At 45.6% G+C, this 72,089-nt stretch overlaps 1 protein-coding gene across 2 annotated transcripts; it reads right to left on the bottom strand.

Moving 5' to 3' along the window:
* Nucleotides 1-20,896: 20,896 nt before the first annotated feature.
* Nucleotides 20,897-65,186, bottom strand: LOC122943830 (serine hydrolase-like protein). Of its 2 annotated transcripts, none has more exons than XM_044301890.1 (13): nucleotides 65,118-65,186; nucleotides 62,353-62,385; nucleotides 58,364-58,501; nucleotides 57,811-57,924; nucleotides 49,562-49,603; nucleotides 48,372-48,391; nucleotides 42,466-42,540; nucleotides 40,258-40,355; nucleotides 37,479-37,558; nucleotides 28,233-28,267; nucleotides 25,551-25,627; nucleotides 23,281-23,374; nucleotides 20,897-21,205 (listed from the first exon to the last, which is right to left on the bottom strand). In XM_044301890.1, exons 2-13 carry the CDS (start codon nucleotides 62,369-62,371, stop codon nucleotides 21,086-21,088), a joined length of 912 nt encoding a protein of 303 aa, XP_044157825.1. In that variant the 5' UTR covers nucleotides 62,372-62,385; nucleotides 65,118-65,186; the 3' UTR covers nucleotides 20,897-21,085. The 2 variants fall into 2 exon arrangements, with proteins under 2 accessions (XP_044157825.1, XP_044157826.1); XM_044301891.1 differs by having other exon boundaries at nucleotides 65,129-65,178.
* Between the last annotated feature and the right edge of the window lie 6,903 nt (nucleotides 65,187-72,089).

Raw genomic sequence — 72,089 nt, 5'->3', positions numbered from 1 at the left:
TAGAGGGAGGAAGGGGGGGCCCGATGGGGGGCGCACACTGTGCCACCAACGATATTCAAACTGGGGAGGGGGGGTCTGCCCCCTGCTGCCTGGCAGCCCTGATCTCTTACAGGGGAATATGATAGTACAATTAACCCCTTTAGGTGCCGCACCTGAAGGGGTTAATTGTGCTATCATATCCCCCTGTAAGAGATCGGGTGCTGCCAGGCAGCAGGGGGCAGTCTTGTACAAAGTTTGCAGTGTATTCTAACTAGAAGCGTCCCCATCACCATGGGAACGCTTCTGTGTTAGAATATACTGTCGGATATGAGTTTTCACGAAGTGAAAACTTAGATCAGAAAAAGCTTTTATGCAGACGGATCTTCGGATCCGTCTGTATGAAAGCAACCTACGGCCACGGATCACGGACACGGATGCCAATCTTGTGTGCATCCGTGTTCTTTAACGGACCCATTGACTTGAATGGGTCCGTGAACCGTTGTCCGTCAAAAAAATAGGACAGGTCATATTTTTTTGACGGACAGGATACACGGATCACGGCCTCGGCTGCAAAACGGTGCATTTTCCGATTTTTCCACGGACCCATTGAAAGTCAATGGGTCCGCGAAAAAAAACGGAAAACGGCACAACGGCCACGGATGCACACAACGGTCGTGTGCATGAGGCCTAAATATGCTCTCCTCCTTTACCGAGTTGATTCCCTTTATGTATTTAAAAGTTTCTATCATATCCCCTCTGTCTCTTCTTTCTTCCAAGCTATACATATTAAGGTCTTTTAACCTTTCCTGGTAAGTTTTATCCTGCAATCCATGTACTAGTTTAGTAGCTCTTCTCTGAACTCTCTCTAGAGTATCTATATCCTTCTGGAGATATGGCCTCCAGTACTGCGCACAATACTCCAAGTGAGGTCTCACCAGTGTTCTGTACAGCGGCATAAGCACTTCACTCTTCCTACTGCTTATACCTCTCCCTATACATCCAAGCATTCTGCTAGCATTTCGTGCTGCTCTATTACATTGTCTTCCCACCTTTAAGTCTTCTGAAATAATTACTCCTAAATCCCTTTCCTCAGATACTGAGGTCAGGACTGTGTCACATATTCTATATTCTGCCCTTGGGTTTTTACGCCCCAGGTGCATTATCTTGCACTTATCCACATTAAATTTCAGTTGCCAGAGTTCTGACCATTCTTCTAGTTTTCCTAAATCCTTTTCCATTTGGCGTTTCCCTCCAGGAACATCAACCCTGTTACATATCTTTGTGTCATCAGCAAAAAGACAAACCTTACCATCGAGGCCTTTTGCAATATCACTTATGAAGATATTAAACAAAATTGGTCCCAGTACAGATCCCTGTGGAATCCCACTGGTAACATGACCTTGTTTTGAATGTTCTCCATTGACTACAACCCTCTGTTGTCTGTCACTCAGCCACTGCCTAATCCACTCAACAATATGGGAGTCCATGTTCAATAACTGCAGTTTATTGATAAGTCTTCTATGTGGGACAGTGTCAAAAGCCTTACTAAAATCTAGATATGCGATGTCTACTGCACCTCCACCGTCTATTATTTTAGTCACCCAGTCAAAAAAATCTATAAGATTTGTTTGACATGATCTCCCTGAAGTAAACCCATGTTGTTTTTCATCTTGCAATCCATGGGATTTTAGATGTTCCACAATCCTATCCTTTAATAGGGTTTCAATTAATTTGCCTACTATTGATGTCAGACTCACTGGTCTATAGTTGCTCGATTCCTCCCTACTACCTTTCTTGTGAATGGGCACGACATTTGCCAATTTCCAATCTTCCGGGACGACTCCTGTTACTAATGATTGGTTAAATAAATCTGTTAATGGTTTTGCCAGCTCACCACTAAGCTCTTTTAATAATTTTGGGTGTATCTCATCAGGGCCCCGTGACTTATTTGTCTTCACTTTAGACAGCAAACTTAGAACATCTTCCTCTGTAAAGACACATGCATCAAACGATTTATTAGTCATCCTTTCTAGTGGAGGTCCTTCTCCTTCTTTTTCTTTTGTAAAAACTGAACAGAAGTATTCATTAAGGCAGTCGGCTAGCCCTTTATTCTCTTCTACATACCTTCCGTCCTTTGTTTTTAATTTAGTTATTCCTTGTTTTAATTTCCTTTTTTCATTTATATATCTGAAGAATGTCTTATCCCCTTTTTTCATAGACTGAGCTAGTTTTTCTTCTGCCTGAGCTTTAGAAGTTCTTATAACTTGCTTGGCCTCTTTCTGCCTAATCTTGTAGATTTCCTTATCTTCATTGCTCTGGTTTTTTTTATAATTACAAAATGCTAGCTTTTTATTTTTAATGATTTGGGCCACTTCTGCTGAGTACCACAGTGGTCTCTTCCTTTTTTTGCTTTTACTGACAAGTCTAATGCAATTTTCTGTTGCCTTCAATAATGCACCTTTTAAGTAGTCCCATTTCTCCTGGACTCCATGTAATCCGTTCCAGTCTGATAAGGACTCATTTATGACTAATTTCATTTTTGAAAAGTCTGTTTTTCTAAAATCTAAAACTTTTGTTTTTGTGTGGTGGGACTCTTTCACAGTTCTTATATTAAACCACACTGACTGGTGATCACTAGATCCCAAGGTTTCGCTTACAATGACATCATATACCGAATCCCCATTTGTGAATATCAAATCCAAAATGGCCTCCCTCCGGGTTGGCTCCTCAACCATTTGTTGTAGGGATAACCCCAGTAGGGAATTTAGAATATCTGTACTCCTGGTAGAACTTGCTATTTTGGTTTTCCAGTTTATATCTGGAAGATTGAAACCTCCCATAATGATAACTTCTCCTTTCATTGTCATTTTAGCTATTTCTTCAACTAGTAGATCATCTAGTTCTTTAACTTGATCAGGTGGTCTATATATCACACCTACACGAGTTACTGCATGATTAGCAAACTGCAACGTAACCCAAACTGACTCTATGTTGGCCTCACCAACTTGTATTAGGTTAGATTTAATGCTATCTTTCACATACAGGGCCACTCCTCCTCCTTTCTTGCCTTCTCTGTCTCTTCTGTATAAAGAGTACCCTGGTATGGTTATGTCCCAGTCATTTCTTTCATTAAACCATGTCTCCGTAACAGCCACTAAATCTACATTCTCAGATGCCATTATTGACCCAAGTTCATTGATTTTTTTTACCTAAACTGCGAGCATTTGTAGACAGGACTCTGAGCTTATCATTTCTTAACCTCTGTGCTTCTGACCTGTTCTGGCATTGTTTCGGGGGCCAATTGGACTCTTTTATTTTCACTCTTTTGCCCCCCCCTTCCTAGTTTAAATACTCTTTCGCAAATTCTTGGAGTTGTTCACTAAGTACATTTGTTCCTTTGAGAGAAAGATGCAAACCATCTTTTTTGTACAGTTCCTTTCTATTCCAAGTAGAGCTATCATGAGAAACAAAGCCAAATCCTTGCTCTTGACACCATTTACCAAGCCATATGTTGAACTCCTTTATGCGCCTCTGCCTATCATTCTGAACATTATGCACAGGCAGAACTTCAGAAAATGAAATGGTGGATGCAAAATCCTGTACGTCATTACCAAGTGTGATAAAAGATTTTTTCACCTCTGACACTTCATTGCAAGCCAGGTCATTTGTCCCTAGATGGACAAGAACATCCACATCCCCTTCCTGCTTTGCTTGCTTAACAATATTAATAATACGTCTTCTATCTCTTCTAGCAGTAGCCCCAGGGAGACATCTCACAAAACCATTTTCTTTAAGCTCCACACTTCTTATGATTGAATCACCCAGCAACAGCTGCTTCCTTTGAGACTTCACTTTATCTTTTTTGTCCTTGGCTGCAGTCTTGCATACATTAGACATAGGAGTCGATGGTTTCTCACCCTCTGTGCTTGAGTCCATATCCATGTTGTCCTTACATTCTGAGAGTGCTGCAAATGAATTATGGAGAACCACCGACTGTGGGACATGTCTTCTATCCACCACTCTAAGTCTTCCAGAACCTACAGCAACCCATCTGCCATTTCTGGGGGTCCTCTGTGGCAGTGGCATTGCAGAAGTCCTAGCTGGGGTTTGTTTAACAGATAATTTAAATATCTCAGATTTCAAAAATGCAATTTCCTGCTGCAGTAAGGAGAACTGTCTACAGATCTGACAGCATCCGAATCTCCAAAGAGTGGAACATGAAATAAATGCACAACAATTCCTGCACTGAACGAAGTCTGCCATTTTAAAGAGGAGAAAAAAAAATTAAAAATTTTTTTTTGTCAATTTAAATCAAACAAATCTTACCTTTTTTTTTCGTATTGTTTCCACCTTCCAGCCTACCTCCTGACTATCTCCTGCAATATCTCTTCACTGTACTTAATGTAGTACTTGAAGGTAGAACTTGCAGCTAATGAATTAGGCCAGCTAATGAGTCTGTCTCTATATATACACACACTCCTTCACAAGCTCCTCCCCCAGCAGCAAATGTAACACCTCAATGAGCTAGGCTCATTAGCAAACGCACAATAGCAAACACCAGACCAAATTCCTTACCTCTTCTCAAGCAATGGTCAGCAAAAGAAACACAGATGAGCCAGTTGCAAACTCCAAGCCAATCTCTTGCAGTATCTCTTCAATCTCTTCAGTCTCCTGCAATATCTCTTCACTGTACTTAATTCCACCATATCTTCATTAAAAGAGGCGATTGCACAATCTGTAGCCATGGCTATCACCAATGCCCAAACTATGCAGTCTCCTAAAGACCCTGCTACCCCTTACGACCAATTTTGGTCTACGGAGGAATCCACTTCCCGTTTAGCAGAAGGTATGAATAGGGGTAAAGCCACTCAGAAAATTAGCTTTCTTACCGATCTCACCCCTACAAAATTGCAAAAATTACATACAAAAAAGGGATCAGGATACTACTAAAGCTTTTTCAAAAAGCACAATTACGGCTGCTAAAGCAATCAATATTGAACCCTCCGCCCCTGAGGTTGTCAACATGAAGCGGGCTTCTAAGGCTTTGAGAGTTAAGCCATATAACTCTTCCCCTTCTGAGTCCTCCTTAGATGAGGCTGATAATTCAGACATTGATAATATGTCCCTGTATGAGGACGTTTCTGATGAGGGAGATGCAATATTGGGAGAAGAGGAAAGTTCTTCATCCCTTATTCTGGATGGGTCGGGTACCCCTTTCTTTGACCCTGGGATGATCAAACATCCTCGGTCAGGTGAGTGGGTACCTCAACCTCAAGTATCCAAATTAGTTTAATTATGGCTTAAGAAACCATTAGACAAGACAGCTAGAAGTAAGCTGCTTTCTGAATGCCCTAGGCCCATGCTTCCGCACAAAATTGCAGATACTCCTAAAATAGATTCAACTCTTATAAAAATGTTGTCCAAATCTGGCAAAAATCCTAAAAAAGGAGTCGATTGTTCTTTTAGAACGATCCAGGACAGACTGTTGGACGTAGTCGGTCCACTAACAAAAATTTTAGACTTGACTTAACAAGCCTCTGCCTCTGTAGATCCGGTGGTCCTGAAGGGTTGGGCCCAGAGGTCAGTATGTTTAGTGGGCAACACCAACGCATCCATTTGCATGGAAAGGAAGAGGTCTATCCTCATGCGGCTAGACCCGCATCTGGCCGCTTCAGACCCCATCCTCAGAAGGTTTACTCTTTGGAGATTCCTTTGTGAAGGACATAAGTAAATACGTAGGGCTCTTTTCTATCTCTAGAAAAGGCCCAGACATCACTAAAACGTGTCTTCCAAGGCCGTGTTTTTACAAGGGCTGGGAAACTGAGGGGCCGATTTCCCAGCCGGGTGACCCCGGAAGTACAATATTACAGAGGCCCTCCCCCCCTCGGCCAGAACATCCTACCTTCCCAACCACCTCCTATGCACCCACTTCTTTCTTCCCCACAAGAGGAAGACCATGGCGTTCCAGAGGCAATATTTCCCAAGATCAAGATCCTCTGCAGGTAAGAGATCTTCTTCCGTATTCTTCACACATTCCCTTGGGAGGTCGACATTTTATCCACGTCTGGGCTATGATCTCAGCAGACGCATGGATCCTAAACACTGTGAGGGGTTATCAAATCGATTTTCTCTGTCAACCAATACAAACACAGCTTCCTCATCCTTTAATATTCTCACAGACAGATCAAGGTCTGATACAACTAGAAATCAAGGAACTATGTTCCAAGGGCGCATTAGTCGAAACACCCGTAAAATCACCAGGTTTTCTGAGCAACCTCTTCTTGGTGAAAAAGAGGGGTGGCGGCCACAGACCTGTCATCAACTTGAAGACCCTCAACAATTATGTCTTCCACCGACATTTCAAAATGGAAGGCATCCATTTACTGAGGGATCTACTTTTACAAAAAGATTGGCTCGGAAAAATAGACCCGAAACACGCCTATCTCACAGTGTTTATGCACTCGATGTCTCAACCCTACTGATGGAGTAGGGTTAACACGCCTGTTTACTGAGATTTCTGAGTTGTGTTATCTAATCTAAGCAAACACCTTCAATTGCTTTTCAATGGCTTTTGTCTCAAGATAACACGATGAGTTAAGAAATTTGAGTTAAGAGCTGGAGTGCTAACCCTGCTCCATCTGTACCTCCAATTTCTATTGGAAGGTCACAAATACCAATTTACCAGCCTACCGTTCGGACTGACCTCCACACCATGGTGTTTCACGAAACTCTTGAAACCAGTGATAGCAACTCTCCGGACTCGGGGTGTACGCCTCATCATTTACCTAGACGACATCCTCATGATGGCTCAGTCTTACTCATTAATTCTCCTTCACATCCACTGGACATTAACTCTTTTAACCAACCACGAGAAATCAATTCTAACCCCATCGAGACAGATGGAGTTTTTAGGGTTTCTAGTGGATACTGAGTCTGCTATTCTGAGCCTTCCATCCAGGAAATTGAAGACCATTAGGAAAAAAATTCGGTCCGTCCTCCACAAGAATTTAGTGTCGCTCCGAGCCATTTCTCAGATTGTAGACCTACTCTCTGCCTCAATTCAAGCGATTTTTCCTACTCCCCTCCACTACAGAGCTCTCCAACGTTTGAAAGCTCGACATCTGAGGGAAGAGTTAGGTTACTTAGAAGAGGTAACTCTAACTCTGGATACCAGGGACGAGTTCCTGTGGTGCCTGAAACACATCAAAGACTGGAACGGCAAGACCATATTCAATTCTACCCCAGACCTAATTATCGAGTCGGACACCAGTCGACTTGGTTGGGGTTGCTCGGTGCAGCTCCCATTCCACAAGAGGGAAATGGTCCGCAGAAGAAACTTCCATTTACATCAATTGCCTAGAGCTCTTGGCAGGATTTTTTTTGCCCTCAAAAGCTTCTCAAAGGACAAATCCCATTGTTGTGTCCTTCTTTGGATGGACACTATAGCGGCGGTACAGTATATCAACCGCTTAGGAGGAACCAGATCAGAGATTCTAGCCAATATTTCCAAAGATTTTTGGCATTTCTGTCTAGACAAACATATTTTTTCAGGCGGAGTACCTTCCGGGTTTGTCGGACACCAGTGACTGGAGAGTAGATCCCACCATCCTCCATCAGATCAAATCCCTCTGGGATCCACTATATATGGACTTTTTCGCATCCCGCCTCAGCAGTCAGCTACCTCGGTTCTTCAGCTGGCGCCCCGATCCAGAATCTCTAGGCACCGATACCCTGTCACAACTGTGGCCTACGGAGGTCCTTTACGCTTTCCCTTCGTTCACTCTCATCTCGAGGATTCTCCATCTAACCATGTCTCAACAAGCAACTCTGGTGTTAATAACCCCACTCTGGCCAACTCAGACCTGGTTCCCCCAGATTCTGGCAATGACTATAGATTATCCACGAATCCTTCATCCATCGATCCTTTTAGACCTGACCGGACATCAACATCCTCTGATTCTATTGGATCTTTTGTCTCTAGTAGCCTGGTTTATTTTAGGCCAGCAGGGCTTGATTATGGAATTTCACAGTCAGCTAGCAGGCTCCAGGCACCCGATCATCTTACAGATCACCCTGGAAGATTTGGTCTGGTTGGTGCGGTCAGCAGACATTGGATCCCGTATGTGCACCTCTAAACCATATTATAAACTTCCTTTCTGATTCTTTCGACGCAGGGAAGGCATATCAGACTATTAATGTCTACCGATCGACAATCTCTTTCTATCATGCACCTATCCAGGCTTTACCAATAGGCAAAAATCCTTCAGTTTGCAAACTTTTGAAGGGCATTAAATTTTGAAGGCCTCCCACTCCCAAATATCACTCTACTTGGGACATTAACTTGGTGCTGGACATATTTTTAACTTGGGAAGATAATGATCTTCTCCCTCTGAAGTTATTGTCCTTTAAGTTAACCATGTTATTATGTCTAATATCTTTTAAACGTGTTTCGGACGTCCGAGCTTTAGACATATCTCGTAGGCAATTTCTACCACAAGGAGTTCAGTTTTCTATTGTCCGTCGTACCAAAACTAATATCTCTCTGTTTTCTACCCCGCTTTCCCTCTACAAGAACATCTTAGTGTGGTCAGGTGCCTACGATCCTACGGACATAGAATTTTACCTCTAAGGTGTCTATCTGTATCGCAACTCCTCATTTCATATAGCAGACCCCATCTACCAGTGACATCGGCAACCCTAGCTAGATGGGTTTCTCAAACTATGTCCTTAGCAGGGGTGGACGCTTCTCTTTTTGGGGCACACTCCACTAGAGGAGCTTTGTCCACAAAAATTTGATAATCTGAAGGATCCTTATCAGGCATTCTAAAGGCGGCCAACTGGGACTGAGAATTGAAGAAGCAGTGGGAGGTCTTGTGCGAAGTACTGCGTGCCGCCCTGTTATGTGCAGTAGAGGGGTCGGGCCTGTCGCAGAGTAGAGATCCTCCTGATGGAATGGCATCACCTACAGACAACACCACAGAGCCTGAAATGATCAGAGAGGGAGAAGCACCACCCGCCTATACTTCGGGACCGGAGAGGCCACCTTGCTCCCCACCGCAGTCGCCGCCCGAGCCGTGCCTTGGCTCGCGTGGTGGATTTGTAAAGCCCTCTGCGCAATGGCCATTGCTGTTGGCCGAGATACGCGCTGCGGCAATACGAAAGACTACTGCCAAAGAGATATACTTCGGGGAGCTCGCAAAGACGGTATACGAGCACCATGCGAATACTCAGCTCCGTCTGGAGACAAAGATGGGAGTAGTTGTAACGTTCGATAAAGGCTGAGGTTTCGGGTTCATTATGGACTTCTCCACCGGCCGAGACCTTTATGTGATTCGGAGGTCTGTGAAACGCAGCTACTTACCCGAACATTTGCACAACCTCAGAGAAGGAGAAGTGGAATTTACCCCCGCCGAGGGCCTGAGGGGTCCTTATGCAGCAATAGTAACCCGTCCCAAGTCGGAACCGGAGGATTGGGAAGAGCCTGAGGAGCCCACCAGTCCAGAATGCGAGCCAGAGGAACCGGCGGAGCCTGCTCGCAACACTTACCAGGAGAGGGGTTCGTTCACAGGCCCCAACATCTTCTGGCAGCCTACGGAGTCCATATCCTTCACCTGAATTACCCCGCAGGGGGAAGACACAAGTGGAGATAGAAAACATGCATAAATTCCATGAGACCCTTGATGTCCTGCGGCGAGGAAAGAGTCGTGACTCAGAGCCTGTACCTGCTGCGACAGTACCGGATCCCTGCAGCGGAGCATCACATGAGACTCTTGAGGAACAGATCGACAGGCTAGAAGTCCATCTTGATGGCCTGCGTCAAATTGCTGCGTCCAGAGTGGCATCAATACCCCCTGACAATAGCGATTCATCCAAGAACTTTGATGTCCCCGGGCCTGCAGCGAAAGATCCCGTTGCCACCAGTTTGGCGATCACCATGACTGCGCCAGCAGAGAAACTTTGTTACACCAGGAGTCGGGTCCGTCGTATAAAGCCAGCGACACCCAGACCTATGGAGCCTCCTACTTCATTAACCCCCAGGCTTGCAGAGCCTGTACAATTGACAGGCCCAATTGTTCTTCAGTTGCCTGGTAATACTATTTTGTGGGCCAGCCAAGTGTGAATCCACATTCCAGGCCAAGACTCAGAGCGGAACCAGGTTGCACCACTTCTGATGACCGGGACGAACTGGACACATACCTGTGAGTAGGCCTTCCAGGCCATAATTGCTGAGGGACCCTTACAGTGAATTTAACTGTTTCAGGACAGGAGTGCTATGTTTTGGCACTATGAGCTGCTGCCAGTTTCCCCACGGCCCAGTGGTGGTTGTAAGGCCACTGAGAATACCAATCGCTCTTCTGCCATGCTGTTTTACAGGACATCCTGCCTGCTTTAAGTGCCATTCCAAGTTGTGCCTGCGGTTTTGCACCTTTACCCTTTTTAACCCCCTCTTCAGGTTGAGTAGGGGATATTACAGCACTTTTTTTTATCTACCAGGACTTGCCAGGGGAAAATATCCCTGAGATGTGGAGTTTTGTGCTGTGACTTTTATATGCCATGCAAGAACTGTGCCCAGAGATCACCACAGTGCTTGTGGGCCTCTGAGATGCTGTTTTATGGGACTATTGTATTTTATTATTATGGACTATCCTGGTTATTCCTTATACGCTGTACCAGGTCAGCGCCCCTGTTCCATGTACCATCCTGCGTAGAGAACAGCGCCCCTTTTCACCGCACTTGTTCCTTTGCTGGCGGAGCTGCCTGATATTTTATTGCAAATGTAGTGGTTGTTGTATATGCCTGCTTTGCATTTTTTGTCTTTCAGGTCACAGTTGGCTTGTATTCGTGGGAAAAAAGGCCTTATTAGCCTTTGTGTGGTAAAGTGTGAAAGTTACAGCCCTTTTGGCGTGTATTAGTGGCAAAAAAATATATCCTTGCCGTTCAGCGGTGCAATTATATGTTCTAAAGCCATTTTTGGCATGTATTAGTGGCATAAAATATATATATTATATGCCGTTCAGCGGTGCAGTTATATGTTCTAAAGCCTTTTGTGGCGTGTATAAGTGGAAAAAAGTAAGGGCCTATTTGCCGTTCAGTGGTGCAGTTATATGTTCTAAAGCCCTTTTTAACGTGTATTAGTGGCAAAAAAATATATATTTGCCATTCACAAAAATTGCAACACCAAGGAATTAAGAGGTACCAATAAAACCGTCACCCTAAGACAATCGCCCAAAAAATAAAAAAACTATAGCTCTCAGAACATGGAGACATTAAAACATCATATTTTTAGTTTAAAAAATGCTATTATTGTGTTAAAGTGAAATAAATAAAAAAATACATATTAGGTATCACCGCGTCCATAACAACCAGGTAAACACAGTAAAAATAAATAAAAAAACGGTGCCAAAAAAGCTATTTTTTGCCACCTTACATCACAAAAATTGCAACACCAAGTGATCAAAAAGGCGTATTTCTCCCAATGGTACCAATAAAACCGTCCCACGGCTCAAAAAAGAGCCCCTACATAAGACAATCGCCCAAAAAATATAAAAAACTATGGCTCTCAGTACATGGAGACACTAAAACATTTTTTTGTTTCCAAAATTCTATTATTGTGTAAAACTTAAATAAGAAAAAGTATATATATTAGGTATTGCTACGTCTGTAACGACCTGCTCTAAAAATATCACGTGTCCTAACCCCTCAGGTGAACGCTGTAAAAATAAATAAATAAAAGCTATGCCAAAACAAACACTTGCCTCATAAAGTTTAATACTGAATTTAAAAAAAAATCATATGTACCCAAAAACGTCAACTCTTCCTGCAAAAAATGAGCCCCTGCAATCGTCTTGATTGGCATAAAAATAAAAAAATATGGCGTTCAGAAAATGGAGACACAAAAACATATATATTTTTTTAAATGCTTTATTATGTAAAACTGAAACAAACAAAGTAGACATATTTGATATCACCACGTCCGTAACAACCTGCTCTATAAAAATAGCGCATGATCTGACCTGTCAGATGAACGTTGTAAAAAATAAAAACAGTGCCAAAACAGCCATTTGTTTGTTACCTTGCCTCACAAAAAACGTAATATAGCGCGATTAAAAATTCATATGTACCCCAAAATAGAACCAATAAAACTGTCACCTTATCCCCTACCAAAATGGGGTCAAAACTCTGCCTTCCAAAAACCGTGTGGCAGTCCTTTCCCTCTGCGCTCTGCCGTGCGCCCTTACATCAGTTTACGATCACATGTGGGGTGTTTCTGTAAACCTCTGAATCGGGGGAATAAATGTTAAGTTTTGTTTGGCTGTTAACCCTCGATGTGTTAAAGAAAAAAATTGATCAAAATGGAAAATCTGCCAAAAAAGTGAAATTTTGAAATTTCATCTCCATTTTCCTTTAATCCTTGTGGAACACCTAAAGGGTTAACAAAGTTTGTAAAATCAGTTTTAAGTTTCTTGAGGGGTGTAGTTTCTACAATTGGGTCATTTATGGAGGGGTTCTATTATGTAAGCCCCACAAAGTGACTTCAGACCTGAACTGGTTTTGGAAATTTTCTCTAAAATCTTTAGAATTGCTTCTAAAATTCTAAGCCTTCTAAAGTCCCCAAAAAATAAAATGACATTTACAAAATGATGCAAACATAAAGTAGACATATGGGGAATGTTAAGCAGAGAAATAAAATTTAGAAAATTGTGAATTTTTCAAAATTTGGGGTAAATTTTGGATTTTTTTTCATAAACTCAAATTTATGACTATCATGAAGTACAATGTGTCATGGGAAAACAATCTCAGAATGGCTTGGATAAATAAAAGCGTTACAAAGTTATTACCACATAAAGTGACATGTCAGATTTGCAAAAAATGGCCTGGGCAGAAAGGTTAAAACTGGCCCGGGGTAGAAGGGGTTAATTTCATTTTTATTTATTTATTTATTTATTTGATCTAACAGTATGTTAGACAGAGAAGTGACTGGCCCTGTATAGGGGAGTGGCAGAGGCCTAAATGTTTCTGGCGCACGCACAGGTTGCAGCAGAGTAAGGGGGCGTGGCACCAGGAGTCGCAGCGAGAGGCCTGAGCTCCCGGTGTCATCTAGCGGTCGTGTCTTGACCAACAACCCAGTGGTTCTTGAATGGTTCAACCAGTCATCTACTTCGTCCCAATTGACATCAGACACCCCCAGCCAAGAGTCGGTGGGTTTGTCAGTCACAACCCTTAGTTGGCATGGCCCGAGAGCAGGCCCTGTACCCTCAACCTGCCTCTGTCCTATTCTGTTCCCTCAGCCAGACAAGTATTATATGCTGTGGGCTCAGCTCCACTATACAGCGAGGACAAGCTGCTACTGGCCAGCCAAGATGTGGAGGAGACATACGCTGCTTCCTCCAGTAGGCGGGCAAGTAGTGATGAGGAGAGTGGCGTTAGGGCTGGTGTTGCGAGCGGTCAGGCTCCTGACCGAGGGTTGAGAAGGACCTCAGTGACTTGCAGACAGTACTCGATGATGATATAGCTGATCGCCCTTAGGAGCCAGGTGAATTAGTAGCTTCATCATCGTCGGAAGAAGAGGGTGGCAGCTTGCCCGTGAGGCAGCGGCTGAACCAGCAAGTCGCTAGCGTGGCCGGGAATCAGAAGAGTGGCAGCAGTGGGAGGTCGGGAGCCAAATGTGCTCGGGGTTGAACACCCACTTCACAGCCTACCTGCCCGGAAAGTAGTCTTGCAGGGGTTCATGGAAGAAGCGGCGTTAGCAGTCAGTCAGTGCGGAGTGTTGGGGGTAAAATCACCTACTTGGCGGTGTGGCAGTTTTTGTTAAGCCGCTGGAGGAGGTGAACATGGCCATTTGTAAAAATCTGTGGGCAAAAAGTGAAGCATGGCCAGGGTGCCAATGTTGGCACCACGGCCCTGCGTCAACATATGCAGCATCACCATAAAGTGGCCTGGGAGAACCGTGGCTCGGATGTGGTGGTCCAGCCTGCCGCAGCAACCGCTGCATCACCCAGTAGCACACACCCGTTTTCAGGCAGTCAAGGCTCCACCACCTCAGCCGAAGAGAGCTGTTTGTCCTTCCCATCATCTGCTGGGCCTGATGCTCCTGCTCCTCCCCCTACTCCCCATCATTCATTCCGTCAGCCATCGTTCACCGAAGCGATTGCCAAGAGACAACAGTATGGGTCCACTCATCCAACGGCGCAGAAGCTGAATGTGCTCCTGGCCAAGTTGCTGGTGCTGCAGTCACTCCCTTTCCACGTGGTGGACTCTACACCTTTCAGTGAACTGATGGATTGTGCCGAGCCGAGGTGGAGAGTCCCAAGCCGTCATTTCTTTGCCAAAAAGGCAGTACCGTATGTAGAACAGAAGGTGGGCCAGTCCTTGAGCCTGTCGGTGTCTGCCAAAGTGCACGGTAGCGCCGACACGTGGAGCTGTAACTATGGTCAGGGACAATACATGTCCTTTATGGCCCACTGGGTGAATGTGGTTCCTGCACAGCCACACCAGCAACTTGGCCAGGTGACGCCGCTTCAGCCTCCACGTTCTCACACTGTTGGTCCTGCGACAATGTCCGCCTCTGCCTCCTCAGCCTCCACTGCAGGAACAATTCACAGTGCCCCTCCAGCATATCACATGTGCAGGGCACGGCGGTGTCACACTGTTCTGCACCTCGTTTGCCTCGGTGAACAGAGTCACACAGGGAAGGAACCGCTCTGTGTCCTTCATCAAGAAATCGAATCCTGGCTTTCTCTGTGACAACTCAAAATCGGAACCATGGTGACTGACAACAGGAAGAACATGGTGTCGGTGCTGCGTCAAGGAGGGCTAAGCCATGCACCCTGCATGGCACTCGTGTTCAATTTGATTGTCAAGCGGTTCCTGAAGTCTTCCACCCAGCTGCAAGACATCCTAAAAATGGCCAGGAAACTTTGCATGCACTTCAGCCACTTGTACACTGCAAAGCATACCCTCCTTGAGCTGCACCGGCAGAACAGCATCCCCCAACATAGGTGGATATGCAACATTTCCACCCATTGGACTTCCACCCTCCAAGCAGACAGTAGTACTCCCCTGTGTAACTTCAATGTTAGCCAGCTCATGCGTGACACCTGTCCTTTGCTATTAAATGTTGAGACACTGTATTACGAGACAGATCCTTCAGTGCTGAACTGGCAAGCAATACCAGCTCCAGTGTTGACACTATAACCCATGGAGAGTCTCCGCATTATCCTGTCCTCTCTTGCATTTGTCTTTCGAGGACAACTTGAATGAGTTTGTGATGTTGTAAAGATGCAATATTCTAGAAATCTCAGACTTGGAACGACCAACCTCTGTTGCTATGGCTGATAGGGTCACCCCTTTGGTCTTCATCTGGACAACCTGCTGCCGGAGACTACCAGTTAAATAGGGTTTGTCAGACCATTAAGGAAATTAGCACCAGTTGCCAGATTAACACCAATAACGTGCAGGTATTTGAAAGTGTTCTCTAATTTTGATCAGTGTTCTTTTTCAATTATCTCATTTACATTTTTATTCTATGCTTTAGAATAAATACAATTTAAGAAATAAAATTAAAATACTGCTATTTTACTTATGTTAGGATATATTCACATAGGACTACACTATGACCTTGACATTTTGGAAATTGTGTGTTGTTCTCTAATTTTGATTGGCCACTGTATATATTTTTTTCATAGCAATGCCCACTACTGCTTTTCAGTTGCATCAATACTCTGCTCCTAAATAGAAAAAGCAGGTGATATGTAAAATTTACTCTAGAATCTGATAAAGTTTTCTGACTTTACCCCAAGTTCACACCTGAGCGTTTTACAGCGTGTTCAAACGCGCTGTAAAACGCTCAACACGTGAAAACCAATGCTTCCCTATGGCCCTGGTTCACACTTGAGCGTTTTACAGCACGTTTGAACGCGCTGTAAAACGCCCGACGCATAAACAAGTTCTTGAGCTTTTTTTGGGGCGTTTGTCACGCGTTTTGGCCCATAGACTCATTGGACAACACTGCAGTCAATCACTCAAACGTGCGTTTACTATTGCAAAAAACGCGCATAAAAACGTGCGACAAATACTCGCGTCTTAGAAACGCTCAGGTGTGAACCCAGGGTTAGAACCTAGGCCTGTAGCTGAGATCAGCTAGATGTAGCCTTTATTATAGATTTTCTCCAAGTGGGTCTTGACAAGGGTTTGAGAACAATTACCCTTTAAGGTTCAGATAGCTGCCCTTAGTGCCTTTTTCAGTTTTAGGTTAGTCGAGCACTCCTGGATCCAGAGATTTGTTATGGCTGTATCTAGAAACCATCTGCCATTGCATCCCTTTGTTCCCCCTTGATAGTCAAATCTAATGCTTCTGGCTATCATGTCAGCTCCATTTGCATTCTTATTACCTCTGCCCATAGAGTAGGTGAGATCCAGGCTTTCTACTTTAAGAGTCCCTACATTTCTGTCCTAAAAGAGGTTTGTCTTAAAAATGAATCCTTACAGGAGATTGTCCTTCCTTATTTTTTGTTCTAAACCAAAACGACCAAAAGGAGAGTGACTTCCATTCCTTAAACGTAATAAGATGTATTCTTATTTACAAAAATAAATAAAAAATTAAGCCCTTCATAAAACATGACCAATTGTTGATTCAGTTCCAAGGCCTAAATAAAGGGTGTTGTGCCATAAAGATTACAATTTCAGGGTGGATCAGGTTGACCATCAGTGCAAATATAATTCCTATTCTACTAAGGCAGTTTCCAGGTCCTGGTCTGGGAATGCTTTAGTTTCCCTAGATCAGATCTGTAGTGCCGCTTCCTAGTCTAAATCTGAGTACTGTCTTTAAAGGGTACCAAAGTGTTTGTTTAAAAAAAATAATAATGAAGGGGCAGAAGTGTTTCTTTAAGCACTCTGCATCTTTGTGTTTCATTGGCTCTGCTCTGCTGTTTAAGCACGTGAAGCACAAATTCATAGAATGTATATTGGATCCGATTTATACACATTCGGATAGGCTAAAAAAGGAGAGGAAATCCACAGGTTCAGAACAATCAGGGTAAATGTAAAAAGTTTAGGTACACTACAAATTAGATGTCTCTAACCAGGATTTGTCTGTTGGCCACAAAAAATGGTCTGTGCTCGTTCCTCCCTAAGACAATTTCCTATATTATTCCTCCCTATAGAGCTGTTATGAAAGTGTAGGCAAGAGATGATTACTCTTACTGGTATTTGGATTTTCCTGTAACTACTTTCTTTTGAAAAAAAAAAAAAAACATTTTGTATACATGTATGTTTCTTGAAGGGACTGCACCCTGGGGGATTTTCGGGCAGACCACCCCAGCGTGGCCAGACCCGAGGAGGGTATCATACTTGCTTGATCCCTGTTGCAATTTTGCGGAACGGGTGCCAACCCATTAATATTCAATGGGGCTGCAAAAGATGCGGACAGCACTTCTGTTCCGCAGGCCCGCAAAAAATAAAAAAATATAACATGTCCTATTCTTGTCCGTAGACAGGGACAAAAAAAAAAGGCATTTCCATTATAGTGCCGGCCATGTGCGGTTCGCACATGGCCGGTGTCCGTGTTTTGCGGATCCGCAATACACTTGCGGCCGTGTGAATGGACCCCAAGTGTATTTTTCAGGCTCTGAGATTCCTAAACGTATTACCGGAGAGTGTATGAGGAGGGGGCTATTTGTCTACTTTCACATTGTTTCCTGTTACAAAGGAAGTGAGGAATCTTTCTAGTAAAGTTTTGTCAGCATTTTTATTTATTTTTTGTGACAAAAAAGCCAAATGCTAGATGTAGGCCAACAGGAAATTATAAAACATACTTGCGCTTTAACTCCGCCAGTCGGTGACGCATATAGTTTGTGTGCAGCCGAACAGCTGGTGAGTGATTGGCACATGCGCATTAGCGAGGACGAGACGCGCAGAGGCACCGCGGACCTACACGAGACAAGACGCCAGCCATCTATTCAGCTTACTATATATACAGGTCCTTCTAAAAAAAAAATAGCATATTGTGATAAAGTTCATTATTTTCTGTAATGTACTGATAAATATTAGACTTTCATTTTAGATGCATTACACACCAACTGAAGTAGTTCAAGCCTTTTATCGTTTTAATATTGATGATTTTGGCATACAGCTCATGAAAACCCAAATTTCCTATCTAAAAAAATTTGCATATTTCATCCGACCAATAAAAGAAAAGTGTTTTTAATACAAAAAAAGTCAACCTTCAAATAATGATGTTCAGTTATGCACTCAATACTTGGTCGGGAATCCTTTTGCAGAAATGACTGCTTCAATGCGGCCTGGCATGGAGGCAATCAGCCTGTGGCACTGCTGAGGTGTTATGGAGGCCCAGGATGCTTCGATAGCGGCCTTAAGCTCATCCAGAGTGTTGGGTCTTGCGTCTCTCAACTTTCTCTTCCCAATATCCCACAGATTCTCTATGGGGTTCAGGTTAGGAGAGTTGGCAGGCCAATTGAGCACAGTAATACCATGGTCAGTAAACCATTTACCAGTGGTTTTGGCACTGTGAGCAGGTGCCAGGTCGTGCTGAAAAATGAAATCTTCATCTCCATAAAGCTTTTCAGCAGATGGAAGCATGAAGTGCTCCAAAATCTCCTGATAGCTAGCTGCATTGACCCTGCCCTTGATAAAACACAGTGGACCAACACCAGCAGCTGACATGGCACCCCAGACCATCACTGACTGTGGGTACTTGACACTGGACTTCAGGCATTTCCCTCTCCCCAGTCTTCCTCCAGACTCTGGCATCTTGATTTCCGAAGGACATGCAAAATTTGCTTTCATCCGAAAAAAGTACTTTGGACCACTGAGCAACAGTCCAGTGCTGCTTCTCTGTAGCCCAGGTCAGGCGCTTCTGCCGCTGTTTCTGGTTCAAAAGTGGCTTGACCTGGGGAATGCGGCACCTGTAGCCCATTTCCTGCACACGCCTGTACACGGTGGCTCTGGATCTTTCTACTCCAGACTCAGTCCACAGCTTCCGCAGGTCCCCCAAGGTCTGGAATCGGTCCTTCTCCACAATCTTCCTCAGGGTCCGGTCACCTCTTCTCGTTGTGCAGCGTTTTCTGCCACACTTTTCCCTTCCCACAGACCTCCCACTGAGGTGCCTTGATACAGCACTCTGGGAACAGCCTATTCGTTCAGAAATTTCTTTCTGTGTCTTACCCTCTTGCTTGAGGGTGTCAATGATGGCCTTCTGGACAGCAGTCAGGTCGGCAGTCTTACCCATGATTGCGGTTTTGAGTAATGAACCAGGCTGGGAGTTTTTAAAAGCCTCAGGAATCTTTTGCAGGTGTTTAGTGTTAGTTGATTCAGATGATTAGGTTAATAGCTCGTTTAGAGAACCTTTTCATGATATGCTAATTTTTTTAGATAGGGTTTTCATGAGCTGTATGCCAAAATCATCAATATTAAAACAATAAAAGGCTTGAACTACTTCAGTTGTGTGTAATGAATCTAAAATATATGAAAGTCTAATGTTTATCAGTACATTACAGAAAATAATGAACTTTATCACAATATGCTAATTTTTTTTAGAAGGACCTGTATATACCCCCAGCAAGGTATAGAAATTAGGAATTTTTAATGCACTGTGCACTTTACTGTATTATTATTGGCACTTTAATATACACTATGGCTATATAGCACGGTTACAGCACTATGGTACATGTATAATGGGCTTGTTAGTCTGTCTACATGGATAAGTGACACAGATGAGTGAATTGTTATACGTCCACAAAAGGGGAGTGTACCATTTTTGTGTTGGTTGATGAATTGATTGGTAACAACCTTACTATGTATTTATACTGGCACTATTGCACTTTATGTTTCACCTGACTTGAGAAAGGTTCTGTGAGAGAACCGAAACGTTGTAAATTTTCTGACATAAGTGAATAAACTGTAAATTTTTTACTTCAAGGTGTGCTGCGGACTTTCTTTGTTGTTAGATAGAGATAGATATAGATCTATATCTATATCTATATCTATATCTATCTCTATATCTATCTCTATCTATCTATCTCTATCTATCTCTATCTATCTCTATCTATCTCTCTTTCTATCTGACAAAATGTAAGAGCTTTTTCACACGAGTGAGTCCATTGCGGGAATTCCACTCCATGTGGGAGCGTGAGCCTCCGTTCTGGACTTACAGGAGCATTATCATGCTCTATAAGGCTACTTTCACACTTGCATTCAGAGCGGATCCGTCTGGTGTCTGCACAGACTGATCCGCTCCTATAATGCAGATGATGGGATCCGTTCAGAACGGATCCGTCTGCATTATAGTTTAGAAAAAATTTGAAGTGTAAAAAGTTGCTCAGACGGATCAGTCCAGACTTTACATTGAAAGTCAATGGGGGACGGATCCGTTTGAAAATTGAGCCATATTGTGTCAACTTCAAACGGATCCGTCCCCATTGACTTACATTGTAAGTCTGGACGGATCCGTTTGCCTCTGCACGGCCAGGGTGTCCACCTGCTGAGCGGAGGGGAAGCCAAGAAGAGCCATACTGATTCATTCTGAGCGGATCCGCATCCACTCAGAATGCATTAGGGCAGTACGGATGCGTTCGGGGCAGCTTGTGAGAACCTTCAAACGGAACTCACAAGCGGAGCCCCGAACGCAAGTGTGAAAGTAGCCTAATGCTGTTTATCTGCTTGACCTTACTTCTACAGGATCATACTGACAGCTTTATGTCAGAACAGCCCTAAATAAAACATGCATGGATTTGATGGTGTTTTTCAAAATAAGCCGCCCCCCCCCCCCCCTCACACACACAAAAAAAAAAAAAAAAAAAAGGGAAAACAAGCATGGCGGTACCCCAGGAGGCAGTTTGTTCTTAGATCTGCTTCACCAAAATAAGGAGCGCACAAACAATGAAATATAAATACTGCTTTATTACTATGTCAGACACGTGAATACATTTGATCAATGGCTGCTTTGGAGAGTTTAGTCTTTCAATAAAAGATACTATTTTTTGAACGGATGTTTTTGTTTGATCGATTCCTTGTTTAGATGCATTTCAGAATGATGGCTTTTTATACTCCATCTCCTCCTGCAGTGACAGGAAGGTGACGCCGTCACATGTTAAAGCCGTGAGTGAATATAAGGCTGTTCATACAGCTGATTAGCAATGATTTTAGCAATCTTTTCTGGTTCATTCAAATGTACAAAATGATTTCCATCCACAACAGTGGACTGAAAGCGCTGAAGAGACAAAACAAAACACAATGTAAATCAAACCACAATCTGCATTTAAGCTTTGCTCACAATTACTTAATAAAATACAATAATGTCAAGTATTTTATTGGAATGCGACTAGAGGGACAACAATTAATATATTGTTAAAGGCCTGGATATATTCAGGTCAAACTAGTTTGTGGGAGTCTGGCACTGTCACTTATTATTTCCTAAATGGTCATGTGGCAGAAGACAAAGTACAGTTTTAAAGGGGTTTTCCAGGAATTGGCACATGACCCAGCAGTGACGTGCTGCTTATGGACGTCGGCGCCTCTTCATAACTTCGGCAAATCCACCGCCAGCTATGGGCCTTTATTAATATCAGCTTTTAAAACGCTGGTCTTAATAAATATGCCCCATAGTTTTTAAAATATATAAACAAAACAACTAAATAAATGTGTCCTGAGGTCCAAAATTGGCCACTAAACAGGAAAAAAAAAAAAAAAAAAAAAGAAATTTTTATATATTATTCTTTTTTTCTTTGATCCTACTGTACCTCATATTGCAATTAAAACTTACAAATATACAATGACATTTTCAGTATGTGCCCCAGGACATCAGCCAATTTGTTACCCCCTTTCTCACATTTATGTCTGCATTTAAGGCTACTTTCCGTCATGGATCTGCAAAAAACGCTTCCGTCACCATAATACAACCACATGCATCAGTCATGAACGGATCCGGTTGTATTATGTCTTCTATAGCGATGACGGATCCGTCTTGAAGTCAATGGGGGACGGATCCGTTTGGCGTCGCTTCGTCACGCAGCGTTTTGGTGTCCGCCTATAGAGCGGAATGGTGACTGAACGGATGCAAACTGATGCATTCTGAGCGGATCATTTTCCATTCAGAATGCATTAGAGCAAAACGGATCCGTTTTAGACTGCTTTTGAGAGCCCTGAACAGATCTCACAAACGGAAAGCCAAAACGCTAGTGTGAAAGTAGCCTAAGACATTGCCTCTTTCTACCCTGTCAGCAGAAAAAAGATAGTTGTGCTGCTACGCAGTTAGATCTATATAGTTTAATTCATATGATATTCTATATTTGGTCATATGCTCCCATCTAGTGGTCGTTTTTGGAATTGCACTTGTTTTTCTGTTCGTGATATCTGTGATCATTTCTTTGCTCCACCCCTTCTTCTGTGTACCTCACTTCCTGTATCTTCATTCTGCTCCAGACATTTGCACAGTTACACATATATTCTCATGTATGCTTACAAAAGCATCATCTTTTGACCGCACAATACCGGAATCCATCTGTTCTGCTGTACTCTTATCTGGCTTACAGAATAGGATTGTCCGCAGTGATTATATCTGCTTATACAGGCCAGGCATAGAGGTCTCACTAGGGATAAATCGCTATTACATCAATCGGAGTCAGAATAATAGTTAAGCCCCATAGCCTTCGCTTTACACCCCCCTTTAGCTATTCAATAACAGTTTTCTGATGGATTTTTACAACTGTTGGTTTTGGCAACATGCAGAAAATCCCGCTAGCTAACTATAAACAGATTCCCTGTTTAGATTTATTATCCTTTTCAAGGCTTTAGAATTCCTTTAATTGTACCTGCACACCGTGCATATTATGCACAGATCTGCTGCATGGATTTTTGAAAGGGTCTGAAAACTTTCCAAATGCATTGTATTCTTCCCTTCACCTATTCCTGTGAGGCATAAATTGGTTACAAATACTGCGTTTTGCTTTCCTTTGGATTATACACCTAGACCTGAAAAAGATTTAAAGGGTTATTCCAATCGCAGTCTTTCATGGCAGAGATGGGAATGATACTAGGTGCTAGAAACTAGTGGACTGGGAGCTACAGAAACAGCGGAAATGCGGCAATGGGAATAACTCTTTAAATTTCATCCATTATTTCTGAGATTTGATAGAGGACATTAACAATTCCTCCTTAGGGGCTGGAAGTCAGTATCTGGGGGCTAACTAGAACGGTCAATGTCATCTAGCGAAGTTCCACACAGTGGTATCAGCAGATAAGAATAGGTTTTACATGTCATAAAAAATTAAATATACATAAACTAACCTCCTTTAAGTTTTCTTTATATCCATTTAGTAGGTTCTGTCCCACATCTGTGTTAACGCCTCGCATTAAATCAGCAGATATTCCTTCATTTGCCCTGTAAGAAAACATTTGGCCTGGTTTCAGTAGTACTGCAGATAGGGAGTCCACATTACTAGTTATTATCTTCGTACTGCCCTTCATTTCACCTCTGTCAGTGCTCAGAACTGCGGTACACTACTCATGTCTTACTGTAGCTAACTCCAGTAGTTAGTAGTCACTCCAGATCCCTGCACGGCCGCCGCTGATCATTGGGTAGTCATCGAGCAATGATATAGATGACTACCCAATGATCAGCAAGCCAATACATTATATCCCCAACAACAAATGTTAAAAATATAAAATGCAATTAGAGAGAGGATTATAATAATGAGCTGTCAATAAATGCTATTGTTCACGGGCCTCAGTGGTATATGGCATGAGAGCGCTGAGGTCAGTGATTGGCTGCAGTGGTCATGTGTATAAGGGCACGTCACCACTGCAGCCAGGTAAGCAAACATGGGAAGGAGAGGAGTTCTTGGTGGTAGACAGGGCCGTCGCTAGGCACCTAGATCTGGGGCCTTGGCCCCAGATTACAAGCATTTGGCTCCGAACCTTTGGCCAGCACTTTCTCCATTGCTCTGCACTGAGCTGCTGGGCAGCTCCGTATGAGTTTACCCAGAGACACACTAAACATATAATTAACAGCTCCATTTAATGCCAGTCTAAAGTGTATGTAAATGACCCTGTACTGGCGGCTCAGTATGAATCTATGAAAAACGTCCTGTAGTTTTCTCAGACCCTTAAAGGAGTTGTCTTTCACCCAAGCAGCCCCTCCGACTCTAAATCGCGCAGGGAAAAGGCATTTTCAGGAGTTCTGGTGATGAACCGGGCTCTCCTTGGGGCTGCCAGGAAGCCCGGTGATGTCACCGGCACTGATAGACGGGCCTTAGCGCTGCCCTAGCCAGTAAAACTGCTAGGGCAGAGCTAAAGCACACCCATCAGAGCCAGTGACGTCACCAAACATACTGCCGGGCGGAATATGGGTATTTCGACAACCCCTTTAAGCAGGCCTAGCAGCTGAGCACCACATCCAAGACAGGACAAGCAGATTACAGAGCTACTGTGTCCTGTCCTTACCAGTGCTGGCACCAGTAAAAGGGATGTGTAAATTGCCTCTTCCAGCCCCGCAGCAATCAGTGCCAGTGTGAAGGAGAACAGAGAAGTGCAAACAATGCAGGGAAGCTACATGTAAGTCCACTTTCATCTAGGTGTGTTACACTATGGGCCGATTAACTGATTCTAGGAGCGGTGCATGTGTACAGTGGGCGGAGGAGCAGTGCATGTGTACAGTGGGCAGGGGAGCAGTGCATGTGTACAGTGGGCGGGGGAGCGGTGCATGTGTACAGTGGGCGGGGGAGCGGTGCATGTGTACAGTGGGCGGGGGAGCGGTGCATGTGTACAGTGGGCGGGGGAGTGGTGCATGTGTACAGTGGGCGGGGGAGCGGTGCATGTGTACAGTGGGCGGGGGAGCGGTGCATGTGTACAGTGGGCGGGGGAGCGGTGCATGTGTACAGTGGGCGGAGGAGCGGTGCATGTGTACAGTGGGCGGAGGAGCGGTGCATGTGTACAGTGGGCGGAGGAGCGGTGCATGTGTACAGTGGGTGTATCTGCTTGGGCTCGTGCCCCTGATGTTTTAAGACCTAAGCAACACCACTTGTGGTAGAACATTGAGGTTCCAACAGGTAAGCATTGGCCTGCCAAGACCCTGCCTTTTGACTGTAAGTGCATGCAGTCATCAATTAAAGGGATATTCCGGGATTTTTTTTTATACAGATTGCCTATCCTTAGGATAGGTCATCAATATGAGAGTGGTGGGGGTGCTAGGAGTTGGATCCCCACCAATCAGCTGCATTAAGAGACTGCGGTGCTCTGTGCGGACTTTGCCCTCTTTCTAGGCCAATGATGTCACATTCATTGGTCACATTGGCTAGGCATAGCTCAGTCCCTTTCAAGTGATTGGGCCTTAGCAGCAATGCCAAGCATAGCCGCTATACAATGTACAGCGCTGTGCTTGGTGAGCTGAGAGGAGGCCATAGGGCTCAGAGCTCCGGTGAGCGCCGCAGCCACCTCACTCATCTGATGGGGGGTCTGGGGAGTCAGACCGCCACCGCCCTTATATTGAAGGCCTATCCAGATGATAGGCCATCAATATGAAAATCTCTGAGAACCCCCTTAAAGAATTTGATACTTACAGAATAACATGGACATTGCACTGAATGGACTTCATCATATGCAAACATTGCTCAGGAGAAAGAGGCAGTGAATTGTACTGAGGACAAAACAACAAAGCAATATAAGAACTTCATACCATACGCTGTCCACATCCGTACTTCCGTTCTGTGGCCCCGCAAAAAAGATAGAACGTCCTATTCTTGACCACAATTGCAGACAGGAAAGGGCATCTCTATCATAGGGCTGGACATTACGTTCAGCAAAATCCAAAACACATGCAGCCGGTATCAGTGTTTCCCAGGTCCGCAATTTGCGCACTGCAAAACTGACAGTCGTCTGAATGAACCATAAGACAGATTTAGCAAAGCTCTAGATGGTGTAAGCTTTGATAGGGCGTTCAGACCTGCCTCAGATTAATCACAGGGGCTCAGGCTGGATGATAAATCCATTGCAGGGACGGACACTTGTCTATAACTCTATACCCACTATTGGTTGGCTTAGTTTTTTGACAGAATTTTACTGCAATTTTGGTGCATTTTAAACCACATCCCCTTTTCCACAATGCCTCACTAATTTTCCAGTAAGCCATTCCCCATTTTGGGCTAGGTGCAGATAATTTTTATAAACTTAGCAAATTGCGCCACATTTTGGCAAAATTTACACCACAATCTAGGTGCAATAAACTGCATTATGTATTTTATTGTGGAACATGGAAAGCAGGTGCTGGGAATATGCCCTAATTACTCAAATTGTACTGGCTTAGGCCGAATGCACACGGCTGTGTTCCGCGGCCAAGAGCGGTCCGTGGTATGCCGGGCTGGATTCCTGTTCAGAGCTGGTTGTTATGCCGCCGTGCGCTTCATGCCGCAGCTGCTGTACAGTAATGCACTCGTATAGTGTATTACTGTACAGCAGCTCTCGGCCGTGTGCATTCAGCCTTATAAAGAGATGTGTGTGCAAATTGTTACAAGAGTTCCGGTACACGTTCACGTTTTCTGATGCAGTTTTGAAGTTGGAGCTACATCTGGTTTTAGCTTCAAATCTTCAGACATATTCTAGCAGCCTAAGGTTATATTCACATAGCAAAATCCACAACAGAAAGAAAATGGAGTAACTTTTTAGAGGAGTTTTGACAAATATTTAAGAAGAGTTTGAATCGACTTTTACTGCTTCCCCATTGACTTCTATTGAAATCCACAATCGATTCTGCTTCAAAGTAGTAACCTGTCACTGTTTAACCCTTAGTATACTGGAGGTTTTTTTTGTTTTTGCGTGTTTATTTTTCTTCCCCATCTTCCTTGAGCCATAACTTTTTTTATATTTCCATTCATAAAGCTGTATGAGGGCTTATTTTTTATGGAACAAGTTGTACTTTCTAATGCCACTATTTATTACGGCATACAATGTAGTGGGAAGCAGGGAAAAAAAAAAATTCAAATGGGGTGGAATTGAAAAAATAAAAAAATAAATGCCTCCACAGTTTTAAGAGTTTTGTTCCCACAGGGACCAGTTTGTGGCAAAACGGCCCTTCATTCTCTGGGTCAGTACGATTACAATGATACCACATATGTATAGTTTTTTAGTTTTTTTATGTATAAAAAAACAGTGTAAAAATAAGCTTTGAGAATTTTTTTTATTTATTTTTTACATCACCATATTCTGACCCCCATAACCTTTTTATATTTATATCTATTGAGCTGTGTGGGTGCTCATTTTTTTGTGAAACAATCTGTAGTTTTTATTGATACCATTTTGGAATGTGACTTTTTGATCACATTTTATTTTAAAAAAAATTGGGTAAGAGAAGCAATGAAAATATGGCAAATTGGCTATTTTGACCTTTTTTCTATAACGGGCGTTATAATGATGGGGGCGGGCAGGCCGGCAGAGTAACATCACTCAGTCACGCTCCTGCTCCGCCAGCTTCATTAATGAAGTGGGAGGAGCATGACCTAGTGAGTGACGTTCTGCTGCCAGCCTGCCCGCCGCTTTCATAGTGAGTACTACTACAGACGATCACGCTAGTTTAACAAACCAGAGCCACTGTTTGAGCATTAAATAAATGGACTTTACCTGTAGACTGCTGTGAGCGGGGCCTGGTGTAATGGAGCACAGTGACTACACCGGGCCCCGCTGCAAGTGCAACAGCAGTTGCCGGCCTCCAGCCCCTCCTCCCACCCCGCGTGATAGAGGTTTACTGTAATTGATACATCGCAGGCCGGGCTGTGCAGCATAGCGACTGGCGATGTATCCGTGTCAGACATTAAAAAATTGCACCATTCGCTGTATAAGACACACTACTATTTCCCCCCACTTTTGATAAGATTTTATCAAGTGCCAGTAGCCTGCCTCTCTGACCAAAAGATTCATACTTGCCTGCTCCCTGACGCTCCAGTCCTTCGAGCTGTCTCCATGTTCCTTCCGGTCCCTACAATGTTGACATCCATTGCAGTATGGTTACCTGCTCCACTGCAGTCAATGAATGGCTTCAGAAGTGATGTGGCCGCTGAGGTGTTTAGAAATTGGTTGGAACCATTCACACCGTGGCTGCTGAGGTGTGACCATGCTGCACTGGATGTCAACACTTCAGGGACCTGAACAAGGAGACACCAGAGGCACTTGAGAAAATCTCATTATTCCCAGACAAGTCCTTTAAACTTCTTATACTTCCTCTGTTTCAAGTAAAAAAGTTCTAGCCTTACCACAGTGATCCTTATGTCACGACTAAACACCACACCTGGAGAAAAAAAAAAATATATATTCTCCTAACGTTCAATAATATAAAAATAAATAAATAAGTTAAAAAAAAAAAAAAAAATTACAGAAAAATGATTATCCTCATATTCAATAAGGAAAGTGTCTCTTTAGTCAGTCACCATTTATATACAAGAATAATATATAATTACCTTTGATTCATCTTTTAGTTGTGAAAGAGCATGCTTGAGGTGAGGAATTAAAGGGAACTCATCACCATGACAATGCAATATAAGCTACATGCACAGTGTTTTAGAGCAGAAGGAGCTAAGTAGATTGGTGTAGTTTTATGTTTTAGCATGTACATATAATATACACTACTTACTGTAGTCTTACCACATTGAGAAGAGTGGATAAGTATGCTTAGAAAGCTAATTACTGGTTTATTTCACAGGCATAATATATGATCATAATGAAGGCCATAGCCTGGAGGCAAGTGGTCAGCCTTGCATGTAGAGATCCCGGGTTTGAATCTTGGGAGATATTTTTTCTTCAGATATTTTTTCTCTGCCTCAATTTTGAGAATTATAAAAAAAAAAAAAAAAAAAAACTCATTTGACAGTTAATATATTTTGCTGGTTTCTTTATAATCATATATTGTGCCTGTAAATAAGCCAGTAATAGGTTTTAGATTTCTAAACATAAAAAAACACTTCTCAATGTATTAAGGCTATAGCCATTTATTATGGGTTAAATGAGAAAAAAGAAAAAGAAAAAGTCTCTCCTGGGACTTTAACTTTGTGCCTCTACATGCAAGGCTGATAACGTACCACATACGGAAAAAAAAAATTCTATACTGAGAAAACTAACACTTCTCAAAGCATAACGTTTTGTGGAAAAAAAAAAAAAAAAAAAAAACACATACAAAAGGCATTTTCATGGTGGTAGAAAAATAAAAAGCCTTTCCTAACCCGCAAATGTGACATACCCTAAGAGGGCACATAATTGGTAAAGGATGAGATAACTTTCCTCCTGATTCTGTGCGTTATTACGCTGTCCCTTAACTTAAAACAAGTGTTGCATCTAGAATATTGGTATCGTGTGAAAGCTTCCCTTTAAAGTGTAACTGCCATTTTTTTTTTTTATGTGCAGGGCAATTTGTGCCGGCATACATACATAATTCCTCTGGGTAGCCATCTTATATGCTTCTGGCCCATGTAAAAAGCTGTGAACTCTCATCTTTCTGAAGCCTGGGTCGCCTATGATATAGATGGACACTTTTATTACCACTACTCTGTAAGGCCAGCAATAAAAGGTCATAAAAGCTACACCAGGCCCAGCTCATCCTGTCCAAGATCAGCTCGCTGTCAAGCCTGGCTGGAGCGTGACGTCATTAATTTCCAGGTCTGGTTTGAGGAGAGCTAATAGCCCTTAATTAGCTCTGGGCATAAAACCAGTCCACTTTCATATTTCATTTAGGAATCAACTTATGCCCTTTCTGACACCAGATCCAGGCTCTACAGAGTATTGTGGTTAATTTGGTATCAAATATGACTAGAGGATGTAATTCCTTAGCTGACCTATGGGTGGTAGAAGAACTACAGGTCCCAGCATTACCGTGTGTGGTCTCATTCTGTAGGTAAATAAATAAGGATCGCAAATATGTATTCTGTATAAAAATATGCCGATGTATCAGGGAGATACGGGCTTAAGTATAATCCTCATTGTAGGAACTGAACTTTGATGGGGTCATAAAACACTTGGAGGCCCTAGGATTCACAGTCACTCTGCTGCCATTGGCTGACAGGAGTAAGTCTCCTGCCCATGGGAGAGTTCATAAAAATCCATGCACAAGGACAGAGGAGAGAGACCCATGGAACATCACCAGACACTTAATTGGACATTGACGGCATATCCCTGTATCAGAAGAACTTTGAGGGTCTCCCCTGATACATACTGAAAAGGGGTTTGCAAGGATTCAAAAAGGACATATGAACGACCATCTGAAACCCTGCAGAGAAACTAAGTATTCTTTCATCTTTTTCCCTTTCATTTGAACTGTCGTGATTATTTATATTGTTATTATTATTCTGTAGATTTATAGTCATTTTCATTAGACTTGTCTGCACTGCTTTTTACCGCTTATTAAAGATTATAAAATCTAAGTGGCCAAGTCTTCCATATTCTAAGCTGCTGAACAACGTACCTTGCCTTTGAAGAGACGTTACCAGGTAGTTAGTTAATTGCATTTAGGAATTGTAGCTGGGGGTGATTGACTGCGGTTGGTCAGTAAGTGATATCCGGTTCATCCACTGATCTGTGTGATAGTGAATGACCCGGATAGTCAGCTCGTGGACCGGGAACCCACGTGGTGGCAGTTACCGAAGTATAGTGGGGGGTGTTAGCCGAGTGGTAATACCCCGGTCACGTGAGGTCTCTGTGTGTGCGCAGACTCCGTCACAGACCACTACGTCAGAGCTGTGGGATCCGGAGCGGTCGGATCCATAGTTCGTGACATTTTTCTGGTGGCAGCTTACGGGATTCTGTATGCTTAGAATATTAGTGCATGAAGTTATGTCCATAACTCTGTACTAAAGGATTGAAAAATTCTGGAAGACGAAGCACAGTGCATTAGTTTTGATAGAATAATAATTCACGACAGTACCCTCCCCTCTCTCTTGTTTTCTGTCCTATCTTTTATTTGGCAATAATGTCCGAATCCGTGAATTATGACGCCCTGAGCGTGGCTGATATCACAGCTCTGTGTGAGCACAAAGGCATCCAAGTATATGGGAAAAATAAGACTGTCCTTATCCAGGAGTTATGTGCACGGAGGAGTCAAGAGTCATCCCTGCAGGATTCAGAGAATGGAGGAGACTCTGGGGCCCCTGAGGCAGGTGACCCCTTCCAGAATGAGGATGATGAACTTGGAGGAGGACAGCCTGCTGGGGCTTGCAGTCCTCTAGCTGGACATAACTCTGTCTCTATGCCATCCCAAAATGGTCTGGACCAACTAATGCTCAGTAACCCGGACTTATATTTTCGGCTGCTGGAGGCACGTCGGGCAGAGCGCAAGGCTGAGCTCGAGGCTGCAGAGCGCAAGGCTGAGCTCGAGGCTGCAGAACGGGAAGCTGTCCGCAGGCATGAACTGGACCTGGCCCGAGTACAGCTTCAGGGGTCCGACCGGCATGCTACATCCACAAGCCCATCCCTGATGGTCAAGCCAAAACTGCCTGTGATGGAGTCTGAGAACTGTGACATTGATCTTTTCCTGCATGCTTTTGAAACCTCATGCCAGCAGTACCAGGTACCAGAGCTACAGTGGGCGGGACATCTAATGTCCGCACTGAAGGGCAAAGCTATGGAGGCCCTGGTCGGACTACCATTAGCAGAGCGTACCAGTTACGCGGTCATCAAAAAGGCTATTCTGGTCAAGTACCAGCTGACTCCAGAGACTTACCGTTTACGGTTCCGGTCCCTGCGGAGAGGGCCCGGAGATACTTTTATGGACCATCTGGGCAAGTTGCAGACCACCTTCCAACAGTGGTCTGATCCCCTCACAGAGGACACCAAGCAGTCCCTGGCGGATCTGATGGTACCGAGAACAGTTTGTCTCCAATTGCCCCACAGATGTGCAAAAATATGTATGTGAGCACAAGCCGAAGAGTGCGCGAGAGGCGGCCGAGCTAGCCGATGAATACGTCGCCATGCCCAGCACTCGGGCATTCAAAGACACTCTGTCCCGTCTGGGAGGAACCTCTTCATCTGCTTCTTCCTCCCGGCCAGCTTTGTCGGTTCCTGTCCAGCGACCCTTTCACAGGCCTGCACAAAGACCTGAAGGAGTCAAGCCAGCACCGACAGACGTGCGCAAGTGCTATGCGTGCGGCAAGCCAGGACACCTCAGCCACTCGTGCCCGGAGAAGAAGACAGCACCCCCTGGCAAGCTTGCCCGCAACCCATCATCTGTGCTGTTAGTGAATGGAGCTGCAAGACACACCGCAGACAACCTACAGTCGGTTACTGTGGGCAACCGATGCACCACAGGCTTCCGCGATACAGGAGCCGAAGTCACACTAGTTCGGCCTGAACTAGTGGATGACACAGACCTTATTCCCGGCAAAAGCCTCACCATCACGGGAGTTGGGGGGGGGGGGTGAGCCCTAATGTTCCCCTAGCTCGTGTTTTCCTTGATTGGGGGGCTGGGAGTGGAGTAAGGGAGGTGGGAGTCTCTGCGGAGATCCCCACAAATGTTTTATTAGGCACTGACCTAGGACGATTGGTCTCGTGCTACGTGCCCCCTGGAAGCACACAGGACTCACCCGTCCCTATGGAGGTCCCTGGACATCCCGAGGTACTGTGCAAGGATGTTTGCGTAACATCAGATAACCTTGGGGATGGACCGCGGGAGGTGGGAGGTGGGGTGTGTGGGAGCAGTTCTCCTATGACAGGAGATGTAGAGGGGATGGCGGGTGTATGTACACAGGTAGCAAACATGTGTTTAACTGATTCAAGTTGTGCAAATGTTAAATGTGATGACATTATTGTGCCTGTGTTGCCCGTCACTCGCAGGGCTGCAAAAGCCGCAGCGGAACGCTCCATTGGGGAAGAGCAAGTGGAAGTGTCCCCTTCCACCGGTTCGGACCCCATGGACTTAACCGCGTCAGAGCCTCAGCCACTGTCCCTGTTCGCCACAGGACAGCTGGCTGGGACTTGTAGTGCCGCCTTTGAGCAGGCCCTGCGAGATGACCTTACCTTGGAGCAGCTAAGAGGGTTAGCTGCCAGCCCTCCCACTGAGGGAGACAAATACCGAGTGTGTTGGGACAATGGGAAACTGTATAAGGAGGACATCTCCCACAGTGACAGTAGGGTGGGGCCACTCAAGAGGCAGCTCATTGTACCTGTGCAGTTCAGGGAACAATTACTGCAAGTGGCTCATGAGATCCCCTTAGCTGGTCACCTGGGAATAACCAAAACAAAGTCCCGGGTGATGCAGAATTTTTTCTGGCCTGGCCTCGGGGCAGATGTCGCCAAGTACTGCAGGTCCTGCGACACCTGTCAGCGAGTTGGCAAAGCAGGAGACCGTCACCTGAGCTCCATTGAATCCCTTACCAATAATTGATGAACCCTTCAGGAGGGTGGCCGTGGACATTATTGGTCCACTGGCCATCCCCAGCAGTTCGGGTAAACGATTCATATTAACCCTGGTGGATTACGCGACGCGCTACCCGGAAGCAGTGGCGTTATCCTCCATTAGGGCAGACAAGGTTGCAGACGCCCTGCTGGGGATCTTCACGAGAGTGGGGTTCCCAGCTGAGCTTCTCAGCGACCAAGGACCTCAGTTCATGTCTGAACTAATGCAGGGGCTCTGTAGGAAAATACAGGTGAACCATATCGTAGCCAGCCCTTACCACCCACAAACAAACGGCCTCTGTGAGCGCTTCAACGGGACGTTGAAGCAGATGCTGAAGACGTTTGTGGAGGCGCAAGGGAAGGACTGGGAACGATATCTACCTCACCTGCTATTTGCCTACAGAGAGGTTCCCCAGGAGTCAACCGGGTTTTCGCCCTTCGAACTCCTGTATGGTCGACGAGTAAGAGGTCCCCTAGACCTAATCAGAGAGTCTTGGGAAGGCAAGGTTGCCGGAACTGAAGTCTCTGTAGTAGACTATGTCCTCAGGTTCCGAGACAAAATGGAGTCGCTGGTAGGTCTGGTACAGGAGAATATGGTGCAGGCCCAAAGCAAACAGAAGCAGTGGTATAACCGCACTGCCCGAGAGAGAATCTACCAGGAGGGGCAGAAGGTCTATGTCCTGCTGCCAATGCGGCAAAACAAACTGCAAGCTGCATGGGAAGGGCCGTACCCCATTGTCAAATGTCTGAGTAAGGTAAATTATGTGGTGGGCCTTGGAGAGGGAGGTAGGAGACAGAAGACGTTTCACGTCAACATGCTCAAGGAGCATCACGAGAGAACGCCACATGTTATGCCGGTTTGCAGCCTGCCCGAAAGGGAGGAGGCCGACCCCCTACTAGATCTGCTAGCTGACACTCGAGAGTTGGAGGTGGACTTAACCCTCAACCCTCAACTCTCGTCCCAGCAGAGATCTCAGCTCTTAGAAGTGTTGACGGCTCACCGTGACACTTTTACAGGGAAACCCGGGAGAACACACCTTGCAGTCCATCATGTGGACACAGGTACACATGCTCCCACCAAGCAGTCCGCCTACCGTGTCTCACTGGAGGTCCAGGCAGACCTCAGGAGGGAGATCGAGGAGATGAAGCAGCTCGGGGTCATTCAGAAATCCCACAGCGCTTGGGCCTCACCGGTGGTTCTGGTCCCGAAGAAAGATCAGACAACCAGGTTCTGTGTGGATTATCGGAAACTGAATGCCATCACAACCTCGGATGCTTACCCCATGCCCAGGATTGATGAACTGTTAGATAAGTTGGCAGGAGCCAGCTACCTGACAATCATGGACCTGAGCAGGGGGTATTGGCAGATTCCCCTGACCTCGGAGGCTCAGGAGAAGTCGGCCTTCATCACCCCTTTCGGCTTATACGAATTTACTGTAATGCCGTTTGGGATGAAGAATGCGCCAGCCACCTTTCAAAGGCTTGTGAATGACTTGCTGGAAGGACTAGAAGAATGTGCTGTCGCCTATTTAGACGACATTGCCGTGTATAGCCCCACGTGGAAGGAGCATCTGGTGCACCTGTCGCAAGTACTGGACAAACTTGCTGCGGCTGGACTAACTGTTAAGCCTAGCAAGTGCCAGCTGGGCATGAATGAGGTCACTTACTTAGGCCACAGAGTAGGAGGAGGCACACTGAGGCCTGAAATAGAGAAGGTGAAAGCCATTACGAGATGGCCAACACCTCTCACCAAGAAGCAGGTCATGTCTTTCTTGGGAACAGCCGGGTACTATAGGAAGTTCATCCCGAACTATAGCGCCCTGGCCAAGTCTCTGACAGACTTGACCAAGAAGAAGCTGCCCAGGATGGTGTCATGGACGCCGGAATGCGAGCAAGGCTTCCAGGCCCTGAAGGATGCACTAGCCAGTGCTCCTGTGCTTCAGGCCCCAGATTTCACTCGGAAGTTTGTGGTCCACACGGATGCTTCCGCCTTTGGTCTGGGTGCAGTCCTGAGTCAAGTGAACCAGGCCGGGGAGGAGCATCCTGTACTATACCTGAGCCGTAAGTTACTGGCCAGGGAGACCAGCTACTCCACAATAGAGAAGGAGTGTTTAGCTATTGTGTGGTCCCTGCAAAAGCTACAACACTACCTGTATGGACGCAATTTCACAGTGATCACTGATCACAATCCCCTCAGCTGGTTGGCACGTCTCGCAGGAGACAATGCGAAACTGCTGAGATGGAGCCTGATTTTGCAGCAGTACAACTTCACCGTGCAGCACAGAAAAGGTAGTTTACATGGAAATGCCGACGGGTTGTCGCGGCAGGGAGAATCGACCGGAGATGGCTGGGTTGCTGTGGAATAGGCTTGTGGCCATTTCCCCAGGCAACCTTTTAAAAGAGGGAGGTGTGCCGGCATACATACATAATTCCTCTGGGTAGCCATCTTATATGCTTCTGGCCCTATGTAAAAAGCTGTGAACTCTCATCTTTCTGAAGCCTGGGTCGCCTATGATATAGATGGACACTTTTATTACCACTACTCTGTAAGGCCAGCAATAAAAGGTCATAAAAGCTACACCAGGCCCAGCTCATCCTGTCCAAGATCAGCTCGCTGTCAAGCCTGGCTGGAGCGTGACGTCATTAATTTCCAGGTCTGGTTTGAGGAGAGCTAATAGCCCTTAATTAGCTCTGGGCATAAAACCAGTCCACTTTCATATTTCATTTAGGAATCAACTTATGCCCTTTCTGACACCAGATCCAGGCTCTACAGAGTATTGTGGTTAATTTGGTATCAAATATGACTAGAGGATGTAATTCCTTAGCTGACCTATGGGTGGTAGAAGAACTACAGGTCCCAGCATTACCGTGTGTGGTCTCATTCTGTAGGTAAATAAATAAGGATCGCAAATATGTATTCTGTATAAAAATATGCCGATGTATCAGGGAGATACGGGCTTAAGTATAATCCTCATTGTAGGAACTGAACTTTGATGGGGTCATAAAACACTTGGAGGCCCTAGGATTCACAGTCACTCTGCTGCCATTGGCTGACAGGAGTAAGTCTCCTGCCCATGGGAGAGTTCATAAAAATCCATGCACAAGGACAGAGGAGAGAGACCCATGGAACATCACCAGACACTTAATTGGACATTGACGGCATATCCCTGTATCAGAAGAACTTTGAGGGTCTCCCCTGATACATACTGAAAAGGGGTTTGCAAGGATTCAAAAAGGACATATGAACGACCATCTGAAACCCTGCAGAGAAACTAAGTATTCTTTCATCTTTTTCCCTTTCATTTGAACTGTCGTGATTATTTATATTGTTATTATTATTCTGTAGATTTATAGTCATTTTCATTAGACTTGTCTGCACTGCTTTTTACCGCTTATTAAAGATTATAAAATCTAAGTGGCCAAGTCTTCCATATTCTAAGCTGCTGAACAACGTACCTTGCCTTTGAAGAGACGTTACCAGGTAGTTAGTTAATTGCATTTAGGAATTGTAGCTGGGGGTGATTGACTGCGGTTGGTCAGTAAGTGATATCCGGTTCATCCACTGATCTGTGTGATAGTGAATGACCCGGATAGTCGGCTCGTGGACCGGGAACCCACGTGGTGGCAGTTACCGAAGTATAGTGGGGGGTGTTAGCCGAGTGGTAATACCCCGGTCACGTGAGGTCTCTGTGTGTGCGCAGACTCCGTCACAGACCACTACGTCAGAGCTGTGGGATCCGGAGCGGTCGGATCCATAGTTCGTGACACAATTGATAAACTTTTTTTAAATATTTGTTTATGCATCACTGTCCAGCACAGTACTTAATAGCGAAGATGTGCCTCACTCACTTAGCTTCCCTGCCCTCACTGCCTCCCTCATGTATTCCCTAAAGCTGGCCATAAACACTATATATCTATATCTATCTACATACCGTCCTGCCCAACATCGGTAGACTGTCAGCAGTGAGTGCTGACAGTGTCTGTGTGATCTGTATGCCCTGTGCTCTCGCTAACTAGAGTATATAGACAAGGAAGTTGCAGGAGATCACTACCATCTCTTCAGCATCCCCCCCACTGCTCTGAGTGTATTGAATTAACAAAACATGATCAATGTAACTACTTACCATCAGGCACAGGTTTAGTTCCACGCTGCAGGAGCACTTTAGCAGTATCAGAATTTAATGACGAATTGGCATCTAGTAGCCTATATAAAATGTCAAATGGTAAAGGAGGTGCATAGATATTGTCGACTCAAACAAGTATGTAAAACAATTCTACACTGGTATTTGCATCACTGCATGGTCCAGAACACGATACAACCGTAACCGTCATACACGTTAAACAACCGTCAATATGTTATTCTGCAGACCAAGTTCTTGTGGTCAATGAAGCCTCTGCAGACTTTTCACGTTTCCCTTCTTGAAAGGAGCGGTGTATGGTCATGTGACTACAGCCCTGACTGCAGAATCGGCAGCAGGGTGGAGGGCAAGGTACTGCTGAAACTCTTCCTTCTACAGTATAAAACTTTCCATATAGGATACTTTGTTTTTTACAGTAAAATGGCCTCTGAGATATAAGGGACTGATTGTTGAAACCATCTATTGGTGATCGGTGGCATGATATGAATCATGATGGGTGCCTTGATGCCATCTGCAAGACAATGGAACAGAAGAGGTTGTGGTTCTAGTGGGAGCTTTTCTTCCTCCACGTGTTGGATTAACCCTTTTACCTATAGACCTTACAGGGAAATTTCCTGTTGGGCCCATGCCCAGGGACCATTAAAGTCCCCCTCGTGGCCACTGGACAGGTACATAATGATCTGCTGCTCTCAGCATTAATTAATGCTAGATACTTATGCACCTGGCCAGCAGCCGCAAGTGCCCTCTTGAATGCCACTGGTTTAAAACAATCCTCAGTATGGTGATAGGACAGTATTTTATGCTGTACTTTGGTATTTGGTACTGCTGGGGTTGTATTTTGTGCTGCACTAAGTTATTGCTGTCCCCCCTACTTCTGTTGTACCAGCCTACCCCGGGCTTGTGTTGGCCCTGCCTACTTGTGTCGCCCCACCTTCTGTCAATTTGGACCTGCCTACAACATCGGGCCAATTTTAATTTAATTTTATTCCAGAGCTACTTTAAGTTCTAACACCCAATCCACTCATAATTTTACTGAACCAGACTTATGTCGCCACAGAACTCTATGATAAAATATTGGCGTGTTGTTCTGTGGACTTGCCCATTATTAACTTTTTTTTGTTGGATACAAAAATCCAACATGTTACCTACCCTAAGCAAAAGGAGCTGTACAAAAGGTAAAACAGCTTCTGTTTAAACAATGCAATGTACATATCAAAAGCAATAACCACTGCAGATTTGTTATATAAATGTAAGTAAATATGTGAAATACTATGAACTTAGGGTAAAGAAACGTTACGACCAAAATCATAACACTAGGAAATCTGTCACCACATACCTGGAAAAAAAAAAAAATCCAGCTGACACTGGGAGATATGCAGATTTTGTTTTACAGTATTGTTCTCAGCCATAGCAATGTGCTCCTGCGATTTGGGATGTGCTGACTGACCCCCCCCCCCCCCCCACACCTTTTTTCTTTGCAATTTGTACTGGAGGTGTGGCTGACACCTTAGTCTTGCACTCCTGACCAGCTCGTCTGCCCCATAGGCTGATTTTAATTAGTGCGAGTATATAGCTTGGCCTGCTCTCCCTCACTCACTGGAAGCCATTTGGCACCACGAGAGATATAGTTGTGGACTCTCATTGCAGTCTTTGGTGGCCATTCGGCACCAGGAGAGGTGTGGAGTGGGCTCGGCATGCATGTTGGTACCTGCATTCCTTGGATATAATGGAGGTCATTTTGGCACCAAAGATGACAGAAATTAAAGCAGGCCCAGCATGTGGAACCTACACTGCCTGAATTGTATGGTAGCCGTCATGGCACATAACAGGTAGAATTTAGTGTTAGGAACCCGTCTTACAGAGATCGCCTTGACGTGTGGCAGACGGGCTCAAATAATTTTGTACAAAATGATTTATAAGTATAGCATTAGCAATTATGCATTTTTGTACTTTATTTGGTTTGCAGAGAGCTGTTACATTGCATATTTTGTTTTCAGCCCAGCTGACTGACCCCCTTTTTCTTTACTGGGAGATATGCACTTGTCAGATGAATCCAACCCCACTTGTTCCATGTTGATTGCTGGTCTCATTTCAGATATACAAGTGATTTTATATTATGCAAATTAGCCACTTGGTGCAACAACGCCATTGTCGTTGCACTTAGAACTCCAGTCAGTTTCTTTGCTGGCCACAATTTCCCCTTTCCTCCCCACTCTGAGTGACAGGGTCGGGGGGGGGGGGGGTACAGCTAATAGCGCCTCGCCCTGAAATCTTGCCGCTGCGTGTGCGCCTCTTTGATCAATGACCCATGAGATTTCTGGTCCTGGCGTCATTAACTCTACATTGCCTGGTCGTCACTCATAGCGGGAGGGGGCGTGGCCGGCACAGAAACAGACTAAAGATATCAGCAATGCACCCATAGTATATAAAATGGCTTGTATCTCTGGATTGGGACCACCAATCAACATGGGACAAATGGAATGGATTCAGCTGACAAGTGCACATCATCAGTGTCAGCTTGATTTATTTTGAGGCATGTGGTGACATATTCCCTTTAAAGCAATGGGTAGTGGATATCAAACTATCAGGCACTGGTAGTGGAATTTTAACTGTGGAATGTTGAAAAGCCATATTCAAAAGTGGAGAGAAAATAAATAAATTTAAAAAAAAATCTGTGTGTGCCATGCAGACAATAAGTATATGCACTGTGCATTCACTTGCATGTGTTAAGTTATGAATGGAAAAAGACAAAAATAAAAATTACCTTTGCAAGGCTCCTTCTGGGGTATAAACCTTTGCTCCATTTGCCCCCTCTAATCGAGAGTAATGGGTGACTGACCTTTTTACATGGTTTGTTAAGTCCTGTAAACACAATGAACAACATTTACAGTGTTTTCAAACAACTTAGGCCTAGTTCACACTTAGGTTCTGTATACGGAACGTGAAAAAATTCATTTCAATGGATCCGCAAAAAAAAAAAAGGTTTGTGCAAGGAAAAAGGTAAATCCATTTTCCCTCAGCTGCAGTAAGAGACAGACCCAGGTGCTACCATCTTAATTGAATTCTTGCTGAGCATCTGCCCCCGCCTTGCTCAGTGTGTTCCCTTTTATTTACTAACAAAAGGTGTTGGCCCAAGACAAGGATGCAGGAAGTGATGACATAGGAAGACAAGACACCATCATTTAGAATAACATAGCCAGCTAACAAACACATGTATACAATAATCTCCCATTTCCACTGGAGCAAACTTTATCCATCCTTGCTCAGTGATCAATGCCAGATAAAGTTACTATGATCCACATGCAGGTTTATTTACAGGACAACGTCATTATCTCCAGCGGCTGATCAGGAGCACTAGAGACAACAAACGCATGTTCCTTTCGTTTATATTGTTCTCTTAACAAATACATCCACGCCAAGCCAATAAATCCGCGTCTTGCGCAGGGGCCCTAGCCGGCGGCAATACATGAGCCAACAAAACACTGCTCTGCTGAACACATCAGTGTCCCCTGGCCCACAGCCCAGTGCTTAGCACATGGACCATTCGCCGATGGAGACCCCTGCGCCCAGCAGCTGTGACAGGACATACACGGGAAGATATCCACTCCAACGGTTTACCCTGACACTGAGAGACATGATGACAATACACAATATATCAAATACACATCCTAATAAAATTTCCACAACACTTCCATTTCCGTATTTCCATTCAAAGAAAGAACATGTCCTATTGTCTGCATAACGGAGAAGAATAGGACAGTTGTATTAAAGGCAAGCCATTCCGCAAAATACTGAAAAAGCCATATGGTCAGGTGCAAGAGGCCTAAGGCTGGGTTCACACCTGAGCGTTTTACAGCGCGTTCCTAAGTGCTGTAAAACGCTCAACAAGGAGAAACCAATGCTTCCCTATCGGAATGGTTCTCACCTGGGCGTTTTACAGCGCGTACGATCGCGCTGTAAAACAACCGACGCCACAAGAAGTACATGAGCTTCTTTGGGGCGTCTTGTCGTGCGTTCCCATACATAGACTTTCAGGAACGCGCGACAATGGGCGTTCGCTTGTCTCTGTATGCGCAATTGCAAACGCCCATACAATCGCGCATACAGAGCGCTCCATCGCGAACGCTCAGGTGTGAACCCAGCGTTAGTGTTTCCGTTAGCTTTAGGTCAGGCCTAGTTCACACGTCAGTGTTTGGTCAGCAATTTAATAAGTAATTTCCAAATGTGGCTTTAAGCCAAAACCAGGCCTAAACTCAGAACAAGTGAAAACAAATTTATGATACCATATCTGTGTTTCTGACCCCCACTGGGTTTTGGATCACAATTCCTGATGGAAATCACTAAAAAAAAAGTGACAAAAACACGAATCACTGACCAAACTACGTGCGACTGAAAAAAAATAGCAGAAAAGTTGACTGCAAAGATCCCGACAAAAACACTTTGTATTTCATGCGCTTATTCCCGCTAAAATGGCTGTGGATTTCACCCTCTACTGCAAAGAGTAAAATTTGAGGTGGAGATCTGCAGCATAAATTGACAGCAGATTTCAAATCCACACCAAATGTCAATTTACACTGCAGATTTTCATGCAGAGTGTGGATTCAATATCATTATATCTCATCCACTTTCCTGGAACTGCACAACACTGCGGATTGGCTGCACCAAAAATCTGCAACGGTAAGTCCACAGCATTTCACTTTCACATGGACGTACCCAAACATTTATTTATTTTTGCTGCAGACATTTCTGTGACTGCCTGATTTCCCTGAATAGGATTTGTAGCGGGTCTGTCACTAGACTATGCTGTCCTCAATGAGCATAGTAAAGGTGGCAGGTTCCCTTTTAAGTGTTTAATACTTCAGAAAGGCTCTTTTAACACAGTATATATTTACAAGTATTCTGGAATCTGATTACAGTAATAAAAATTCAGAGGAAAGAAATTACATGTTAAAATAAATGCAATATTACTTACCGCTTGGACAGGTAAAAATCCATAGGAATCCAGAAGTATTAGATGCTGAATGGTTTCAGGAAATACAGATGCAAACTACAAAATAAAGAGCAATTTTTAAAGGGTATGGTCACTAAGTTTACACATGAAAATTGTCATGTGTACTATAGGGCACTTACTACTATACTGTATTTTTGAATCATGTCTGGGCTGTTCTCTATGTAATTACATCCACAAAATAGCTGCAGATGGAGGGCCTTTTTTTTTTATACGCAGATGGCAGGTTCAACAGTGTAGGCTTGATGACAAGTTTCATCACATGAACCCATTTTATGGACAAAAGCACCATCCAAATGTCAGTGGAGGTCGGGGTTGGGATGCATGACAGCCTGAACTCCCCTATATTACAGATGTATTAAAACTAGTGGTGACCTAGCAGAGGCACAATCCAGATAAAGGATTATGCCCTGCAAATAAAAAATCTAATAAAAAAAATCCCCTTACTCACACCCCTTTTTCTGGTGCTGGTCTGGACACTAGTAATGCTGTACCCCCCCCCCCCCCCCCATTTTTTACACAATGCAAAATCAAACAAACACAGTCCTCAGCGGTCTAACACGGAGGACAGTGATTGGCTGCAGCACTGACTTTCCTTATAACTGCAGGCCACTGTGCACATCACAGTGTTGGTGACGTGTGATAGTGAAATGCAGGTGTGAGGCTTCTGACCGCTGCAGGCAATCATAGTCCATAGTGGTAGACTGCTGAGTACAGTGAATTACTGCAGTCTGTAAACAAGCAGGAGACCCAGTGCTGCAGAGGGGCGAGTACAAGATGATTTTTATTTTGGGCTAGTTCAGGGCTTGTCTGAAATTTATAATGGTCTTGAAAAAAATCCTGTTTAATAAACAATGTTTTCAGAAAAACTTAACATGGGCCGACTGAACAATTATCAGGGGAAGATTAAGGCTGCATTTACCTGCAGCAATCAACTCCATAGTGTAGGGAGGAGCGATCCCTTAAAAAGATGGCATATCCCCATACACATTCATTGCTGGACAGTAGATTCCAGTTTACACAGGACAATCTGCAGCCCAGAAACAATGATTTTGGTGTCCAAATCAACAACGCTATCACCTGATGAACAAGTGTTTCCTCATTCATCAGGTGATCGGTGACACCTTTACACAGGGCAATTATCAGGAACAAGTATCCCTAGGAATGCTCCTTCCTAATAATTACCCCGATTGTCGAATGATGTAAAGGAGCCTTAGGCACAAATGAAAACACTACAAGTCCCAAAAATTTGCAACATTTGGATTGCGTCTTTCCTAGGTGACAGTTTGTATCTCACACCTAAGCTATATCCTCAGCTGTCAAGGATGAACTCTTCACAGACTAAAGGTCCTTCTACGTGGACCAATGATCTGGCAGTAGTGTTGAGCGAACGCAAACTGTAAAGTTCGGGTACCTGGACCCGAAACTTTGCCGGAAAAGTTTGGGTTCGAGTTCGGACATTTAAAGAAGCTTGTTGAAAGGCTGCAGGGCAGCCAATCAACAAGCTTTTAAGCTGTAGGCACTTGGAAGCCATCACAGCCATGCCTACTAATGGCATGGCTGTGATTGGCCGATGCATCATGTGACCCGGCCTCTATACAAGCTGGATCACATGTAGCACCGCCCATCAGCTCTGAGTAGTGCAGAGACAGGAAGCTAAAGTGAGGGAGAGTGTTAGGAATCTGGCTATTTGTTTTTGGGTGACCTACAGTATACTGATTTATTTATTTTTGTGGGTTCAATACACCAGCTTTGCACCCCTGACACAAAAATATATAGTTAATCCATCTGTTAGTTCGGTGGGTGACATATTCCCATTCTTGTTGTGAGGTACACCTGCATTGCATACCTGACAGGGAAAGAAATACAGTTAATCCATCTGTTAGTTCATTGGGTGATATAGACCCAATTTTTTGTGAGGTACACCTGCATTGCATACCTGACAGGAAAATGATATAGTTAATTCAACTGTTAGTTCGGTGGGTGACCTCAAAGAATGAAAAGAGCATCAGAGTAGTAGATTGGGTGGCTGACAGTGCCTCCAGTTCCTTCACATTGTCTCCCACCCGGTCCCCTGCTGAAAGCGCAGAGTTGGCACCTGCAGCCCATGGGCATAAAGCAGCCTGAGCCCCAAGTCATGCAGCAGTCTAATGCTTTTTGATGACTCTGCTGTCAGGGTTTCTGTGGGCCATCCACCTAGCCCTGCCCCAGAACCGGAAGAGAATAAGTGCACCGGTGCCCAACCACTTATGTTTCAGGATGTGGACATGGCAGCACGTCTGATGCCAACAGCTGTGGCTTTCTACAGTGTGCAGACGTGAGGATTGGGAGGAAGACAATGTGAAGGATGATGAGGTCCTAGACCCCACATGGAATCAAGGTCATGCGAGTGACGTGTGCAGTTCGGAGGAAGAGGTGGTGGTCACACAGCACCAGCCGCACAGCAATGAGGGAGCAGGGTACAAAAGCAGTGTGGCCGTCCCCTAGCCTTCTACTGCCCACCACAGCCAGCTCCAAGGAGTTCCCTGGCGTGGCAGTTCTTCAGACAATGTGCTGACGACAAGACGCTAGTGGTTTGCAGGCTGTGCAATCAGAGCCTGAAGAGAGGCATAAATGTTCTAAAACTGAGCACCACCTGCATGACCAGGCATCTAAATGCAAAGCACGAGCTGCAGTGGAGTAAACCCCCCTGAAAACCCACAAAAGATCTCAGGCTCCTCCTGCTCCCTCTTCTACTGCAGTCTTTGCCTCCTCCTTCCCCTCTGGAGTGTGACAGTGGCACCTGCAACCCAGCAAACAGAGGATGTGGCAGCAACGCCACCATCACCAAGCATCTCCACACTGTCCCATGGAAGTGTTCAGCTGGGGAGAAAGAGGAAGTACCTCTCTACCCACCCGCGATCCCTGGCCCTAAATGCCAGCATTTAGAAATTCCTGGCCTTTGAAATGCGGTCATACCGTCTGGTGGAGACGGAGACTTTTAAAAACCTTATGGCGGTGGCTGTTCCACAGTACGTGGTTCCCAGCCGCCACTACTTTTCCAGGCGAGCCATCCCTGCCCTGCACAACCAAGTGGCGGACAAAATTAGGTGTGCTCTGCGCAACGCCATCTGTGGCAAGGTCCACATAACCACCGATGCGTGGACCAGCAAGCACTGGGTAAAGGCAGTGGCGGCTGTGCCTGAAACGGATAGCAATTTGGCGCATGTCCTTCCGCCACCGAGGATTGCAGGACTTTTCTCTTTGCCTCCTCAACTTCCTCATCCTGTTAGCGCAACTCATTCACCATTACAGCCAGGGGAAAACTACAGCAGGCTGTATAAAAACTGATCCATTTGGGAGGGAAAAACCTACACCGCGCAGGAGCTGTGGATGGGCATGGAACAGACCGATGAGTGGTTGGTGCTACTGAGTCTCAAGCCTGGCCTGGCGGTGTGCGATAAAAGGCGAAATCTCGTAGCAGCTCTGGGCCTAGCCGGTTTGATGCACATCCCTTGCCTGGCGCATGTGCTGAATTTGGTATTGCAGAGGTTCCTGAAAAATTACCCCGATATTTCAGAGCTGCTGCAGATAGTGCAGGCCGTCTGTGCTTTTGGTGTTCTCACCCTGCTGCTGCTCGCCTGTCAGCGCTGCAGCGCAACTTCGGCCTTCCCACTCACCGCCTCATATGAGACGTACCCACAAGGTGGAACTCCACCTTGCACATGCTGGAGACACTGTGCGAGCAGCAGCAGGTGATAGTGGAGTTTCAGCTGCATTACGCATGGGTAATTCGCTCTGCGGAACAGCAACACTTCACCACAGAGTAGGCCTCCATGCGGGACGTGTGTTGTGCTGTTTCGAGTACCCCACCAACATGGCCAGTGCCAATGACGCCGTCCTCAGTGTTACTACCCCCCTTCTATGTCTCCTTGAAAAAACACTTCGGGCGATGATGGAAGAGGATGTGGCACAGGAGGAAGAGGCATAATTTCCACGGTTATCAGGCCAGTCATTCACAAGTGGCTCAAAGGGTGGGTTCCTGCATCAACAGAGGCCAGGTACACAACTGTCCAGCCAGGGCACAGTTCTGGAGAAGGAGGAACCGTGTTCACAGCAGGGTGGCACCCAAAGCAGCTCATGGTCATCACTGGTGCGTGGCTGGGGGGATACAGAGGACACAGACGATACACCTCCCACAGAGGACAGCTTGTCATTGCCTCTGGGCAGCCTGGCACACATGAGCGACTACATGCTGCAGTGCCTGCGCAACGACCGCCAAGTTGACCACATTCTAACCAGTGCTGATTACTGGGTGGCCACCCACTGGATCCCCACTACAAGGACAACATGCCATCCTTAATTCTGTCACTGGAGCGTGATAGGAAAATGCGCGAGTTCAAGCGCATGCTGGTAGACGCGCTGCTGATGGCATTCCCACCTTACAGAAGGGGAAACACAAGGCAAAGACAGAGGAGGAGGAAGAAGTCGCCAACGCAGCTGGGGCACCGCCAGCACCTCAGAAGGCAGGGTTAGCATGGCCGAAATGTGGAAAAGCTTTGTCAGCACGCCACAACAACCAGCACCATCAGCTGATACGGAACGTCTTAGCAGGAGGCAGCATTTCAGCCACATGGTGGAACAATACGTGTGCACATGCCTACACGTACTGACTGATAGGTCTACCCCATTCAACTTCTGGGTCTCCAAATTGGGCACATGGCCTGAGCTTGCCCTTTACGCCTTGGAGGTGCTGGCCTGCCCTGCAGCCAGTGTATTATCCGAACATGTGTTTAGCACGGCAGGGATGGCGATCACAGGCAAGTGCAGCTGCCTGTCTACAGCCAACGTGGACAAACTCATTAAAATGAACCAGGCATGGATCCCACAAGACTTGTCTGTACCTTGTGCTGAGTAGACAAATATACTGGCCACACCCAGCTACTGTTATACTCCAGCACACTTTCTCTTTGCGTTCTCTTTTCTATTTCCCAATGTTTTGGTGTCTTCCCAAATTTATCAAATAAATAAAAATAAAAAGGGGGGAAAAATTTTATTTATTTTTTTTAAACCCACACACACACACAACAAACTGTGTTGGGTACCTCCTCCACCACCGCTTCTACCTACACGTTCACCGCCTCCTCAACCTCCTAGTTCAAGATTATTATTTTTGATTTATTTTTTTTATTCCATCTCATATTGTCATTTTCCTATCCAAATTTGTTTGCAGGGCAATTGTCCTGCTCTTGCCCCCATTTAGCAGCCCTCTAGCCCTTACTATATCTATTTTACAGGCATTTTAGTGCCCCAAAGTTTGGGTCCCCATTGACCTCAATGGGGTTCGGGGTCAAGTTCGGGTCAGGTCCGAGTCCTGAACCTGAACTTTTAACCGAAGTTCGGCCGAACCCGAACTTCCAGGTGTTCGCTCATCTGGCAGATTATCGGGGACAAAGCAGACACCCCTGATTACTGTCAGATCATCAGCAGAGAGGAGGGCTGCATTCAGCACAGCAGATCATTGTTTAGACAGTACGATCTGCTGCACAGGAAGGAAGATTTTCTGTGGTGCCTGAACAACACGATCACCTGATGAACAATGATGATTCCCGGCATCTTTTACACTGGAAGATCATCTGGTACGGGCGTTTATACAAACGCTTTTCCGCTTTTTTGGTCTGTGTAACAACCTAATGAGTAAACAAAGGAGGTAAATGGACCCCTGATTGTTAAGGAGGTGGGATTATCCCATCGTTCAATTATTATTTATTTCATTTGCCAGAATTTGCACCACACCGGGATCCACTATTATTTCCATTCATACAGGATAGGCCAATGAGCCTTGTACCAGTGCAGCAGGGTAGAAACAGAAAATTTCAGAATTGACTTACTATTCCTCCAAGAAAACCACCTGCAGAAAAATAGAAAAAAAAGTTTGTATTCTTCGATCAGTAAAATAAGAAAGGAGTATTCATTTACTAAGTTTAACTAAAGAATAAGCCATTTACCCCGAAGCACATTTCCTGTTTTTTCAGTTTGGTCATGTAAATTTTCTGTAATACATGAGGCTTTATTCTTACTGCATGTTAATTTTATTTTAGTATTTCCTTTTTTTTTTAGCCCTGTATTCCATTCATATGCTTCCAATAAGAGAAGCTTGGGTTCCCTGTTCCATTGATCGGTGGGGGTCCCAGCGACCTCCATCAATCATGCTATGGATATGCGATAAATATTTGTCATGGGATAACCTCATTTAGAGCCATCTTGAAAGCATGCATGAACATGACAATCCCCTCATGTCATGCTATAAAGTAATTCTAGTCAGGTACATTTACACCTAAAATCAGGCATCAGCAGTGGTTTCTAATTCACTGACACTGGTTATGGTATACCCATCAAATTTCTGCATATGCCCATTATGAATCTTGCCATGGGCTCCTGTCCCATCTCGAAAATCTCTGCCAAAAATTAGCTCAGGAATGTACATAGAAATGGAATAGGGACCTTTCCCTTTGTCTAGTAGGAGAATACAATCCAATGGCAACTTCACAGGACAGTGTGATGTCTTCTGTACACATTGGTTGGGGGGGGGGGGGGTGGGATTGTAAATCGGAAGGGGTGAGGATGTCTTTTTATAAGCCCTGCAGAGCTGGACTAACCTGCTCCTGGCATCATTGCCATGATCATAATTTGATGGACCCAAATGAACCTCCACACAGGCCATAGAGGATGCTTAGAAAACCCTTCTACAGAAGTCCATGAGGTCAGCTCCTGTCCATTGTACCTATGGCTCATGGTAGCTGCTGTAAAGCACATCTCTAAATGCTGATACTAACAGCTTTGGCAAGATGGCCGCCCCCATTATCACATTCAGGAAATAAAATTTAAAAAAATATCTTCAATCAGTAAATAAAAGCACATTATCAAAAAAAGAATATGTGGCATCTGGTTTTAGTTGGCTAAAAAGACACTGCAGCCAGATAGAAGCCCATCAACATGCAGGTCACCAGGGGTTTGTTATATGCCTACGCTCTCCCCTCCAAGGAACTAGGTATAGAATGAAAATACAAGAAATTCTCACCCATACTGTGTGCTAATATTGAGAATCTTTTCCAACCTAAAGCTATGGAAAAAAAAAAGAGAACAAAATATAAATTAATAATTTCTTGATAGATATATATATATATATATATATATACACACACACACACACACATACACTCTTAACCAGAAGACAAATGTACCCCATGATTGTCAATGAGGTCTGTCTGGTGTCTCAGGTACAGTTGTGTTCAAAATAATAGCAGTGTGTTTAAAAAAAAAAAAAGTGAATAAAGCTCAAAATCTTTCTAATAGCTTTTATTTCCATGCAGACAAATGCATTGGGAACACTACACATTCTATTCCAAATCAAAACATGAAGAAAAATCTATCAAATTTGTGTTGTTCCTCTAAAAAAAAAAAAGTGAATATTAGACTGTTCAAAAAAAAAAATAGTGTTTGTATTCTTCTTTACAAACAAACATTCACTATATAAAACTGAAAAACGTTTGAAGATTTTGCTTTCCTTTGAAAAACACTTAACTAATATTTAGTTGTATAACCACTGTTTCTGAGAACTGCTGTACATCTGTGTTGCATGGAGTCAACCAACCTCCGGCCCCTGTGACCAGGTATTCCAGCCGAGGATGATTGGACTACATTCCATAGTTCTTCTCCATTTCTTCTGCATTTTTTATGTCACCCCACAAGTTTTCTATTGGATTAAGATCCGGGGATTGGGCTGGCCACTCCATAACGTCAATCTTGTTGGTATGGAACCAAGATGTTGCACGTTTACTGGTGTGTTTGGGGGTCGTTGTTTTGTTGGAACATCCATTTCAAGGGCATTTCCTCTTCAGCATAAGACAGCATGACCTCTTCAAGTATTCTGATGTATTCAAACTGATCCATGATCCCTGGTAATGCGATGAATAGGTCCAACACCGTAGTATGAGAAACATCCCGATATCATGATGCTTGCGCCACCATGCTTCACTGTCTTCACAGTGTACTGTGGCCTGAATTTAGTGTTTGGGGGTCGTCTGACAAACTGTCTCCGGCCACTAGACCCAAAAAAAAAAACAATCTTACTGTCATTAGTCCACAAAATGTTGCGCCATTTCTCTTTAGGCCGGTCACTGTGCTCTTTGGCAAATTGTAACCTCTTCAGCACATGTCTTTTTTTTCAACAGTGGGACTTTGCAGGGGCTTCTTGCAGATAGAAGACACCTATGTAAAGCCAAGCTAAATGTAACAGTACTCACAGGTAACTTTAGACCTTCTTTGATCTTCCTGGAGCTGATTGTTTGTCCTTGCCATTTTGGCTATTCTTCTATCCATTTCAATGGTAGTTTTTCGCTTTCTTCCACGTCTTTCAGGTTTTGGTTGCAATTTTAATGCATTTCCGATCATTTTAGCTGAGCAGCCTATCATTTTTTGCACTTTATTATAGGTTTTCCCCTCTCCAATCAACTTTTTAATCAAGGTACGCTGTTCTTCTGAACAATGTCTGGAACAACCCATTTACCTCAGAATTTCAGAGAGAAATGCACTGTAACCAGCATGTACAACATTTGCTGCCTTCCTTCCTTAAATAAGGGCAATAATTGCCACCTGTTTTTCAAAGAATGCATGACCTCACTCATTCAGTGGCGTCGCCAGGGGGCGGCCAGAGGGGGCCACGGTCCCCCCTACATCATGCTGGGCCCCCCCATGTGCCCCCCCAACTAAAATGCGCCCCCCCCCAAGTGAGCCGCTGCCAGGCACAGGGAGATGAGCGCTTCTCCTTACTACTGCCTGTGCCAGCGGCATTCACTTGACTGATCCGAGTTCAGCTCAGCTCAGTCACAGAGAGTCTCTCACCTCACGCTGCTGGCAGCAGGGACGCAGGGAGCCGGAGCCTGAGGGAGGGAAGGGGAGGAGCGTAATATGATCTCAGAGTGGAAGCTGGCTTCTGCCAGCCCCACCCCTCCCCGCCCACCAACCAATCACCGACCAGAGCTGAGGGGGCAAGGCAAGCACAGCACACTAGCAGCTCTGACTGTCGTCTGAGTCACACAAGTGCAGGGAGTCTATGAATAGAAATGAATCAAATGAGTCACAAGTTAAAAGAATCTAAAGATCCGACTTAGTTTGTGACTCATTCGATTCAGGCTACTTTCACACTTGCGCTTGATCGGATCAGTTCTGAACGGATCCGATCATATTAATGCAGACGGAGGCTCCGTTCAGTACGGATCCGTCTGCATTAATAACTTAGAAAAATTTCTAAGTGCGAAAGTAGCCTGAGCGGATCCGTTCAGACTTTCAATGTAAAGTCAATGGGGGACGGATCCGCTTGAAGATTGAGCCATATGGTGTCATCTTCAAGCGGATCCGTTCCCATTGACTTACATTGTAAGTCTGGATGGATCCGCACGCCTCCGCACGGCCAGGCGGACAGCTGAACGCTGCAAGCAGCGTTCAGCTGTGCGCCTGGCCGTACGGAGGGGAGGCTGAACGCCGCCAGACTGATGCAGTCTGAGCGGATCCGCATCCATTCAGACTGCATCAGGACTGGACGGAAGCGTTCGGGTCCGCTCATGAGCCCCTTCAAACGGAGCTCACGAGCGGACAGCCGAACGCTAGTGTGAAACTAGCCTAAATTAACCCTTTAGAATCAAATTGGCTTCTCAGGAGATATATATGTTAAAGGCATCTCATTCAGTAGCTATATAACTAAGGCCTCTTTGACACTTGCGTTGTCCGGATCCCGCGTGTACTCCACTTGCCGGAAGTACACGCCGGATCCGGAAAAACGCAAGTGAACTGAAAGCATTCGAAGACGGATCCGTCTTCAAAATGCGTTCAGCGTTACTATGGCAGCCAGGACGCTATTAAAGTCCTGGTTGCCATAGTAGGAGCGGGGAGCGGGGGAGCAGTATACTTACAGTCCGTGCGGCTCCCGGGGCGCTCCAGAGTGATGTCAGAGCGCCCCATGTGCATGGATGACGTGCCATGCGATCACGTCATCCATGCGCCTGGGGCGCCCTGACGTCACTCTGGAGCGCCCCGGGAGCCGCACGGACGGTAAGTATGCCGCTCCCCCGCTCCCCGCTACACTTTACCATGGCTGCCAGGACTTTAGCGTCCCGGCAGCCATGGTAACCATTGAGAAAAAGCTAAACGTCGTATCCGGCAATGTGCCGAAACGACGTTTAGCTTAAGGCCGGATCCGGATCAATGCCTTTCAATGGGCATTAATTCCGGATCAGGCCTTGCGGCAAGTGTTCAGGATTTTTGGCCGGAGCAAAAAGTACAGCATGCTGCGGTATTTTCTCCGGCCAAAAAACGTTCCGTTCCGGAACGGAAGACATCCTGAACGAATTTCTCTCCATTCAGAATGCATGGGGATAATCCTGATCAGGATTCTTCCGGCATAGAGCCCCGACGACGGAACTCTATGCCGGATCCGGACAACGCAAGTGTGAAAGGGGCCTAAGGGTGGGTTCACATCACCTTTATGGATTGTACTGTCAGTGTCAGACTGTTGTCACTGTGGGTAACAATGCACATTGCACACCACAGTGACAGCTTCTGACTCCTGTCTGACTCCTGAGTCCTCCTGTCCGGCGTCAGCCTCAGCTTCCCTTTACTATAATAAATCACTCAATACTAGTAATCAGAGTTCAGAGAGAGCTGAAGAAGACGAGCCAACTACACTGAGTCAGCAGCGCAGCAAGTAGTGAGTGAATCGAATGTATCAAGCATCTGCGCATGCGCACCAGCACCTAGAGTCTTCGGTTCACTTGCGAGTCAGCTCAGCAGTCTGACTCACCAAGTGAACCGAAGATCCGATTCATGAATCGGTTCATTTGAATGAGCTGATTCAAATGAACCGATTCACCTATAAGATCCGAACTTCCCATCACTAATGCGGCGGTGCAGGGGAGGGAGAGGCGTGTCCCTTCCCCTTGCTCTGATAGGCTGCCGGCCTAGTGCCTGCAGCCTATCAGAGGCCGGCGCAGGCGGCGCGATGACGTCATCACGCCGCCTGAGCCATACAGCGTGGGACACAGGCCAGAAGAGGCCTGCATCGCATCGCTGCCACTGAGGTAAGTATAAGTGTTTTTTTGTTTTTGTTTTTTTTACAATAGTGATACTTAATAATGGCACATGATGGGGGGGACTTAATACTGGCACATGATGGGGGGGGCCTTAATACTGGCACATGATGGGGGTGGCCTTAATACTGGCACATGATGGGGGGGGCCTTAATACTGGCACATGATGGGGGGGCTTAATACTGGCACATGATGGGGGGGCTTAATACTGGCACATGATGGGAGGGACCTAATACTGGCACATGATGGGAGGGTCTTATTACTGGCAGGTAATGGGGGTCTTATTACTGGCACGTAATGGGGGTCTTATTACTGGCACGTAATGGGGGTCTTATTACTGGCACGTAATGGGGGTCTTATTACTGGCACGTAATGGGGGTCTTATTACTGGCACGTAATGGGGGTCTTATTACTGGCACGTAATGGGGGTCTTATTACTGGCACGTAATGGGGGTCTTATTACTGGCACGTAATGGGGGTCTTATTACTGGCACGTAATGGGGGTCTTATTACTGGCACGTAATGGGGGTCTTATTACTGGCACATTATTGGTGGGCACTATAGGGGCATCTACTGAGGCAACACAAAGAAAGGGTGTTTTATATGGGGGGCTCTGTACAGTAGCATTTTAACTGGGACACATTATGGTACTATGGGGAAGGGGGGAGAGGAGTACTATGGAGTCATCTACGGGGGCACTAAGAAGGGGTAATTTATACTTGCAAAATTATGGGGGACATTGAGGGCATCTACTGGGGCATTTTATACTGGTACATTATGGGGGCACTAGGAGGAAGGGGGAGAGGAGCACTATGGGGCATTTACTGGGGGCACTATATAGGGGTATTTTATACTGGCACATTATGGGGGACATTAGCTCAACTGGGGGCATAAGGGGGTATTTTTTGCATTGTCACATTATAAGGAGAATTATTACTACTGGGGGGCATTATGGTGGGCTTTATTACTCCCCCATGGTATCACCCCTAGTAGCAGCACCAGCCTCTCCCTGCTCTGCTATCCCTCTGCCCCTTCTCCAAATCCTTATTATGAAATCTTTCTCATAGGATAAAACACAACATCAGCTCCGCCGAGCCCCCGGCCAAAGTGTGGAAGCGGCGACCGAGACCCCCAAGGGCCAAGCCAAGTAAATGTAAGTGTTCATGTGAAATATGTTTGTTATACACATATAGCCTACATTGTGCCCCACAATATACAGTATACCGCTACACTGTGCCCCACAATATATAGTATGCCTCTACACTGTGTAGTCTGTTCTATAAGCACCCTTGTTCTGTGGCGGTGGACAGAAAATAATCTGGAAGTGCCCCTCCCGAGACCAGGCTCTGATCCACCACTGGTCTGGACCGCTCACAGGAGTGTACATTTCTTCTAAAATGTAATCCGTATGCTCTGACCTGCAGAAATAAGCGCTCACTCGATAACAACTAACAGGCAGGACCTGTAGGCTGTAGCCTGGCCCTGTTACCGAAGCTAGCCGAGTGGTGTAAGGTTAAGGTACTAGTAGAGATGAGCGGCCGCTTAATCCTGATTTAAAGTTAAAGTTACTGCAGGATATGGATTACGGTTTAGAAATGTCAAATGTACACTCCAGTGAGTGGCGGGGAGTGGGATCTGTGGATGACACTGTTATGGGGAGGGGGAAATGGGGATGACACTGTCATGGGGTGGATCTGTGGATGACACATATAGCATAAGATGCTACACATTACACGGTATGTGGCATCCACAGATCCCCCCATAGCAGTGTCATCCACAGATCCCCCTCTCTATAAGGCCCCATGCACACGGCCGTGTTTCACGGCCGTGTGCGGGCCGTGGAACCGCGGCCTGGATCCCTCCTGAGAGCAGGAGCGAACGGCGTCACTGGTCGCTATGACGCCGTGCGCTCCCTGCTGCCGCGGCAATACGGCCGTTTGCATGGGGCCTAAAAGTGTCATCCACAGACAGCTGGACTTTTCTTCCCTGTTGCGGTTTTAGGTATTGGGTAAAGTATTGCAGCATTTCTAAGCGTACTTGTGTAAATGTATCGTTGTTATAGCTGCCCCCCCTACTTTTGTCCTGGCCCCCAGTGTGCCCCCCCAAAATTTGAAAGCTAGAGACGCCACTGCACTCATTGAACTCCACACTGCTATTATTTTGAACATGCCCTTTTAATAAGGGATTGAATTACAGAGAATAAGCAGCATGCATGTCATGACTGTTGGATTTCTATTACTCTACTACACCTGCTAGTAAATTATTTCCCATGTATAATATCATTTTTACCAAAAACAGTGATTGATCAGGTTAGCAATGTCTGACTGTATGTGCCAGATTCATTTATTTCTTTTGTTCTGCTCCTATAATGGAAATTAAAATCGCCAAGGTGAGCAAGCCGAAGTTTTCCATCTTAATTCATAAAAAAAAAAGTCCCAAAAAATGAGATGAGAGGTCTAACCACTGAGACCCCTCGAAACCAGTTAGTCGATCAGTAAGTGATATCCTAGCAATATGGCATCAATTAAAGGTGTTGTCTCACCTCAGGCATTCATGGCATATCGTTGGGATATACAACCAATGTCAGATAGGAGCGAGTCCCAGAGGTGGGTCTGCACCTATCTTCCAAAGTGAAGGAGAGCACATCGTGCAAGCATCGCCAACCTCCATTCACAGATATGGGAGTTCCAAAAATAGCTGGGAAATAATACAGAGAATTTTCCCGGTAGGCTGATGCCCAAAGGGCCACCAAAGCCCTCCTCACTGCAGCTGGCCAGGTACATACTACCCCGTGCACTATAGGGGATATTAGAGGAAGTCCAGGCAGCATGCTGAAGGTAGGGATGGCTTGGTGCTGTGGCTATGTCTCACCTCCTAAGACGCCTGCTACATATCTTAATTAGATACAATTAAGGAACGAGTAGGACAGAAAGTGGCAGCTATTGATGGCCACCACAGAGGGACAGCTTCTGGGGGGGCATTTTGTGCTGCACTGTGGTATTGATGATCCGGCCAACTTGTGTTGCCCCATCTTCTGTCAATTTAGACTCACTTCACCTACAACATTGGGCTAACTTTGTTTTTTTCTAGAGCCATTTTACCTTCCTATTCAGCCCCTGCCGAGCAGTCATGCACTCCCATAGTAGAGAGGTGGCTGTGCATGTGCGGTGTGCTCTCCTATCACTACTATGGGACTTCCGACCCTCACCTATCTGACACTGGTGGGGTATCCTAGCAATATGCCATTCATGCCTGATATGATACAACCCCTTTAAATAGGAGTTATCCCACAAAGAATATAACTTATATGTAAATATAGACATAGTTTGTATTTACACATATCAGAATAATGCTGAGATTTACAAATATTGCAGGAATAACGTTAGTATAGCGCCACCTGCAGCGTCTGGCAGCATAACCTGTAGTTGCGAGAAAAGGACACTGCAGCATCAAAAGCAGCCGGCTAACCACCCCAGGAATCCCTCAGCATACCTGACGGAGCAGAAAGAAATGCAAGACTGAGCATAAGGTTACTGAGGTGGATGCCGAATGACTGTTCAATAGAAATAGTAGATAGCGCTATACTAACACTAATTATTGAATATCTGGGGATATAAGCATATGAGGTGGATTTAAAGGCCATGTACACCTTTGGTGGCAATTTTATTTTTATTTTTTTATTATTGCATTGAACTCATTGTCAGCTAAAAAATAATTTCTTCAATTGGTCTTTATTAAAAATGAGACGTTTTCCCTCCACAGCTTTGAGTTTATCTATTAGCAGGATCTTTATTTTTGGCTTCTTATCTTTGCTGTCTTACCGATAAGAATGTGGCTTAAATAAGTGTTTGACATTTTAGTAATTTTAGGGTTATTAGATGACCAGCGCAAAGTGAAAGTACCATTCACACAGCTAGAGAAAACAATCAACACTGTCATAGAATGGCTCAATATATTTAATAAAGGCCAATTTAAAAAAATGATTTAGCCTAAAATGAGTAAAATACAATCATGGAAAAAAAATAAAAATCCCAGAAGGTGTCCATAGCCTTTAACTAAAAACAATATTTTTTGCAAGATGACCCCTTTATGAACCGATTCCTTTGCACTCATTTAATAAATATACACTAGCATGTGTAGAGATTTCCCAAGCATGGGTCATGAAAATACATCAAGCTCAACTTACATGTTACCACTCTATGTACATCGCTCAAATAGTCCAGATGTTGATACCTCATTCCTATAGGCATATGGGAGGACTGTCCATGTCCTGAGAAATCCAAAGCTACATAGTAATGGTCTGCAAAATAGGCAACAATGTATTTAATACCATGGTATATACAAAAAAATGTTTACAAACGTGTTTGAAGCAATATCTAATATATAAAGCTGAGTGTATGTATGTGTCCACTAAAGGAATCCGCATGGAACACTATAGTTTAGATTAGTGGCTTCCTTTCCAGGCCATTGCACATACAGTGATTTGCAGATCTTGCAATATACATTTTTAATATAATGGCTGCCTGCAGGGAACTGCACCACAGCCCCATTCACTAGAGCAAAGCTGCATTTCTCTGCCCAGTGCTCGTCTAGGAGTCCCTAACGTCCTTCGTTATCTTGATCGCAGGGGGGGTCCTAGAGGTCAGACCACCACCAAACATAGCGTTAAGAATATGGCACACTGGAAAGAGGGTAAGACCTCTTCAGGGGTATATCAGACATAAACATTCTGAACTCACCTTGGGGAAGCATTGGAATAAGTCTGTCAAAAGTGTTAGCGTTATCCAACCACCCATGTAGGCACAAGACCGGTCGCCCTTCTGATGGGCCCCAGGCTTTGGCTGCTAAGTGTCCCCATGGGACTTTAAACCTCAGTTCTGAAATAAGACATAAAAATATAGTTACCACCAGAGTATTTAGAGGAAATATTGGTAAGTGATCCATCACAATAGAGCAATTCAGCAATAGCTCCTATTGTGAGGACTTTAAAGGCCATCTGTCAGCAGATTTGTACCTATGACACCGGCTGACCTGTTACATATGCACTTGGCATCTGAAGGCATCTGTGTTGGTCCCATGTTCATATGTGCCCGCTTTGCTGAGAAAATAACGTCTTAATATATGCAAATGAGCCTCTAGGAGCAACGGGGGCATTGCCATTACACCTGTATCACCATCCTCAGAACTGCCATACAGCTGAGCACTGCAGATGTGAACGGATGACATCATTGCGACCGCCTGTGGCCTGCACTGCAGGTTGGAATGTAACTCAGGTATTAGATTTTTACTTGGTCTTTTGGGGAGCATAAAAGGCAGTTTAGGGGCCATTACTAGGAGCATTTTAATACTAATCAGCACTATAGAGGAAATTACTGGGGGGGGGGGCACAAGAGTTTTATTATACTGGGGGCACTAGGGGTGCATTATTATTACTGGGGTACTATAGGGCACATTATTGGGGACACAATAGGAGCATTACTAGATGCACAGAGGGCATTTTTAATACTGGGGCACTATGGGAACATTTTTAGCACTGGGGCCACAATAGCAGGGTATTAATATTAATATTGTCACTAATAATGCCCCCCTAAAATGAACCATTAATAATAATACCCCTATAGTGTCCCTAGTATTAATAATTAGAATAATCCTATCAACACTATTGGGGCATTATTATTACTGGGTCATTATTATTAATAGGGGACTATAGGAGGATTATAAATTTGTGATGAGAAGGTGGAGAGCAGGAAATAAACTCAAGTCATCTAAGATGTCTCTGCAAAGTTTGACACACAGAAGAGACGTAATAGAAGTTGTCATGTGGTCTAGGCCAAATGAAGAAGCAGAGGAAGTAGAATGTCTAAATTAGACAGAGTACATCGCTGAATGTACTAGGTATATAGCGCTGTATTCTCCTGTATGTTTGGTAGCACTGAAAAGGCTAAGTAGCATGCTGAAGGTAGGGTTGGTTTGGTGCAGTGGCGTCCCTCCTCCTCGGCCCCCTCCTCCATAAATGTGCTGGTGCTTGCCATCACAGAGGGGCAGCTTCAGTGGAGGTATTTGGTTGTGCTGGGTAGGTATTTTGCTCTACTGGGGCAATATTTAGGCCCCTTTCACACGAGCGAGTTTTCTGTGCGGGTGCAATGCGTGACGTGAACACATAGCACCCGCACTGAATCCTGACCCATTCATTTCAATGGGTCTGTGTACAAGAGCGTTGTTTTTCACGCATCAGTTCTGTGTTGCGTGAAAATCACAGCATGTTCTATATTCTGCGTTTTTCACGCAGCCCTGGCCCCATAGAAGTGAAGGGGGCTGCGTGAAAAACGCATTGCATCCGCAAGCAAGTGCAGATGCGATGCGTTTTTCACTGATGGTTGCTAAGAGATGTTGTTTGTAAACCTTCAGTTTTTTATCACGCGCGTGAAAAACGCATCAAAACGCATTTTACGCGCGCTGAAAAAACTGACGGAACTTGCTTGCAAAATAGTGCGAGTTTCATTGAACACACCCTGAACGCATCCGGACCTAATCAGTCACGCTCGTGTGAAAGAGGCCTTAGTGCAGTGCTATAGTAGTTCTGATCCAGCCTACTTGTGTTGGTCCCGAAACATGGGCCCTTTTTTTCCCCAGGGCCACATTAAGTTCCTAGTGCGTTCCTGGCTGAAGGCACAAAGACCGGTTCATAGTGTTCATTTATGTGGTGTGGTCAGCAAGGGATAGAATGCTAGCTCATATGTACCCCAAATCCTGCCTAAGACACCTACAACTTGTCCTGCTCTAGGAAAACATACGGAAGCAAACCAACAATACAGATAGAAGAAAAGTGGCAGACCCAGGTGTGCATACTGCAGGCATTTACCCAGTTAAGGTTAACAAGGCTTGAGAAGGGCAAAGGTTAAGCACGGTACGATAAATGTTGACCTCTGAGTCCTTTAATAAAGTTTAATCTACCCGGGAATCTCTCTGCAGAGATAAACTGTACTTTTTCTTAGAAGTTTGTAACAAAGAATGTAAAAAAGTTCATCTGGGGCTAAGTTCATATCTCTGTTTTGTAACTACTGGAGTCACCATATCCGGCATAGCCGGACACCACCAGATTCCTACTCATTATGATGCATTCTGACAGGTTTTGGGCATAAATGGTGGCTTCCTGCTGGAGAAATACTAGCGTATTCAGCGGTATTTTTTCTAAATGCGTCGGGTCCCATAATAAGACTATCTGGCGGTGCCTGTCTATGCCGGATAGGGTAACTCCAGTCGTCTGTTCCATTGCCGTAATGAACCCCAAAAGGCAACAAGAGATCAATTTACCTACATAGTGCCATACAGCCCGCATTTACTATTGTAGCTACACCTCAATTATAATGTAAATTGCGCCGAACTTTAACGCATTGTAAACATTTGGGAAATCCCCAGTAATTGCTTGTGAATCAGTCCTGGTAAATGGGCCTTTAGATTACATGGTTTATTAGACAGGAATAGTAAGGGCACATTTATCAAGCCTGCTTGTTTTTGGCCATAAAATTAGACAGGCGTATTTCATTTGTCGAGTATTTATTAAAAGTCGCCGTTGATGAATTAGACTAGGCATACCGCTATTAGTCTGACCTCTAGTGGTTGTTTTATAGTCATTTTTTACTTAGCTTTGTCTTATTTGTTTTTCGCGTAAAAAAAAAGTTGCATCTTTGCAGAGGGAAAAAAAAAAAAAGTCACCTTTCTCCTGGGAAGTGCAATTTTTAATGCAAATAAAAAAAAGTTGCACTTCAACACTCCATTAGATGGAGAAAACTACACTAAAACTGGGTGGAGTACGCCCTAGGGTGGCATAGAATTGTGCGGCAAATTCAGGCGCCTCCACATTAATAGTTTAAAAAAATAAAGTCTCAAAAATGTGAAAACTTCTAAATTAGTCTGAAAAAAAAAAAAAGAGAAAAAACATTATTAAATATATATATATATATAAATATATATATATATATATATATATATATATATATATATATATTTTTTTTTTTCCTCTCTCAAAAGCCTCCAAAATAGGTCCAATTTTAGTAGCAAAAAATAAATAAAATACGACACTCTAAAACAGCATTTTTAGACTAAAAACAAACAAACAGTTTAGTAAATGTGCCCCACAGAGCAAATCTACCTGTGAATTCAAAAGGAATCTAAAATATAAAAAGGAAGGATTCACACTTCTCCTTCCTGGTGGATCCACTTCTGGTTTGGGCTGAAAATCCTGCAGGTGGCTCTGCCTCAAAACCTTGTACAAAAAAAACAAAAAAAAAAAACGGTGGGGGAGATTTATCCAAACTGGTGTAAAGGAAAGCTGGCTTAGTTGCCCATAGCAACCAATCAGATTCCACCCTTCATGCTTCATAGCTCCTTTGCAAAATGAAAGGTGGTATCTGATTGGTTGCTATGGGCAACTCAGTTTCTTAACATCAGTTTTGATAAATCCCCCCTTGCGAGTGGCGGTACCCTAAATGCGCCCCACAACTTCTGGCTGCTCTAATATAAGAGGGTCCTGCTCGTGTCATTACTTCCCCCTAAAAAGCTTTTTGAAAATGGGTGTTGGAAACCAGGCAAGTCGTCATCATGAAATCATCTCTCTTGTCATATCTATAAATACAATGATCTCTAGTCACATAATGTGCGATACCAGCAGAGACAGAACTGCACGTTCAAACAATGGGACCCAATGTGGTAATCAAATAAAAAGTACCTTTTAGCAGAAACGTCATGTCTTCTCAGTCACCTGCAAGAGAGAGAGCACAGAATGTGCACGTTAATCTTTAATCATAGAGAAAATGCCTGTTCTGAACTGTAACCTACAAGACTTTGACCTATAATCAGCGAGAGCCTTAGGCCCTTTGCAGACGAGCGTGTCCGGATTAGGTCCGGATGCGTTTAGTGATAACTGCGCGATTTTTCAGGCAAAGTCATTCAGTTTTGTCTGCGATCGCGGTCAGTTGTTTAGATTTTATCGCACGGATGCAATGCGATTAAGGCCTCATGCACACGGAGTGCTGTCCGCATCTTTTGCAGCCCCATTGAAGTTATTGGGTCCGCACATGAGCCACAAAAAATGCAGCTCGGATGTGGACCACAACAACGGTCATGTGCATGAGGCCTTAATGCGTGATAAAAATCTGAATGTATACAAACATCTCTTAGCAACCATGCGTGAAAAACGCATCGCATCCACACTTCCTTGCGAATGCAATGCGATTTGCACACAGCTCCATTCACTTCTACGGGGCCAGCGTTGCATGAAAAAAAAAAAAAAAAATTATAAAGAAATGCAGAATATAGAACATGCTGCAATTTTCACGCAACGCACAAGTGATGCATAAAAACCAACGCACATGTACACAGACACGGGTGTCCGCCTGGCCGTGTGGAGGCAAACGGATCCGTCCAGACTTACAATGCAAGTCAATGGGGACGGATCCGTTTGAAGTTGACACAATATGGCTAAATTTTCAAACGGATCCGTCCCCCATTGACTTTCAATGTAAAGTCTGGACGGATCCGTCTGAGCAACTTCCACACTTAGAATTTTTTCTAAACTATAATGCAGACGGATCCGTTCTGAAGGGATCCCAACGTCTGCATTATAGGAGCGGATCCGTCTGTGCAGACACCAGACGGATCCGCTCTGAACGCAAGTGTGAAAGTAGCCTAAAAAGATCACAGAAAGGCACGGAGCATTATAAATCATGTTAATACTCCGTGTCTCTGCTGTCCGCACGGCATCCACTCGTGTGAGAGAGCCCTTAAGCCTTGTTCACACCGTCAGTGTTCGACAAGTAGTTTCCATTGGTGATTATGAGCCAAAACCAGGTGCGGGTCAGGAACACAGAAGTGGTGTAAGGCTCCTTTCACACGGGCGAGAATTCTGCACGGGTGCAATGTGTGAGGTGAACGCATTGCACCCGCACTGAATCTGGACCCATTCACTTCAATGGTGCTGTGCAGATGAACGGTGATTTTAACGCATCACTTGTGCGTTAAGCGAAATTCGCAGCATGTTCTATATTCCGTGTTTTTCATGCAACGCAAGCCCCATAGAAATGAATGGGGATGTGTAAAAATCGCAAACAAGTGCAGATGCGGTCCTATTTTCAGGGATAAGTTACCCGGGACCCCATTTACTTTATTATGGAAAATAATAGCTTTCTTCGATTCAGAATGCTTAGTAAAAGGTCTATTGTGGGGTTAAAAAAATAAAAATGTAACTCACTTCATCCACTTGATCACACAGCCGGGCTCGTCTTCTTTTCTGGCTGGAAAAGGACCTTCGGCGCTAGATAATTAAATCTACAGAACACCGAACCCAAACCTGAATTTCAGTGAAGAAGTCTGGGTACCACAGTCCGTTTTTTATGACGTGTGTGCAAAACGCATTGCACCTGCGCAATAAGAACTGAACATCGGAACGCAATCAAAACTGACTGCAATTGCGTATCTACTCGCACGATTTTCCCTGATAGCAGACGCAGCGCAGCCAGACCTAATGCGGACACGCTCGTCTGCAAGGGGCCTTAAACGCATGATGCCTTACATCTATTGTGATTCCTAATAACGGGACATACTAAAAGGAATGACAGAGTGGAATGTGCCCGTGGAGAATAACGGAAATGTGATATTTGAATTAGAGACAAAACCATCTGACATCCCTAATGATTATTTAGCAGACAAGCAGGACCCTCCAGATCAGTCCGCAGCCCCCGGATTATGCCGTCTCCACGGGCTCTGCTCTGAGAAGTCCGTCAGTAAGCAGGACCCGGACATTATCATTACTCGGTCTATCCAGGGATCAGCAACCTTCGGCACTCCAGCTGTTGTGAAACTACAATTCCCAACATGCTCCATTCATTTCTATGAGAGTTTTTACAAGAGCAGGGCAAGTATGCATACTGGGAGTTGTAGTTTCACAACAGCTGGAGTGCGGGAGGTTGCCTAGTGCCTACCCCTGGTCTATACCATTCACTGCCTTCAACCAGTTCAAGTGCTAAAACCTTGCTCCTACCTGCTGACGGGGTCCTAAGGCTAGGTCTACACGACGACATTTGTCGCGCAACATTTTGTTGCACCAATGTCGCGCGACAATTTTTATAATGGCAGTCTATGGTGTCGCACTGCAACATGCGACATGCTGCGACTGCGACGCGACAGTCGCAGAAAATCCATTCAAGATGGATTTTTCTGCGACTGTCGCGTCGCAGTCGCAACATGTCGCATGTTGCAGTGCGACACCATAGACTGCCATTATAAAAATTGTCGCGCGACATTAGTGCAACAAAATGTCGCGCGACAACTGTTGCGCCCTATCTGTCGCGCGACTTTTTGTTGCGCGACAAATGTCGTCGTGTAGACCTAGCCTAAAAGGAACTTCACATATCATTTCCCATTCCATACCTTGAGTAACATATTAGGTTATTACTATTATTATTAATAACAGACACAACGGGGAGGAGCGTTTACCAGTTTCGTACCCGAACCTGTGACGGAACGGTAGTGTCTAAACTCCAGACACCAAACGGACCTTCTGACGTCACACTATCACGTGACATTTCTAGGTCACGTGGGTCGGCAGCCAGCGCGCGCTTCAGAAGTTATATTACAGCAGGAACTTGGTCAGGCATGGCTGCTCTCGCTCTGCGTACCAGCGTCTTTAGCACTGACAGGGGAGAGTGTCTGCCTGAGAGGTACATGTGAAGCCTGTGGAGGGGGCCTGACAATTCTAGGAGGTGTGAGGAGGGGCTGCCATGTGGGATGGGGGGTACTATGGTGTGGGATTGTATGATGGGGGGTACTATGGTGTGGGATTGTATGATGGGGGGTACTATGGTGTGGGATTGTATGATGGGGGGTACTATGGTGTGGGATTGTATGATGGGGGGTACTATGGTGTGGGATTGTATGATGGGGGGGACTATGGTGCGGGATTGTATGATGGGGGGGACTATGGTGTGGGATTGTATGATGGGGGGACTATGGTGTGGGATTGTATGATGGGGGGGACTATGGTGTGGGATTGTATGATGGGGGGGACTATGGTGTGGGATTGTATGATGGGGGGGACTATGGTGTGGGATTGTATGATGGGGGGGGACTATGGTGTGGGATTGTATGATGGGGGGGACTATGGTGTGGGATTGTATGATGGGGGGGACTATGGTGTGGGATTGTATGATGGGGGGGACTATGGTGTGGGATTGCATGATGGGGGGGACTATGGTGTGGGATTGCATGATGGGGGGGACTATGGTGTGGGATTGCATGATGGGGGGGACTATGGTGTGGGATTGCATGATGGGGGGGGACTATGGTGTGGGATTGCATGATGGGGGGGACTATGGTGTGGGATTGCATGATGGGGGGGGACTATGGTGTGGGATTGCATGATGGGGGGGACTATGGTGTGGGATTGCATGATGGGGGGGACTATGGTGTGGGATTGCATGATGGGGGGGACTATGGTGTGGGATTGCATGATGGGGGGGACTATGGTGTGGGATTGCATGATGGGGGGGACTATGGTGTGGGATTGCATGATGGGGGGGACTATGGTGTGGGATTGCATGATGGGGGGACTATGGTGTGGGATTGCATGATGGGGGGGACTATGGTGCGGGATTGCATGATGGGGGGGACTATGGTGCGGGATTGCATGATGGGGGGGACTATGGTGCGGGATTGTATGATGGGGGGGACTATGGTGCGGGATTGTATGATGGGGGGGGGTCGTGATTGTATGATGGGCGGTGCGGGATTGTATGATGGGCGGTGCGGGATTGTATGATGGGCGGTGCGGGATTGTATGATGGGCGGTGCGGGATTGTATGATGGGCGGTGCGGGATTGTATGATGGGGGGCGGTGCGGGATTGTATGATGGGGGGGGCGGTGCGGGATTGTATGATGGGGGGGGGCGGTGCGGGATTGTATGATGGGGGGGGCGGTGCGGGATTGTATGATGGGGGGGGCGGTGCGGGATTGTATGATGGGGGGGCGGTGCGGGATTGTATGATGGGGGGGGCGGTGCGGGATTGTATGATGGGGGGGGGCGGTGCGGGATTGTATGATGGGGCGGTGCGGTGCGGGATTGTATGATGGGCGGTGCGGGATTGTATGATGGGCGGTGCGGGATTGTTATGATGGGGGGGGTGGCGGTGCGGGATTGTATGATGGGGGGGGGCGGTGCGGGATTGTATGATGGGGGGGGGCGGTGCGGGATTGTATGATGGGGGGGGGCGGTGCGGGATTGTATGATGGGGGGGGGCGGTGCGGGATTGTATGACGGGGGGGGGGGCCGGTGCGGGATTGTATGATTGGGGGGGGGGTGATGTATGGGGGGGTCGTGATTGTATGATGGGGGGGGGTGCGTGATTGTATGATGGGGGGGGGGCGGTGCGGGATTGTATGATGGGGGGGGGGGGCGGTGCGGGATTGTATGATGGGGGGGGGGGGGGCGGTGCGGGATTGTATGATGGGGGGGGGGGCGGTGCGGGATTGTATGATGGGGGGGGGCCGGTGCGGGATTGTATGATGGGGGGGGGGGGCCGGTGCGGGATTGTATGATGGGGGGGGGGGGCCGGTGCGGGATTGTATGATGGGGGGGGGGGGCCGGTGCGGGATTGTATGATGGGGGGGGGGGGCCGGTGCGGGATTGTATGATGGGGGGGGGGGGCCGGTGCGGGATTGTATGATGGGGGGGGGGGGCCGGTGCGGGATTGTATGATGGGGGGGGGGGGCGGTGCGGGATTGTATGATGGGGGGGGGGGGCCGGTGCGGGATTGTATGATGGGGGGGGGGGCCTGCGGGATTGTATGATGGGGGGGGGATCGTGATTGTATGATGGGGGGGCGGTGTGGGATGGGATTGTATGATGATGGGGGGGCGGTGCGGGATTGTATGATGGGGGGGGGCGGTGCGGGATGGGATTGTATGATGATGGGGGGGCGGTGCGGGATTGTATGATGGGGGGGGCGGTGCGGGATTGTATTATGGGGGGGGGGCCGGTGCGGGATTGTATGATGGGGGGGTCGTGATTGTATGATGGGGGGGGGGCGCGGTGCGGGATCGGATTGTATGATGATGGGGGGGGCGGTGCGGGATTGTATGATGGGGGGGGGGCGGTGCGGTGCGGGATTGTATGATGGGGGGGGCGGTGCGGTGCGGGATTGTATGATGATGGGGGGGGGCGGTGCGGGATTGTATGATGATGGGTGCGGTGCGGGATTGTATGATGGGGGGGCGCTGCGGTGCGGGATTGTATGCGGGGGGGGGGGGCCGTATAATATTGGAACGCGGGGGGGGGGCGTATAATAGGGATCGACCGATATTGATTTTTTAGGACCGATACCGATAATTTGTGAACTTTCAGGCCGATAGCCGATAATTTATACCGATATTCTGGGAATTTTCATTTTTGGAAAAAAAATAAAAAATTCCCACAAATCTGCTGAAAATTAATGTTTATTGTTAATGTGTATTTTTATTTTTTGTAAATCTTTCTTTTTCATTTATATTTAATATTTTGGTGTTTTTTATTTTTATTACTTTTTTTTTTTTTTTTTAAACTAACTTTTAGCCCCCTTTGGGACTAGAACCCTTGTCCTATTCACCCTGATAGAGATCTATCAGGGTGAATAGGAGCTCACACTGTCCCTGCTGCTGTGTGCTTTGTGCACACAGCAGCATGGAGCTTACCATGACAGCCAGGGCTTCAATAGCGTCCTGGCTTCCATGGTAACCGATCGGAGCCCCAGCATTACACTGCTGGGGCTCCGATAGGAGGAGCAGGGGAGAGGGAATCCTGTGGGGGGCGCACTGCGACTGGGGTGGGGGGGCGCACCACTGCTTAATACTGGGGGGGAGGGGGGGGCGCACTGCGCCACCAATGCCTAATATTGGGGGGGCACCACTGCTTAATATTGGGGGGAGGGGGGGGGCGCACTGCGCCACCAATGCCTAATATTGGGGGGGCGCACTGCGCCACCAATGTCTGATGCTTGGGGGGGGCGCACTGCGCCACCAATGAAGCTTAATCCCACATTTATTCATATACAGGATGCGGGAGCTGGCTGCAGGATCACATAGCCGGCTCCCGACCTCTATGAGCTGTAGCTGCGATCCGCGGCACCTGAGGAGTTAACTACTGCAGATCGCAGCTACAGCTCATAGAGGTCGGGAGCCGGCTATGTGATCCTGCAGCTCCCGCCTCCTGTATATGAATTAATGTGAGATTAAGCTTCATTGGTGGCGCAGTGGCCATAGCTCTTCCCCTCCTCTTGTCCCCTGTCCTCCCATTGGCTGGAGCGGCAGCAGCAGCACAGGGGGAGGAGACACTGCTCCTTCTCCCCTGTGCTGCTGAGGGAACACGGAGAGCGCTGACAGCAGCGCGATCTGTGTTCCCAGGACGTTATCGGAATATCGGCAAAATAAATGCCGATACCGATAACGTTCAAAATCCTGAATATCGGCCGATAATATCGGTAAATCCGATAATCGGTCGATCCCTAGCGTATAATATTGGATGCGGGGGGGTAGGGCCCCGTATAATATTGGATGTGGGGGGGGGGGCGCTGTGTGATTTTGTTTGCGGGCTGTTATCTGGGGGGGCCACGTTGTATGTCACATGTTTTACTGAATAGAACAGGTTTCCATCTTCTCCGCACCTGATATTTATTCTTATATATTTTCTACTGTACAAGTCGAAGTGAAAGCTGCAGGTTTTACTGTTTAATAAAAACTAATTGTTGAACCCCAAAAAAAGGTATTCTATATATTTATGTTCATTTCTCTATTTTTATTATTTTTTTATTGCAGTCCTGCTGTATTCTCGGCGCTTGTAGCTGTGCATACGTCTGTAATGGTCAGTGTTGAGTGAAGCTTCAGATGCTTCATTCAAAACCTGTGAGTAATACTGTACAGTGATTCGTCTCTGTACAGTCTTAGAATGTATGGGCTCCGAAGAGCCAAAGTCAGTTATTCACAAAGTTGCGCGAGACCCCATTGAATAACTCGAGTAGTGGATTTTTAAAGTGGAAAAACACTTTGACCCTGGGTTCACACCTGAGCGTTCTGAAAGGAGCGCTCTGTATGCGCGATTGTACCGGCGTTTGCAATCGCGCATACAGAGACAAGCGAACGCCCATTGTCACGCGTTCCCGAAAGTCTATGTACAGGAACGAGCGACAAAATGCCCCAAAGAAGCTCAAGAACTTTTTTGAGCGTAGGGAGTTTTACAGCGCGTTCAAACGTGCTGTAAAACGCTCAAGTGTGAACCAGGGCCATAGGGAAGCATTGGTTTTCATGTGTTGAGCGTTTTACAGCGCGTTTGAACGCGCTGTAAAATGCTCAGGTGTGAACCCAGCGTAAAACTTTAAACAGAACTCTGCTTCGGTTCAGAGGTTCTAGACGGGACCGAAGCAGAGTTCGGTTTCAAGTGCTTTTCCACTTAAAAAATCAACTACCTGAGTTATTCAATGGAGTCTCGTGCAACTTCATGAATAGCTGACTTCGGCTCCTTGGAGCCCATACATTCTAAGACTGTACGTAGTCTAATCACTGTAGTGTACAGTATTAATCCGAAGTTTTAAACAAAGTGCCTTCGGATGAAGCCTCCAACGCTCACTGCGCTTGACACTGACAATGGCCTAACGGACTCTCACATTACACCGCCCTGCTGATCTGTGAGGAACAGCATTTACTGCTACAAGGGGGACTCCCTGTACAATGCTTTAACCCCTTTCTGACCACCCAACGTAAATATACAGTCCTGATCAAAAGTTTGAGACCACTTGAAAAATGGCAAAAAATCCTTTTTAGCATGTCTGGATCTTAACAAGGTTCCAAGTAGAGCTTCAACATGCAACAAGAAGAAATGAGAGCGAGACCAAACATTTTTTGAGCATTCAATTTAATGAAAACAACGAATAATCTGAAACCGGCTGTTTTTCAGCTGATCAAAAGTTTAGGACCACACCTCCAAAAAAGAACTAAACCCCCCCCCCCCCCCCCCCCCCCCAAAAAAAAAAAAAAAACAGAAATCCAACTTCCAAACATAAACTCAGTAATGAGTAGCTCCGCCGTTATTGTTTCGGCATGCTTGATGCAAGCGTTTCCATGAGGTGAGTGGGAACATTTCTCCAAGTGGTGAAGACGGCCGCACGAAGGCCATCTACTGTCTGGAACTGTTCTCCATTTTTGTAAACTTCCCTTGCCATCCATCCCCAAAGGTTCTCAATTGGATTTACATCAGGGGAACACGCAGGATGGGCCAAAAGAGTGATGTTATTCTCCTGGAAGAAGTCCCTTGTCCTGCGGGCATTGTGTACTGTAGCGTTGCCCTGTTGAAAAACCCAGTCGTTACCACACAGACGAGGGCCCTCAGTCATGAGGAATGCTCTCTGCAACATCTGGACATAGCCAGCGGCCGTTTGACCAGGGCTGTGGAGTCGGTAGATAAATGGTCCGACTCCTCCCGTTTTTGGTACTTCCGACTCCTACTCCTTTGTATTTAATATGCGAATGTCATTACCACAGAACTACTGGCCAGGAAGCCGCTGCCTTCTCCGCTGTGTGCTGATCTTCTGCTGAAGATCGGGCAGTGCGAGGATCCAGGACGGGGCATTTATTGTAAAACATGATTTCCCCAGTAGAATCCCATAGTCATGTATAAAGTTTAAGCTAACAATCGAGTTTACAAGTTTTTATAGCCTTAGCTGAATGGCAGCAGTTTTTCTGATGGTTTACAGCTTCCGTCTTGAGCTATTGACCATCCATTCCCTTCACTTATACAAGTGTCTCTAGTTCTGCAAAACACATATTTACTTAATCAGTTATCAGTGAGAGACTAGGTTAACCATGGGCGTTGCGTTCCCTGTAACATCAGAACACAACACAATGGAAAGTATAAGTATTGCCGCTCCTTAACTGTGCGTTGCGTGCCATATAGTGAAGCATACGAGAATCACGCTTCTTCATGGTCACTTAACGTGTTCGTTTTGCGGTAACGTGACGCACTGCATGCATTGGCCTTTATTCTTACAGTAGAGACGTACCATATTTATCACAAAAGTGGGGGGAAAATAGCAGTGCGTCTTATGGGGCGAATGCTACGACCGTCCGGTGACTAGGCTGAGAGGGAGGAGGGGCTGGGGGCCGGCATCTGTTTCTGTAAATGCAGCGGGGCCCGGGGCAGTCACTGTATTCTCCTACACCGGGCCCCGCTCACTGTAGTATACGGTAATCATATCTAACTTGTGGGTATTGTTAAAGTAATCCAATCATCTTAAAAACTTCTTGGCAGTCAGGGGGCCGGGCGGGCGCTCGTAGCGTAGCTCACTACGTCACGCGCCTGCTCCGCCCACTTTATGAATGAAGCAGGCACCGGGCCCCGCTGCCATTACAGAAACAGAAGCCGGCCCCCATTCACTACACAGGGACAC

This window comes from Bufo gargarizans, chromosome 7 (genome assembly GCF_014858855.1).
Source record: "Bufo gargarizans isolate SCDJY-AF-19 chromosome 7, ASM1485885v1, whole genome shotgun sequence".
Lineage (NCBI taxonomy): Eukaryota > Metazoa > Chordata > Amphibia > Anura > Bufonidae > Bufo > Bufo gargarizans.
This window is presented reverse-complemented; position numbering and strand designations above follow the sequence as displayed.

Excerpts from the sequence above, each read along its gene's own strand:
- LOC122943830 (XM_044301890.1), bottom strand. Across the intron at positions 25,628-28,232 it reads GTGACATAAGGATCACTGTG|TACAATTCACTGCCTCTTTC; the intron begins GTAAGGCTAGAA and ends TTTTGTCCTCAG. Across the intron at positions 21,206-23,280 it reads ATAAAGAAAACTTAAAGGAG|CGCTTTCAGTCCACTGTTGT; the intron begins GTTAGTTTATGT and ends TTGTCTCTTCAG.